Genomic DNA, 72089 nt, shown 5'->3' on the forward strand with positions numbered 1-72089 from the left:
GAAGCTCGTCACAGTCATTCAATCCCAGAATCCTACTCGAAATACCATAGACAAGGTTAGACTTTTCGATCCTCATGAATGCCGCCATCTATCTAACTTATACCACGAAGATTCTGTTGGGGAATCCTAAGAGATATGCGTCCGGCCTAAGGTAGAACGGAAGTGGTTGTCAATCACGCGCGTTCATAGTGAGAATGATGATGAGTGTCACGGATCATCACATTCATCAAGTGTTGTGCAACGTATATCTTGGAATAAGAATAAAAGAGAATGAATAGAAAGTAATAGTAATGTATTGAAACTTGAGGTACAGCAGAGCTCCACACCCTTAATCTATGGTGTGCAGAAATTCCACCGTTGAAAATACATAAGTGAAAGGTTCAGGCATGGCCGAATGGCCAGCCCCAAACGTGATCACAGGATCAAAAATCCAGGATGATAATATGATAGTAAAAAGTTCTATTTATAATAAACTAGCTCCTAGGGTTTACATGAGTAAGTAATTGATGCATAAATCCACTTCCGGGGCCCCTTGGTGTATGCTTGGCTGAGCTTGATCTATCCACGAGCTGAGGCTTTTCTTGGAGTTGAACTCCAAGTTATAACGTGTTTTGGGCGTTCAACTCCGGATCATGACGTGTTTCTGGCGTTTAACTCCAGACAGCAGCATGTACTTGGCGTTCAACGCCAAGTTACGTCATCAATTTCAGTTTTGCTCAGGTCCTCAATTTCAGCCAGAAATTACCTGAAATTACAGAAAAACACACAAACTCATAGTAAAGTCCCGAAATGTGAATTTAACATAAAACTAATGAAAACATCCCTAAAAGTAGCTTGAACTTACTAAAAACTACCTAAAAACAATGCCAAAAAGCGTATAAATTATCCGCTCATCAGTATGAACAGAGAAAGATCATAGATGAAAGAGAGAGATGGAACCCTAAACTTGTAGAAAAAACTAATATCACTGATTAATAGTGTGTCATCTGTTTATGGTACACGAATCCCCACGCTTCGTACAAGTGAACCAGCAAGTGCATTGGGTCGTCCAAGTAATACCTGAGTGAGTCAAGGTCGATCCCACGAAGATTGTGGTTTGAAGCAAGCTATGGTTATCTAGCAGGTCTTAGTCAGGCGGATAGAAGAGTTATTGGATTTGATTGTTTGATAAAGTGAAAAAGGTCTAAAGAAAAGGGTATAAAATACTTTGTGAATGGAATTATACTTAGGGATAAGAAATTGGTTAAGGTTTAGAGTTGCTTTGTCCTTCTATATTAACTCTGGTATTACTGTCTTCTTCAATTGTGAATGATTTCTTCTATGGAAGGCAGTATGCGATTGAAGTTAGTTTGAGCAGCCGCCAATACTCCTCCAGATATGAACCCCAGGGTTAGTGCGGATCCATTCTTATTGAGGGTGAAGCTTTTGCAGTTCATTCTCCTTGGTGATCCTACTTAAAACGCCACAGAAATGGTCAAATCTTCCGGATTGAAAAATGCTGTGTGGTGCACGAAAATTACACTCACACTATGTAATTTCGCACAACTAACCAGCAAGTGCACTGGGTCATCCAAGTAATACCTTACGTGAGTAAGGGTCGAATCCCACGGAGATTGTTGGCTTGAAGCAAGCTATGGTTATCTTATTATTCTTAGTCAGGATACCAATAGGGTTCTTTAGTTTCAATTGTAAAAAGTGAAAGAGCATAAAATAAGTAATTATTACGCAGTAATGGAGAATGTGTTGGAGTTTTGGAGATGCTTTGTCTTCTAAATCTCTGCTTTTCCTTGTCTTCTTCTTCACGCACGCAAGGTTCCTCCTATGGCAAGCTGTGTATTGGTGGATCACCGTTGTCAATGGCTACCATCTATCCTCTCAGTGAAAATGGTCCAAATGCGCTGTCACCGTACGGCTAATCATCTGTCGGTTCTCGATCATGTCAGAATAGGATCCATTGATCCTTTTCCGTCTGTCACTACGCCTAACACTCGCGAGTTTGAAGCTCGTCACAGTCATCCAATCCCTGAATCCTACTCGGAATACCACAGACAAGGTTTAGACTTTCCGAATTCTCAAGGATATTGCCAATGGATTCTAGCTTATACCACGAAGATTCTAATTAAGGAATCCAAGAGATATTCATTCAATCGAAGGTAGAACGGAGGTGGTTATCAGGCACGCGTTCATAGATTGAGAATGGTGATGAGTGTCACGGATCATCACCTTCATCATGGTTAAGTACGAATGAACATCTTAAAGAGAAACAAGCGTGTTTGAATAGAAAACAGAAATAATTGCATTAATTCATAGAGACATTGCAGAGCTCCTCACCCCCCAACAATGCAGTTTAGAGACTCATGCCGTCAAAAAGTACAAAGTTCAGATCTAAAATGTCATGAGAGATACAAAATAAGTCTCTAAAAGTTGTTTAAATACTAAACTAATAATCTAGGTTTACAGAAAATGAGTAAACTAAGATAGATAGTGCAGAAATCCACTTCTGGGACCCACTTGGTGTGTGCTGGGGCTGAGACTTGAGCTTCTCACGTGCCTGGGCTGTTTATGGAGTTAAACGTCAGGTTGTAACATGTTTCTAGCGTTTAACTCCAACTTGCAACCTGTTTCTGGCGTTCAACGCCAGAATGCAACATGGAACTGGGGTTAAACGCTAGTTTACGTCATTTATCTTCGTGCAAAGTATGTACTATTATATATTGCTGGAAAGCCCTGTATGTATACTTTCCAACCCAATTGAGAGCACGTCAATTGAACTTCTGTAGCTCCAAAAAATCCATTCCGAGTGCAGGGAGGACAGAATCCAACAGCATCAGCAGTCCTTTTTCAACCTAAATCAGATTTTTGCTCAACTCTCTCAATTACAGCCAGAAAATACCTGAAATCACAGAAAAATACACAAACTCATAGTAAAGTCCAAAAATATGAATTTTGCCTAAAAAATAATAAAAATATACTAAAAACTAACTAAAACATACTAAAATCTATATGAAATTACCCCCAAAAAGCGTATAAAATATCCGCTCATCACTGTGCCTTTAAGTTCTAGCATTTACCATAAAGGCCCTAATCTCCCCGTAAATCGGCTGAACTGGTGTCTCGATAAGTCCCCAACAAAGTCGTGGATTAGCCGTCTAAGAGATGCATAATCAAGCTGGTGGTTCATCATTGTCTAATGAAAGACGCACTCTGAACCCATGTAGAATGTGATAACCTTATACCAGTTCAACGCATTCATATTGATGAAGAACGAATATACATCTTAGAATGGAGAATCAACACGGATTAAAGAGGAAAAGTAATCTTCTATTAATCCATAAAACTCAACAGGGCTCCTCCACTCAACCTAGGAGGTTTAGAAACTCATACTGATAGAAAATACAATGTGAGAAACAAAATTATGGTAAATGATAGGCAAAGATCCTTAACAAAGAGTGATCTTCTACTTTAAATACTAAACTAATGACTAGTAAGGGTAAAATGGTCTTTTTAGTGCTAAAATCCATTTCTGGGGCCCACTTGGTGAGTGTTTGGGCTGAGCTTTGATGAGATTCACGTGCTAGGAGGCCTCTAGGGCATTGAATGCTAGCTAGGGGTCCTCTTTGGGCATTTGGATGCTGGTCTCCTTCTTTGGACGCTGTACGCCAGAATGGGGCAGGAGGCTAGCGTTGGACGCCCGTTTTGGGCCTTCTATTCTAAAGCAAAGTATAGAGTATTATATATTGCTGGAAAGCTTTGGAAGTCAGATTTCCAAAGACGTTGAGAAAGCTTAATTTGGACTTCTAGAGCTTCAGAAAATCTCTTCCGAGTGCAAGGAGGTCAGATCCGGACAGCATCTGCAGTGGTTTTTCTATCTCTGAATTAGACTTTTGGTCCAGCTCCTCAATTTCAGCCAGAAAATACTTAAAATTATACCAAAATACACAAACTCAAACTAGAATCCGAAAATGTGATTTTAACACTAAAACTTACAAAAACTTAATAAAAAATAAATAAAACATGCTAAAATATATATGAAAACAATGCCAAAAAGCGTATAAAACATCCGCTCATCAATTCACACGTACGTGTCAGTCACGCGCACGCGTCAGTCACGCGCACGCGTCGCCATGGATACCTCCAATTCATGCGCACGCGTCAGGCACGCGTTTGAGTCGCTCCTCGCAGCCATCTCCTTTGATTCTTATGCTGCAGAAACTCTATAAAATTTTGCCGAATGCTACCTAAAATAAACAGTATTGCACAAAACTCTAAATAGCATCCATAGTAGCTAAAATATAATTAATTCTTCATTAAACTCAACAAATTAGATACAAATTCACTAGGAAAATATAGAAAAGATGCTCACGCATCACAATACCAAAGTTGAACTGTTGCTTGTCCTCAAGCAACCAAAACTAATATAAGCTTAGGATATGAATTTGCATGAGAATGAGAATTTGATTAAGCTCATGTCTCTTTTTATAATGGGGTTTATAATTGTAATCCTGGATAGGTTTGGCATCTCACTCTCCTTTGAATCAGGAGGATGTCATTGTCATTCGGAATTAGAATCCGGATAATATTATGAATTCTCTGATCTTTACATTTCAGTTTAATCCTTGAACACAGCAAAGTTGACTTTAATTTATTTTTTTCTTTGGTGCTTTACACCTTGAGCCTAGCCGTGACTTTAAATGTTTTGTCTTAATGATTACTTGACACAGAAACATCACAAGCACTTAACTGGAGGATTCTCTTTGAGTCCTGATTTTTCTTTCAGTTACTCCCAGAGAGTGGTGCTCAAAGCCTTTGGCATACTCTGTTAAACGCACTTAGTCTCGACTCTAAGTGTTCTGTCTCAAGGATTACTTGACACAATCACACCACAAGTATATGACTAGGGAAATAACCCTTTGAGCTTTTAATCATGTCTAACCTCCTTAGTCATTGATGCTCAGAGCCTTGGACCTTGCTTTTATTATTATTTATTTATTTAAAATATTTTTTTTCTTTTGATGTTTCTTTTGCTTCAAGGATTAAATTTTTGTTTATTTCAGAGAAGTCATAATAATTCTCTAAATTCCTGTTTTTTATACATCAACATCCCTTGATTCAAATTCAAATATGCACTGTTCATATCATGCATTCAAAAATCACAAAAAATACCACCACCTTTAAGTAAGCAGGACTATTCTTAAAATTAAACTCAATTTCTCATGCAATACATCAAAAAAAATTTTTGATTTCAAGCTCAGTGGGCAATACATGAGACATCTTTCAGAATTAAAGCATTTAAGGAAAAACTAAACTAGACCTAGGATTCTTACTGATAAAGGATCATGAAACAAACAAAGCAAAATGGCAGAGAACCGGAACATAACATTGAAAAAGAGGGGAGGAATAAAAAAATGAAAGGAACTCAACCACCTTAGTTATCCTAGCAGTCGCTTTATTCTTTAGGTTGTGCTCCTCCGTGAAGATGATTCGCCTCCCTTTTATGCCAGAAAACCCATAAGCGTAGTCAACACTAAACTTAAAGGTTTGCTTGTCCTCAAGCAAAGAAGAATTGAAAATAAAAACAAATAGTCAGAGGAAAGAAAAATATAAGGATAAAAGAACAAGAGAGAATTAGGAGTGGGAGAGAGAGAAAGAAAAGTGAAGACTGTGCGGCGAACAAGTGTAGTTGTGCAGCGAAGGCGATGCGTACGCGTGCAACACGCGTACGCGTGGGTCGCAAATTTTCTTAATGACGCGTAAGCGTCAGGCATGTGTCCGTGTGCCATGGGTTTTGTGCGATTCGCACGAAGCCAGCCGTGCGCATGCACAACTTTCTGTTCGTGTGGCTTGGGAACCAATATTGGCATACGACGCGTTCGCGTCATGCACGCGAACGCGTGGAAGACCATTTTTGCAAATGACGCGCACGAGTCAAGGACGCATTTGCGTGAGTAAAGTTGTGCCTCTAGCATGCTTCCAGCCCCAAGGCAGCACAACTCTCTGCCCAAACACTCCTGTACGTCGATTTTGCAGGTCACGCGTATGTGTCAATGACGCGCATGCGTGGATGGCAATAATTGCAAACGACGCGTACGCGTGGTCATGTTTGTGTGCCAAGCATGGGTCCAGTGCCACTCCTGCACAACTCTATGTCAAAATTCATTTTTCACGCACACATGATTGACGAGTTCGCGTCAGTGACGCTTGCGCGTCGTGTGCTCTCCCTTTTTTTTGAAGTGTCCGGTTCCTGTTCTAAAATAGCTGCATGATCAGAAAATTAGTAAGAAAACAATAAAAATAAATAAGAAAACTACTACTACGAAAAATAAAAATAGCTAAGGATACGAAATTATCGAGTTGCCTCCCGACAAGCGCTTCTTTATCGTCACTAGCTTGACGGTCAGCTCCTCTAAGGAGGAGGATCATAGGGGCTCAGCTCTTCACCCCTTACTTTGAACTTCTTTCCTGTGTCTTCATAACGTAGCTCAATATGCTCCAGAGAGAGGATTCTGATTACTGTATAAACCCATGCTGGATTGCTGGTCAACACCACCTTCATTCCTGGGGAGAAACCTTCAGTGAGGATCTTTTTGTTTCTCTATCCTCTGGGTACTTTCTTCTTTTTAGGAACCTCTTCCTTGGTAGATGATGCATTCCCAACACCAAACTTAGGTTTGATGTTAGGAGGAATTTTATTGACTGTTACCAAGGGAGGTTTGAGCTGCATATTCTGCTGTGTATCATCAGGGGGTATTTGAAGGTTTGGATCAATAAGCTCAGTCTGCATGTACCTTTCTTCTTCACCTGCTAAATGTACATCTTTGAAGACATGAAAGATCAGTTGCTCATTATGCACTCTAAGCACTAATTCACCCACTTCTACATCAATCAAAGCTCTTCCCGTGGCTAGGAATGGTCTTCCTAGAATTATAGAGGTATTCTCATCCTCCCCCGTGTCAATAATCACAAAGTCTGCTGGGAGGAAGAACTTACCCACTTTGACCAAGATATTCTCCACTAATCTGTATGCAGGCTTCATAGATTTGTCTGCCATCTGTAATGCTATCTTTGTGGGTTGTGCCTCTTGGATTTGCAGCTTCTTCATCACAGATAAGGGCATTAGATTTATGCTTACCCCCAGATCATATAGGGCTTTCTCAAAGGTTGTGCTCCCAATGGTGCATGGAATTTGAAAGCTCCCTGGATCTGGCATCTTCTTTGGCAAGTTATTTTGAATTACAGCACTACATTCCTTAATTAGGACTACTGACTCATCTCCCTTTAAATGCTTTTTCTTTGACAACAGCTCCTTCATGAACTTGACATAGATAGGCATTTGCTCCAAAACCTCAGCAAAAGGAATATTGATTTGTAACTTTCTAAAGATTTCCAAGAACCTTGAAAACTGCTTGTCCTTGGTCTCATTTTGAAGTCTCTGAGGATACGACATTTTAGGCTTGTACTCAGGAGCCTTTGGCAATGTAGGATAAGTGTCAAGAGAGTCTGGGAATGGGTTGTCCGCACGCTTTGGAGGGCGTGCTCCAATTTTCACTTCTTCTCCTCTGGAGCTTCCTTTTCAACTAACTCTTCATTGACCTTGGTCTCAGAGCCAGCTACTTTACCACTTCTCAATTGAATAACCTTGCAATCTTCTCCTGGGTTCACCACTGTATCACCTTTAAATGTACTTGTAGACCTCTCCAGTATTTGCTTGCTCAGTTGGCCCACTAGCACTTCTAAATTTCTAATGGAGGCTCTGGTTTCCTGCATAAGTTGTGCTTCCGTACTTACCACTTCTCCACTTATCACGGTGATAGTCTTGCATTCCTCTCTTGGATTTGGAATTGTGTTACCAGGAAGGCTATTAGTGGTCCTCTGATCAATTTCATTAACTCTGGTGGCTATTTGACCCATTTGAATCTCCAGGTTCTTGATGGATGCTCTGGTTTCCTGTCTAAAACCTATCAATATTGCTTCCAAATTATTGTTTTGTTGGAAACTGCCCTAAGAATTATTGTTGAAGTTCTGAGGTCTCTGAGGTTGATCCCTCCATCCAAAATTTGGGTGATTTTTCCATCCCTGGTTGTATGTCTTAGAATATGGGTCATTGTTGGGATTCCTAGGACCACTCCCCATGTAATTCACCTGTTCAAAAGAAGGTTGAGCATAATCATAATTATCATTTTGCACAAAATTACCTGCAATGTCATAGGAGACTTCCTGTAGTGGATTTTGGGTGTTGATAGCTGAGACTTGCATGCCACCCATGTGTTGAGTAAGTAGATTTATTTGCTGAGACATAAGCTTGTTTTGAGCAAGAATAGCATTAAGAGCGTCTACTTCTATGACACCCTTCTTCTGAGGAGCCTCAGAGTTCACAGGATTCTTGTTAGATGAGTATAAATATTGGTTGCTTACAACCAATTCAATCAGCTCAATAGTCTCTTTTGGTGTCTTCTTCTTGTGCAATGAACCTCCTGCAGAATTGTCTAAGCACATCTTGGACATTTCCCCAAACCTTCATAAAAGATGTCTAGTTGTGTCCATTTGGAGAACATGTCTGGAGGGCATTGCCTAGTCAGTAGCTTGTATCTCTCCCAAGCTTCATACAGAGTTTCACCATCCTTTTGCCTAAAGGTCAGAACCTCCACCCTAAGCTTAGTCAGCTTCTTTGGTGGGAAAAATTTAGTGAGAAACTCAGTAACCACCTTGTTCCAAGTATCCAAACTCTCCTTGGGTTGGGAATCTAGCCATAGCTTTGCTCCATCCCTCAGAGCAAACGGGAAGAGCATGAGTTTGTACACATCTGGATTTACTCCATTTGTCTTCACAGTATCACAAATTTGTAGAAAACTAGAAATAAATTAATTTGGGTCTTCTTGGAAAAGACCGTGATACTGGCAGTTTTGTTGTACCAGAATGACTAATTGTGGCTTCAACTCAAAGTTGTTCGCAGCTATAGTAGGTACCACAATGCTCTTTCCATACAGATATGCTGTAGGAGCAGAGAAAGAACCAAGTACTCTCCTTTGTTGTTCATTCCCATTTGAATTTGCCACATTGGCATTATCAGCATTATTATTATCCATAGTGGATTTTGCAGCCTTGTAAAGTCTTGCTTGTTGTAAACGTTACCTGAAAGTCCTTTCAGGTTCAGGATCAAAGTCTAAGAGATGTTCTTTGTCTCTATTCTTGTGCATAAACAAACAGAAATCAAGAAAGAATAGAAATCTCTACGTCAGAGTGTAGAGAATTCCCAATGAGGTAACCTGTGTAAAAAAATACTAAATAAAATAAATAAATAAATAGAAAAAAGTTAAAATAAAAAAAACTAGGTAACACCAAACTTAATTTCAGAAATTAAGAAAGATATTAGTGCTATTTAGTTATTTAAAATATTTTTTTTTTCAAAAATCAAATAATAAAAGAAAGAAAAAAATTAAAACAAAACAGGGGGAGGGGGTTCACGGAAAATAAGAGAAAAAATATTTTTATTTATTTATTTATATTTTTTTCCAAAATATTAAAACAAAAGTTAATTTTTTTAATTTTTAATTTTTAATTTTTTTACTTATATATTTTATATAATAAAAGAAAAAAAAGAAGGAAAACGTAATAGGGGAGGGGGGAACGAAAGAAAAAAAAAAGAAGTGTAACAGAAAAGAGAAAAAAAAATATATAAACGTAAAAAAAAAGATTTTTTTTCGAAAATTTAAAAGCAAAATTTAATTAAAATAAAAATTAAAATGCCTAATCTAAGCAATCAAACATCTAATAGTTGTTAATCACTCTCAATCTCCGGCAACGGCGCCAAAAACTTGGTGCGGTATTTTATAACCCAAAAACTAACCGGCAAGTGCACCGGGTCGTACAAAGTAATACCTTATGTGAGTAAGGGTCGATCCCACAAGGATTGATGGATTAAGCAACAATAGCATTTGATAGGATTAGTTAGACAAACAGAAAATAGTGTTGGGAGTTCAAAAAGCATTAAACATCAAATTTGGAATATTAAAGACAGGCAGATAAATAAGTTGGGAATAAAATATTGAGAAAGCAGTTAAGGCTTCAGAGTTATCTATTTTTCTGGATTTACTCTTCTTACTAACTAATTTAATCATGTATGATTTAATTCATGGCAAACTATATGTGACTAGACCCTAATTCCTTAGACCTTCCTAGTCTCCTCTAAAATTCATTAACTGCCAATTCCTTGGTCAATTAATTCCAATTCGAAGGTAATGATCAAATTCCAGTTTATATGCCACAAAAATCCTAATTATCCAAAAATAAGGGGATTATATGTCATGTATCCCGTTAAATACAAATAATTAGAAATTTAGGATAATATGTTTTCAAGCTGTTGTTCAAGTAAAGAGCTTTTCTAAGTTTTACAAGAACTCAATTAGAACATGGGTCATACTTCCGTTCCACCCAAATTCATAAAATAAATAGCGAAAATAATTATTGAAAAATAAATGAAAACATGGATTAAATTAGAAATATCAAACGAACAAATCCATACAAATAGACAGAGCTCCTAACCTTAATAATGAAGGATTAGTTGCTTATGGTTCAGAGAAGAAAATTAGGATTCTGGTAAAATGTACTGAGTTCCAATCTGATGGCATCTAAATTCCTATTTATAACTAATCCTCATAAATTTAAAATCTAATTATCTAAAATTAAAAATAATATCTTTCCCTAAAAATAAGATTTGAATTTAAATTCGAATTAATTAATAAGTCTTCAGCTGATGGGTGGAGACCACTTGATTTGTCCATTCTGCAGCATCTAATACATGTTTTCTGGGCTGGAAACTGGGTCACAACAGCCCAGAAATTGCCCCCAGTGTTTTTCTGCATTTTTTTGCACGTGGCACATGTCACGCGAACGCGTCGGTCACGCGTACGCGTCGATAGTCTTTTCTGCGAGTCACGCGGACGTGTCGGTCACGCGCACGCGTCGATGAGCAAATCTTCAATTCCCGTGTACACGTCCGTCACGTGCACGCGTCGCCATGGATACCTCCAATTCACGCACACGCGTCAGGCACGCGTGTGCGTCGCTCCTCACAGCCATCTCCTTTGATTCTTATGCTGCAGAAACTCCATCAAATTCTGCCGAATGCTACCTAAAATAAACAGTATTGCACAAAACTCAAAATAGCATCCATAGTGGCTAAAATATAATTAATTCTTGATTAAACTCAACAAATTAGATGCAAATTCACTAGGAAAAGATAGAAAAGATGCTCACGCATCACTTACCACCAAACACCCCCATATGACTTTAATCCTTACCCACCACACCAAGAGCCTTATGAGCCATACTTAGAACCACCACCTCAATATACACCATCTCCATATCCTTACCAAGAGGAACCACCTCCGTGTTATGAGCCCTTTCTCCCAACAAGTGAACCCTCCTATCCACCCCAAACCTCCATAGAGAACACACTTACCTCTCTCATTGGTCTCACCTCTAAACTCCAAGATCTTATATCCCACATGGACCAACCCTATACCTCCAATATTCAACCCTCAAGCTTTAGCACACTACCACCCTCCGTGCAAGAATACCCATATCCATCAATCCAAAAGCAAGATGACCCCAATTATGCTATTGACATGGAACAAGAGAGAAGGGATCGTCTTCGAGAATTCATACTTCATAAGAAGCTAGATGAGGCCTTAAAGGTGGAGGTAGGAGAGACCCTTGAAGATGAAGGAGTAGTTGAAGGGAGTTGTCATGGAAAGGAAGTCATCAAGGAGGAGTTTGATTTTGTATTAGAGCAAGTGGAGTGGTGCACGAAATTGTGATCATCAATGGCACCATCAACATGGTACACTCAATTGCAATCTCAACTCTTTATCACAACTTCACACAACTAACCAGCAAGTGCACTGGGTCGTCCAAGTAATAAACCTTACGCGAGTAAGGGTCGATCCCACAGAGATTGTTGGTATGAAGCAAGCTATGGTCATCTTGTAAATCTCAGTCAGGCAGATTCAAATGGTTATGGATGATATATGAATAAAGCATAAAGTAAAGATAGAGATACTTATGTAATGCATTGGTGAGAATTTCAGATAAGCGTATGGAGATGCTTTGTCCCTTCCGTCTCTCTGCTTTCCTACTGTCTTCATCCAATCCTTTTTACTCCTTTCCATGGCAAGCTGTATGTTGGGCATCACCGTTGTCAGTGGTTACAGTCCTGTCCTCTCAGTGAAAATGTTCAACGCACCCTGTCATGGCACGGCTAATCATCTGTCGGTTCTCAATCAGGTTGGAATAGAATCCATTGATTCTTTTGCGTCTGTCACTAACGCCCAGCCTTCAGGAGTTTGAAGCTCGTCACAGTCATTCAATCATTGAATCCTACTCAGAATACCACAGACAAGGTTTAGACCTTTCAGATTCTCTTGAATGCCGCCATCAATTCTAGCTTATACCACGAAGATTCCGATTAAGGGATCCAAGAGATATCCACTCAATCTAAGGTAGAACGGAGGTGGTTGTCAGGCACACGTTCATAGGTGAGAATGATGATGAGTGTCACGGATCATCACATTCATCAAGTTGAGGAAGAAGTTGATATCTTAGAACAAGAACAAGCTGAATTGATTAGAAGAACAATAGTAATTGCATTAATACTCGAGGTACAGCAGAGCTCCACACCTTAATCTATGGTGTATAGAAACTCCACCGTTGAAAATACATAAGAACAAGGTCTAGGCATGGCCGAATGGCCAGCCTCCCAATGATCTAAGATATCATAAAACTACTCAAAGATAGCTACCAAGATGATCTAAGAACTAGACGTCCAAAGATGAGAATACAATAGTAAAAGGTCCTATATGTAGAGAACTAGTAGCCTAGGGTTTACAAAGATGAGTAAATTACATAAAAATCCACTTCTGGGCCCACTTGGTGTGTGCTTGGGCTGAGCATTGAAGCTTTTATGTGTAGAGACTTTTCTTGGAGTTAAATGCCAGCTTTTGTGCCAGTTTGGGCGTTTAACTCCCATTCTTGTGCCAGTTCCGGCGTTTAACGCCGGACAGTTTTGAGCTGATTTGGGACGCCGGTTTGGGCCATAAAATCTTGGGCAAAGTATGGACTATTATACATTTCTGGAAAGCCCAGGATGTCTACTTTCCAACGCCGTTGAGAGCGCCCCAATTGGGCTTCTGTAGCTCTAGAAAATCTACTTCGAGTGCAGGGAGGTCAGAATCCAACAGCATCTGCAGTCCTTTTCAGTCTCTGAATCAGATTTTTGCTCAGGTCCCTCAATTTCAGCCAGAAAATACCTGAAATCACAGAAAAACACACAAACTCATAGTAAAGTCCAGAAAAGTGAATTTTAACTAAAAACTAATAAAAATATACTAAAAACTAACTAAAACATACTAAAAACATACTAAAAATAATGCCAAAAAGCATATAAATTATCCGCTCATCACAACACCAAAATTAAATTGTTGCTTGTCCCCAAGCAACTGAAAATCAAATAAGATAAAGAGAAGAGAATATGCAATGAATTCCAAAAACATCTATGAAGATCAGTATTAATTAGATGAGCGGAGCTTTTAGCTTTTTGCCTCTGAACAGTTTTGGCATCTCACTTTATCCTTTGAAATTCAGAATGATTGGCTTCTATAGGAACTCAGAATCCAGATAGTGTTATTGATTCTCCTAGTTAAGTATGATGATTCTTGAACACAGCTACTTTATGAGTCTTGGCCGTGGCCCAAAGCACTCTGTCTTCCAATATTACCACCGGATACATACATGCCACAAACACATAATTGGGTGAACCTTTTCAGATTGTGACTCAGCTTTGCTAGAGTCCCCAATTAGAGGTGTCCAGGGTTCTTAAGCACACTCTTTTTGCCTTGGATCACAACTTTATTTTTTCTTTTTCTTTTTCTCTTTCTCTTTTTTTTTTGTTTTTCTCTCTTTTTTTTTGAATATTCACTGCTTTTTCTTGCTTCAAGAATCATTTTTATGATTTTTCAGATCCTCAGTAACATGTCTCCTTTTTCATCATTCTTTCAAGAGCCAACATTCATGAACAACAAATTCAAAAGACATATGCACTGTTTAAGCATACATTCAGAAAACAAAAGTATTGCCACCACATCAAAATAATTAATCTGTTATAAAATTTAAAATTCATGCAATTCTTCTCTTTTTCAATTAAGAACATTTTTCATTTAAGAAAGGTGATGGATTCATAGGACATTCATAACTTTAAGGCATAGACACTAAGACACTAATGATCATAAGACACAAACATAGATAAACATAAGCATGAAAATTCGAAAAACAGGAAAATAAGGAACAAGGAGATTAAAGAACGGGTCCACCTTAGTGATGGTGGCTTGTTCTTCCTCTTGAAGATCTTATGGAGTGCTTGAGCTCCTCAATGTCTCTTCCTTGCCTTTGTTGCTCCTCTCTCATGATTCTTTGATCTTCTCTAATTTCATGGAGGAGAATGGAATGTTCTTGGTGCTCCACCCTTAGTTGTCCCATGTTGGAACTCAATTCTCCTAGGGAGGTGTTGATTTGCTCCCAATAGTTTTGTGGAGGAAAGTGCATCCCTTGAGGCATCTCAGGGATTTCATGATGAGTGGGATCTCTTGTTTGCTCCATCCTTTTCTTAGTGATGGGCTTGTCCTCATCAATGGGGATGTCTCCCTCTATGTCAATTCCAACTGAATAACAAAGGTGACAAATGAGATGAGGAAAGGCTAACCTTGCCAAGGTAGAGGACTTGTCCGCCACCTTATAAAGTTCTTGGGCTATAACCTCATGAACTTCTACTTCCTCTTCAATCATGATGCTATGAATCATGATGGCCCGGCCTATAGTAACTTCGGACCGGTTGCTAGTGGGAATGATTGAGCGTTGGATAAACTCCAACCATCCCCTAGCCACGGGCTTGAGGTCATGCCTTCTTAGTTGAACCGGCTTCCCTCTTGAATCTCTCTTCCATTGAGCGCCCTCTTCACAAATGTCTATGAGGACTTGGTCCAACCTTTGATCAAAGTTGACCCTTCTAGTGTAAGGGTGTTCATCTCCTTGCATCATGGGCAAGTTGAATGCCAACCTTACATTTTCCGGACTAAAATCTAAGTATTTCCCCCGAACTATTTTAAGCCAACTCTTTGGGTCCGGGTTCACACTTTGATCATGGTTCTTGGTGATCCATGCATTGGCATAGAACTCTTGAACCATTAAGATTCCGACTTGTTGAATAGGGTTGGTAATAACTTCCCAACCTCTTCTTCGGATCTCATGTCGGATCTCCGGATATTCACTCTTTTTGAGTTTGAAAGGGACCTCGGGGATCACCTTCTTCAAGGCCACAACTTCATAGAAGTGGTCTTGATGCACCCTTGAGATGAATCTCTCCATCTCCCATGACTCGGAGGTGGAAGCTTTTGCCTTCCCTTTCCTCTTTCTAGAGGTTTCTCCGGCCTTAGATGCCATAAATGGTTATGAAAAAACAAAAAGCAATACTTTTACCACACCAAACTTAGAAGGTTTGCTCATCCTCGAGCAAAAGATGAAAGAAAAGAGTAGAAGAAGAAGAAATAGAGGAGATAGAGATGGCTTTGTGGTTCGGCCAAAGGGGGAGAAGTAGTGTTTAGGGTGTGTGAAAATGAAGGAGTGAAGATGGGTTTATATAGGGGTGGAGAGAGGGGTAGGGTTCGGCTATGGGAGGGTGGGTTTAGGAAGGAAAGTGGTTTGAATTTGAATGGTGAGGTAGGTGGGGTTTTATGAAGGATGTATGTGAGTGGTGAAGAGAAAGATGGGATTTGATAGGTGAGGGGTTTTTGGGGAAGAGTGGTTGAGGTGATTGGTGAATGGGTGAAGAAGAGAGAGGGTGGTGGGGTAGGTGGGGATCCTGTGGGGTCCACAGATCCTGAGGTGTCAAGGAAAAGTCATCCCTGCACCAAGTGGTGAGCAAAAATGCTCTCTGTGCCAATTCTGGTGTTAAACGCCGGGCTGATGCCCCTTTCTGGCATTTAACGCCAGCTTCTTGCCCTTTCCTGGCGTTTAACGCCAGTCTGGTGCCCCTTTCTAGCGTTAAACGCCCAGAATGGTGCCAGACTGGGCGTTAAACGCCCATTTGCTGTCCTTATTGGCGTTTAAACGCCAGCAAGGTCTTCCTCCAGGGTGTGCTATTTTTCTTTCTGTTTTTCATTCTGCTTTTTGCTTTTTCAACTGATTTTGTGACTTCTCATGATCATCAACCTACAGAAAACATAAAATAACAAAGGAAAATAGATAATTATAACATTGGGTTGCCTCCCAACAAGCGCTTCTTTAATGTCAGTAGCTTGACAGAGGGCTCTTATGGAGCCTCACAGATACTCAGAGCAATGTTGGAACCTCCCAACACTAAACTTAGAGTTTGAATGTGGGGGTTCAACACCAAACTTAGAATTTGGTTGTGGCCTCCCAACACCAAACTTAGAGTTTGACTGTGGGGGCTCTGTTTGACTCTGTTTTGAGAGAAGCTCTTCATGCTTCCTCTCCATGGTGACAGAGGGATATCCTTGAGCCTTAAACACAAAGGATTCTTCATTCACTTGAATGATCAATTCTCCTCTGTCCACATCAATCACAGCCTTTGCTGTGGCTAGGAAGGGTCTGCCAAGGATGATGGATTCATCCATGCACTTTCCAGTCTCTAGGACTATGAAATCAGCAGGGATGTAATGGTCTTCAATCTTTACCAGAACATCCTCTACAAGTCCATGAGCTTGTTTTCTTGAATTGTCTGCCATCTCTAGTGAGATTCTTGCAGCTTGTACCTCAAAGATCCCTAGCTTCTCCATTACAGAGAGAGGCATGAGGTTTATACTTGACCCTAGGTCACACAGAGCCTTCTTAAAGGTCATGGTGTCTATGGTACAAGGTATTGAAAACTTCCCAGGATCTTGTCTCTTTTGAGGTAATTTCTGCCTAGACAAGTCATCCAGTTCTTTGGTGAGCAAAGGGGGTTCATCCTCCCAAGTCTCATTACCAAATAACTTGTCATTTAGCTTCATGATTGCTCCAAGGTATTTAGCAACTTGCTCTTCAGTGACATACTCATCCTCTTCAGAGGAAGAATACTCATCAGAGCTCATGAATGGCAGAAGTAAATCCAATGGAATCTTTATGGTCTCAGTGTGAGCCTCAAATTCCCATGGTTCCTCATTAGGGAACTCATTGGAGGCCAGTGGACGTCCATTGAGGTCTTCCTCAGTGGCGTTCACTGCCTCTTCCTCCTCTCCAAGTTCGGCCATGTAGGTCATGTTAATGGCCTTGCATTCTCCTTTTGGATTCTCTTCTGTATTGCTTGGAAGAGTACTAGGAGGGAGTTCAGTAATTTTCTTGCTCAGCTGACCCACTTATGCCTCCAAATTCCTAATGGAGGACCTTGTTTCAGTCATGAAACTTTGAGTAGTTTTGATTAGATCAGAGACCATGGTTGCTAAGTCAGAGTGGTTCTGCTTAGAATTCTCTGTCTGTTGCTGAGAAGATGATGGAAAAGGCTTGCCATTGCTAAACTTGTTTCTTCCACCATTATTGTTGTTGAAACCTTGTTGAGGTCTCTGTTGATCCTTCCATGAGAGATTTGGATGATTTCTCCATGAAGAATTATAGGTGTTTCCATAGGGTTCTCCCATGTAATTCACCTCTTCCATTGAAGGGTTCTCAGGATCATAAGCTTCTTCTTCAAATGAAGCGTCCTTAGTACTGCCTGGCGCAGCTTGCTTTCCAGACAGACTTTGAGAAATCAAATTGACTTGCTGAGTCAATATTTTGTTCTGAGCCAGTATGGCATTCAGAGTGTCAATCTCAAGAACTCCTTTCTTCTGATTCGTCCCATTGTTCACAGGATTCCTTTCAGAAGTGTACATGAATTGGTTATTTGCAACCATTTTAATCAGTTCTTGAGCTTCTGTAGGCGTCTTCTTCAGATGAAGAGATCCTCCAGCAGAGCTATCCAATGACATCTTGGACAGTTCAGACAGACCATCATAGAAAATACCTATGATGCTCCATTCAAAAAGTATGTCAGAGGGACACTTTCTGATCAATTGTTTGTATCTTTCCCAAGCTTCATAGAGGGATTCTCCTTCCTTCTGTCTGAAGGTTTGGACTTCCACTCTAAGCTTACACAATTTTTGAGGTGGAAAGAACTTTGCCAAGAAGGCATTGACTAGCTTTTCCCAAGAGTTCAGGCTTTCTTTAGATTGTGAGTCCAACCATATCCTAGCTCTGTCTCTTACAGCAAAAGGGAATAGCATAAGTCTGTAGACCTCAGGGTCAACCCCATTGGTCTTGACAGTGTCACAGATTTGCAAGAATTCAGCTAAAAACTGATGAGGATCTTCCAATGGAAGTCCATGGAACTTGTAATTCTGTTGCATTAGAGAAACTAATTGAGGCTTAAGCTCAAAGTTGTTTGCTCCAATGGCAGGGATAGAGATGCTTCTCCCATAGAAGTCGGGAGTAGGTGCAGTAAAGTCACCCAGCACCTTCCTTGCATTGTTGGCATTGTTGTTGTTTTCGGCTGCCATGGGTTCTTCTTCTTTGAAGATTTCTATTAGGTCCTCTACAGAGAGTTGTGCTTTAGCTTCTCTTAGCTTTCGCTTCAAGGTCCTTTCAGGTTCAGGGTCAGCCTCAACAAGAATGCTTTGTCTTTGCTCCTGCTCATATGAAAGAGAAGGGAACAAGAAAATATGGAATCCTCTATGTCACAGTATAGAGATTCCTTGAGGTGTCAGAGGAAAAGAAAAATAGAAGGAAGAGGTAGAAGAATTCGAACTTATCAAGTATGATGGAGTTCGAATTGTGCATTGAGGAGGAGTGTTAGTCCATAAATAGAAGGATGTGAGAAGAGGGGAAGAAATTTTCGAAAATTCAAGTGAATTAAAAAAATTTTAAAAAAATAGTATTTGATTTTCGAAAAATAAGATTGGGAAAGAAATAAAGTGATTTTTGAAAAAGATTTTGAAATTAGAAATCAAAAAGATATGATTGAAAACTATTTTGAAAAAGATGTGATTAAAAAGATATAATTGAAAAGATCTAGTTTTAAAAAGATATGATTTAGAAGATATGATTTGAAAAACTATTTAAAAAGATTTGATTTTAAAAATCAACGACTTGACTAACAAGAAAAGATATGATTCAGACATTAAACCTTTCTCAACAGAAAAGGCAACATATCTGAAATGTTGAATCAAATCATTAATTGTTAGCAAGTATTTTTGAAAAAGGAAAGAAATTGATTTTGAAAACATATGATTGAAAAGATATGATTTGAAAAATATTTGATTTTGAAAAATTTTGAAAACTTGAAAAAAAAATTTGCATTAAAAACAAAATCTTCCCTCTTGTGCCATCCTGGCGTTAAACGCCCAGAATGGTGCACATTCTGGCGTTTAACGCCCAAAACACTACCCTTTTGGGCGTTAAACGCCCAGCCAGGCACCCTGGCTGGCGTTTAAACGCCAGTTTGCCTTCCTCACTGGGCGTTTTGAACACCCAGCTTTTTCTGTGTAATTCCTCTGCTGTATGTTCTGAATCTTCAATTCTTTGTATTATTGACTTGAAAAGACACAAATTAAAAATAATTTTGGATTTTTAATAATGAGGAATAATCAAAATGCAACTAAAATCAAATAACAATGCATGCAAGACACCAAACTTAGAAGTTTGTATACTACTGACACTAACAAAATGAGAATGCATATAAAAAAACAACAAAACATACAAGACAAGAGAATTTAAAGATCAGAACAAGGAAATCATCAAGAACAACTTGAAAATTAATGAAGACACATGAATGAATGCAAGAAGAACAGAAACATACAATTAACACCAAACTTAACATGAGACACTAGACTCAACAAGAAACATAAAATATTTTTGGTTTTTATGATTTTGTAATTTTTTTGGATTTTTCGAAAATTAAGTGGAAAAGAAAATAAAGGTATCAAAATTCTTAATGAGAATTCCAAGAATCATGCAATGTTAGTCTAAAGCTTTAGTCTAAAGGGATTAGACATGGCTAGCCAAGCTTCAGCATGACATTACATTCAAGAGCTAAATTGATGAGAATCAATCAGCTTTGGTGATGATAAGAACATCACCTTTAAACACTAAAATTCATTCTTAAGAACTCTGAAAAATACCTAATCTAAGCAACAAGATGAACCGTCAGTTGTCCAAACTCAACAATCCCCGGCAACGGTGCCAAAAGCTTGGTGCACGAAATTGTGATCATCAATGGCGCCATCAACATGGTACGCTCAATTGCAATCTCAACTCTTTATCACAACTTCGCACAACTAACCAGCAAGTGCACTGGGTCGTCCAAGTAATAAACCTTACGCGAGTAAGGGTCGATACCACGGAGATTGTTGGTATGAAGCAAGCTATGGTCATCTTGTAAATCTCAGTCAGCCAGATTCAAATGGTTATGGATGATATATGAATAAAGCATAAAGTAAAGATAGAGATACTTATGTAATGCATTGGTGAGAATTTCAGATAAGCGTATGGAGATGCTTTGTCCCTTCCATCTCTCTGCTTTCCTACTGTCTTCATCCAATCCTTCTTACTCCTTTCCATGGCAAGCTGTATGTTGGGCATCACCGTTGTCAGTGGCTACAGTCCCGTCCTCTTAGTGAAAATGTTCAACGCACCCTGTCACGGCACGGCTAATCATCTGTCGGTTCTCAATCAGGTTGGAATAGAATCCATTGATTCTTTTGCGTCTGTCACTAACGCCCAGCCTTCAGGAGTTTGAAGCTCGTCACAGTCATTCAATCATTGAATCCTACTCAGAATACCACAGACAAGGTTTAGACCTTCTAGATTCTCTTGAATGCCGCCATCAATTCTAGCTTATACCACGAAGATTCTGATTAAGGGATCCAAGAGATATCCACTCAATCTAAGGTAGAACGGAGGTAGTTGTCAGGCACACGTTTATAGGTGAGAATGATGATGAGTGTCACGGATCATCACATTCATCAAGTTGAGGAACAAGTGATATCTTAGAACAAGAACAAGCTGAATTGATTAGAAGAACAATAGTAATTGCATTAATACTCGAGGTACAGCAGAGCTCCACACCTTAATCTATGGTGTGTAGAAACTCCACCGTTGAAAATACATAAGAACAAGGTCTAGGCATGGCCGAATGGCCAGCCTCCCAATGATCTAAGATAGCATAAAACTACTCAAAGATAGCTACCAAGATGATCTAAGAACTAGACGTCCAAAGATGAGAATACAATAGTAAAAGGTCCTATATGCAGAGAACTAGTAGCCTAGGGTTTACAAAGATGAGTAAATTACATAAAAATCCACTTCCGGGCCCACTTGGTGTGTGCTTGAGCTGAGCATTGAAGCTTTCATGTGTAGAGACTTTTCTTGGAGTTAAATGCCAGCTTTTGTGCCATTTTGGGCGTTTAACTCCCATTCTTGTGCCAGTTCCGGCATTTAACGCCGGGCAGTTTTGAGCTGATTTGGAACGCCGGTTTCGGCCATAAAATCTCGGGAAAGTATGGACTATTATACATTGCTGGAAAGCGCAGGATGTCTACTTTCCAACGTCATTGAGAGCGCGCTAATTGAGCATCTGTAGCTCCAGAAAATCTACTTCGAGTGCAGGGAGGTCAGAATCCAACAGCATCTGCAGTCCTTTTCAGTCTCTGAATCAGATTTTTGCTCAGGTCCCTCAATTTCAGCCAGAAAATACCTGAAATCACAGAAAAACACACAAACTCATAGTAAAGTCCAGAAAAGTGAATTTTAACTAAAAACTAATAAAAATATACTAAAAACTAACTAAAACATACTAAAAACATACTAAAAATAATGCCAAAAAGCGTATAAATTATCCGCTCATCATGGAGAAAGCCAAAATTATCACAGAAGAAGAAGTGGTTGCAGACTTAGGAGATGCGGAATCTCCACGGGAAACTCAAGTCATAAAGCCTCCTTCCAAGACGTGTGAATTTGAGGTTCAGGAGGGTGTACAACCTCCAAGGCATATCATGGTTGAAGACTTGGAAGAGGTTGATCAAGAGATGGTGATTCAAGAAGAAGCACAACCTCCCATGCCCTTGGTAAGCAATGAAGAAGAGATTAAATTGGAAGAAAGCTACCAAGAGGAAGATGTTGAAATTGAAGAAGCTTACAAAGAGGTGGAAGTTGTCAAGGAATAGCACAAGGGAGTGGAGCTTGCACAATCATTGGAAACACCTCTTCCAAAGCCATTACCATCCAATACAACATTCAAGTGGGTAAAATTCTTATTCTTGACCTTTACTTTCCCACTTGAATATGGCTTACTGGAGATGGATGGTCAACTTAGAGCTCTTTGTGGCATTAAGAGTAAGAGGAAGATGGTCAGTGGGAGGAACTGTCAAGCAAGGTTCAATATGGTTGTGTGCTCAAAGTTTAAACGCCAAGGTTAGTGTAGAGCTCGATTGCATGGGTCTAGGAAGTTGTTTGGCCGCTTTAGTGAGAATTCAAATTGCTTGTCACCTGGTTGGAACAATGGTGATCAACACAAAGATGGGTGCAAAAGCAAGGTTTGGGACCCCAGAATTCATTCTAGAAATCAACACTCTTGGGGCCTTGTCACCTACTTTAGATTGCTTGATGGCTGTATGCGCCTAATTTGGGATCCCGGAGGCTATTGGAATTGCAAACATTGGTGGGGATTCAAGGATCAGTACAAGCACAAGCCACCATGACAAGGGGCTCCTCGAATGTCCAACTTAAGGACTTTAACTAAAAGTGCTAGGTGGGAGACAACCCACCATGGTGTAATTGTCCCTTTTCATTCCTAGTTTTATTTTATTTTGTTTTTCACAGTACTCATTCATAATTTTTGCATAATCATCTACATCTTGCATTCTGCATTTTGCATTCTGCATTTAAAATAAAAGAAGAAGAAAGCGTGTTCCACGCGTGCGCGTGAACCACGCGCACGCATCACATGCGACGCTAAACCTTACAGAAGGTTACGCGGGAGCTGTGCAGAAAGGGTGCTTTGCGCACGAGCCAACCCACATGTACGCGTGGCCGACGCATGCGCATCACCCATATTTTAGTCAACCCACGCGTAAGCGTTAGCGATGTGTACTCTTGGATGGAAAATCGGCGTCAATGAGTGATTTGATCGAAAGTTGTGCTGCCTTGGTGCTGGTATTGTGCGTTTAGCACAACCAGTGGTCACGCGTACGCGTGACCGACGCTTACACGTCGCTTGGATTTCTGCTCACCCACGTGTATGTGTGAGCGACGCTTTCGCGTTGTTTCGCAGATTCCCTTCTCCTTCTTTCTTCTCTCCCTTCTTGTTCTCTCCTCCTTCTTTCTTACTTCCTTCTCATCCTTATTCTCTTTCCTTCTCTTTTACATATTGCATTTGCATACTTTCCTTCATTGCATTTTAACTTTATTCATATTCTTATCCCTTTTTTTCTGATTTCCTATTTTACCATTGGTGTTACATGTTCTTATTCAACTGTTGCATCTTTCCTTACATTATTTTGGTACTTCATGAGTTATTTTATACTGTTGGGTGATATTACTTGTAAGTCAATGCTAATTTTTATGATACTCGTATTCTATTTGCATTGATATGCACCTATATTGTCTTTCATTACCCACACTCTCTTCCCCATTATTAATTTTTGCACTATTTATATGCCCTTTGCTTCTACTATTTTCTCACTTGCATGTTGTAGCTACCATGTAATTGAGATCCTCATTATTTGGTATCAACCCACCCATATTCTATTTGTTTCCTTATCTTTATTTCTGGGTTACTTTTCTTCCTTTTTCTCTTCTTTCAGAATGGCCATCGAGAAAGGAAAGGGAAAGCTTCTGAATGGGGAGACAAACAAGTCCATATGCACATTCTTTTGAGAAAGAGCAGCAGTTGTAGCTTACAACTCCTATCCACTTGCACATCTCTGCATGCACCAAGGATGGTGCAATCTTTAAGTGTGAGAAGATCGATACCGACTTCAATGGGTTAGTTACTTTCTGTTCAACACCAATTTTTATTCTTCCTTGTAGTTAGTTGTTGCATTGCATAATATATTGCATAGTTAGTTAGATGCTTGCATTTATGTACTACTTGGTTGAAGTGATGTCTTCTTTTTCAAGAAACTTTTGAAAGCATTTCACTAATTTGAATTAAAATTTTTATTAAGCTTGTTTGAAGAAATTTTATTTTGGAACATGGTTTTGGAGCTCGAACACACAAAACCAGTGAGATTTTGAGCCTATTTAATTGGTTGCATTTTATCAACCAATATTCTATTTTGGTGTGTGTCGTTCTCTCTAAAATTGTGATCTATATCTTGCTTGATTCTATATTTCCATGGTTTAATGTATGCATATACTTATATGATTGAGGCCTTGTTTCACTTAGCTTACATACCCATATGGCCTTACCCTTTCATTATCCTTTGCAAACCAGAGTTGAGCCTATTTTACCCCATTTGTTCTTTATTTTTAGCACATCATTAACTCTAAGCGAAAAATAATAATGTCCCTGATTTGAATCCTTGGTTAGCTTAGACTAGTGAGAGTGCTCACAAATTAAGTGTGGAGAAATTGGGATTGAAAATGTTTGGTTTGAGAATTGGGTGTTGTATATTCTTGAAAAAAATAAAATGTGCAAAGAATGTTTAGCACATAGCATTCAATACTTTAATCATATGCATTGAGAAAAAAAAAATAAAACAAAAGAAAAGAAAAAAAAAAAGAAAAAGAAAAAGAAAATAGCAAATAAATAAAAAGTGGGACAAAATGCCCCAAAGTAAATGGTAGCAATGCATAAGAATTGTACTCAATTTGGGATGCATGAATATGTGAAAAACATGGTTAATGGGTAGTTAGATCTTGCATTATAATTACATGGATTGTCTTAAGTTAGGTGGAAAGTTTAGGTTAATTAATGATTCAGATTTTAGTTCACTCAATCAAATACAATCCTACCTTGACCCTAACCCCATTACAACCCTAAAAAGACCTCTTAATATGTGTATTTGTGCATTAAATTTTTGTTGATTGTTAGATGAAGAGCAAGGCTTAGAAAGCAAGATTAGTAGAGAATTGAGAGAATCAAACCTTAAACACTTGAGTGATTAGAGTGTATACACTTCCGGTGAGGGTTCGATACTCGATTCTTTGTTCCCGACTTTCATGAGCTATTTTCTTCTACAAGTTTATTTGTACTTCATTTTATGATTTGAATTAGTGAAATCCAATTCATATTTCTTCTTGAAAGGTTTATTTACTTTTAACCAAGTAGGTAGAATCATTTTTTTTTTGCATATAGTTCCATTCATATAGATAGGTTGCATTACATAAGTTCTACCATTTTGCCTTCACTTTTATAACTTCTCTTGAGCTTAGCATGAGGACATGCTAATGTTTAAGTGTGGGGAGATTTGATGCACCACCATTTCGTACCACATCTTATGCTTCATTGAGTGGATTTTATCCACTAATCTCACACTTATTCATTGAATTCTCATGTTTTACATTTTCCTTCCTGATTTTGTGCTATGATTGAAAACATGTTTCTTTGGTCTTAATTTAGCTAATTTTAATCCTCCCTCATTACCATTCAATGCCTTGATATGTGTGTTAAGTATTTTCAGAGATTACCGGGCAGGAAAGGTGTAGAGGATGGAAAGGAAGCATGTAAAAGTGCAAGGAATACAAGAAGCTGAAGGAACTGCAAAGCTGTCAGCCCTGACCTCTTCACACTCAATCGACCATAACATGAGCTACAGAGGTCTAAATGAGGCAGTTTTAGTTGCGTTGGGAAGCTAACATCTCGGGCTTCGCAACGATATATAACTTGCCATAGTTTCCGTGCTGTTAGGTGATGCGCACGCGTGGATCACGCATACGCATGGATCACGCGTACGCGTGACTTGGTGAAAGTTCAATCCACGCGTACGCGTGACAGAGCCATGTGCTGGACGTAGAGCGATTTCTGGGCTGTTTTTGACCCAATTTTGGCCCAGAAAACACAGAATAGAAGCTGCAGAGTGGGGGAATCAGATTCATTCAATCACACAACTTCTCATTCACACAATTTAGGTTTTAGATGTAGTTTTTAGAGAGAGGGGCTCTCTCCTCTCTCTAGGTTTTAGGATTTAGGATTTCTCTTCTATTCTTATTGATTACTCATTATTATTTTAGTTTGTGAACTTTTAATGTTAGATTTAATTTCAATATTAATGCAATTGATTGTTTGGATTTTATTATCTCTTATTGCTTTTCTATGTTTTTATGTTATGCCCTCAAAGTACTTGACAAAATACTTGATTTATCCACTTGATGCACCTTTGTGGTTAGAGGGTGACCAAGTGGAAACAATGGACAATTCTTATCACAATTGATAAGGATAACTAGGATAGGACACCCAGTTCTCATACCTTGCCAAGAGCTTTTCTAGTTATTAGTTTATTCCTTTTGCCATTTACTATTCTTGCTTCTTATCTTAAAAAATCCCAAAAAGATACTTTTTCATAACCAATTACAAGCACACCTCCCTGCAATTCCTTGAGAGACGACCCGAGATTTAAATACTTTGGTTATCAATTTTATTAGGGGTTTGTTACTCGTGACAAACAATCTTTTGTACGAAAGGATTCTTGTTGTTTTAGAAGCTATACTTTCAACGAGAATTTATTTGTGAAATTCTAGACCACACAAAAATCCGTTCGTCAGATATAAAGAAAATTAAGATACAGTAAATTTTAAAGTTTCCAATGAAACTCAGTTTCAATTAGATGAGCAGGACTTAGTAACTTTTTGCTTCTGAATAGTTTTGGCATCTCACTACCCATTGAAACTCAGAAATGTTGGTCTCTTTAGGAACTTAGAATCCATATGATATTATTAACTCTCCTAGTTTAGTTCTTTTTTATTCTTGAACATAGCTTTTAAAGTCTTGGTCGTGACCCTAAGCACTTTGTGATTCAGCTTTGCTAGAATCCCCAGATAGAGGTTTCTAGAGTTCTTAAGCACACTCTTTTTGCTTTGGATCACGACTATAACCGCTCAGTCTCAAGCTTTTCACTTGACACCTTCACCCACAAGCACATGGTTAGGGACAGCTTGATTGAGCCGCTTAGGCCAGGATTTTATTCCTTTAGGTCCTCCTACCCATTGATGCTCAAAGCCTTGGATCCTTTTACCCTTGCCTTTTGGTTTAAAGGGTTATTGATTTTTTCAATCTGTCTTCCTTTTCCTTCATTTTTGGGCAGTAATGGATTTTTCTCTTCTTTTTTTTCGCATGTATATTAAATTTTTTTCTTTTATTGCAACATGCTTTTTCTTTTTCTTTTTGCTGCTTTTTCTTGCTTCAAGAATCAATTTTTGGATTTTTCAGATTACCAATAATATTTTTCTGTTATCATCATTCTTTCAAAAGCCAACATTCATAAATTTCAACTTCAAATATGCACTGTTTATTCATACATTTAGAAAACAAAAGCAATCCCACCACATCAAAATAATTAAACTATTCTTATTATATAACTTAAAATTCATGTATCTCTCAATTCTTTTCAAATAAAATTTTATTTTAAGTAAGGTGAGAGACATATGGAACGTTTACAACTTTAAGACATAAATGCAAATGATCATGCAACAAGAACAAGAGAACAGACAGAAAAATATAATAGAAACTAGAAAAATAGCAAAAGAAAAAGAGATAAAGAGAATGAATCCACCTTTAATGGTGGCGGCTAGTACTCCTCCTTGAGGATCCAATGTGGTGCTTGATCTCTTCAATGTCATGCCTTTGTCTTTGTTGTTCTTCCTTCATGGCTCTTTGCAGGAGTAGTAGAAGTCAAAAAGTAAAGCTTTTGCAACACCAAACTTAAGAGTTTTGCTCGTCCTCAAGTAAATATGACTAATGGGGAAGATGTTGTGGGACCCAGTGGTCCTGAGAGGCTAGGAATTTAAGAATCCCTACCCTCTATATTGGCATTGAACGCCCAGTGTCTGCTCCCTGGCTGGCGTTCAACACCAGCTATGCTGCCCATTGGGGGCGTTGAACGCCCAGCCTGTGCTCCCTGACTGGCGTTCAACGCCAGTAACACTCCATCCAGAGTGTTCTGTTTTTACTGCTTAACATTTTTATCTCTGTTCTGACTGCTGCACATGATGATGACCCTACAGAAAATAACTAGAAAAACAAAATTAAATTATAGAAAACATAAATAATAAATATGGTTGGGTTGCCTCCCAACAAGTGCTTTTTTAATGTCTTTAGTTGGACTTCACTATACTTAACTTAGTACCAGTGTTGAGTTTCCTAGCTTTATATCTCCTTCAAGGTAATGTTTAACTCTGTCCATTAACAGTGAACCTATTTTTAGGATCTTTACCTTGAAGTTCTATGTGCCCATAAGGTGATACACTAGTAATCACATAAGATCCCTTCCAATGAGATTTGAGTTTTCCAGGAAATAATTTGGGTCTTGAGTTGAAGAGTATGACCTTCTGTCCTTGTTCAAAGACTTTGGAAGATATTTTCTTGTCATGCCACCTTTTTTCTTTTTCCTTATAGATCCTTGCATTTTTAAATGCACCTAAGCAGAATTCATCCAACTCATTTAGTTGAAGCATCCGTTTCTCTCCTGCTGCATTAGCATCAAGGTTGAGGAATTTAGTAGCCCAATAGGCCTTGTGTTCTAGTTCCACTGGCGAATGATAGGATTTCCCATATACCAGCTGATATGGTAAAGTTCCAATGGGGGTTTTGAAAGCTGTTCTGTATGCCCACAGAGCATCATCAAGCTTTCTAGCCCAATCCTTTCTATTGGCGCTTATTGTCCTCTCTAAGATTCGCTTTAGTTCTCTATTTGAGACTTCAGCTTGCCCATTTGTTTGGGGATGATACGGTGTTGCTACTCTATGGCGAACTCCGTAACGGCTTAAGACAGAATCCAGCTGTCTGTTACAGAAATGAGTACCTCCATCACTAATTAGTGTCCTAGGGACACCAAATCTGCTGAAGATGTTCTTTTAGAGGAACTTTATTACTACTCTGGTGCCATTAGTGGGTGTTGCTATTGCTTCAAACCATTTAGACACATAGTCTACTGCCACAAGGACGTAAGTGTTTGGGTATGAAGGTGGGTAGGGTCCCATGAAATCTATATCCTATACATCAAACAACTCAATCTCTAGGATTCCTTGCTAAGGCATGCCATGACCATGAGGGAGATTGCCAACCCTTTGGCAACTATCACACTTACAGACAAACTCTTTAGAGTCCTTAAAGAGAGTAGGCCAATAAAAGCCACTTTGGAGAACCTTGGTGGCTGCCCGCTCACCTCCAAAATGTCCTCCATAGTCTAAGCCATGGCAATGCCATAGGATTCTCTGTGCCTCTTCCTCAGACACACACCGTCGGATTATTCCATCTGAGCATCTCTTAAAGAGATATGGCTCATCCCACAAGTAGTATTTTGCATCATGTATGAGTTTCCAGGCTTGCTGCCTGTTAAACTCCTTGGGAATGAACCTTATAGCCTTGTAGATTGCAATTTCTGCAAACCAAGGTGCTGTCTGGATGGCATAAAGTTGCTCATCTGGAAAATATTCAGATATGTTAGTGGAGAGAGGAGAAGTCCCTGCTACTGGTTCAATCCTAGACAAGTGGTCAGCCACTTGATTTTCTGTGCCCTTTCTATCTCTAATTTCTATATCAAACTGTTGCAGGAGTAATACCCATCTTATGAGTCTAGGCTTAGAGTCCTGCTTAGTGAGAAGATACTTTAGAGTGGCATGGTCAGTATAGATAATGACCATAGATACTACTAGGTAGGATCTGAACTTGTTAATGGCATAAACCAATGCAAGTAGCTCCTTTTTTGTAGTAGTGTAATTCTTCTGCGCATCATTTAGTACACGACTAGCATAATAATTGACATGCAAAAGCTTGTCATGTCTCTTCCTCAAAACTGCGCAATGGCATGGTCACTGGCATCACACATAAGTTCAAATGGCAAGTCCCAGTTAGGTGCAGAGATGATAGGAGCAGTGACAAGCTTGGCTTTTAGGGTTTCAAAGGCATGCAAGCATTCTTGGTCAAAGAGAAATAGAACATCGGTGGCTAAGAGATTACACAGGGGTTTTGTGATTTTAGAAAAATCTTTTATGAATCTCTTGTAAAATTCTGCATGTCCTAGGAAACTTCTGATTGCCTTAACATTAGTAGGAGGAGGCAATCGTTCAATCACTTCCACCTTAGCTTGATCTACTTCTATCCCCTTGTTTGAGATCCGATGTCCGAGAACAATGCCTTCAGTTACCATGAAGTGGCATTTCTCCCAGTTTAGAACTAGGTTTGTCTCTTGGCATCTTTTCAGAACTAGGGCCAGATGATCAAGGCAGGAGTCAAATGAGTCTCCAAAAACAAAGAAGTCATCCATGAACACTTCAAGGAACTTCTCTACCATATCAGAGAAGATGGATAACATACATCTCTGAAAAGTGGCAGGTGCATTGCACAGGCCAAATGGCATTCACCTGTAGGCAAACACGCCAGATGGGCATGTGAATGCTGTCTTCTCTTGATCCTGTGGATCCACTGCTATTTGATTGTACCCGGAATATCCATCCAGGAAACAATAAAAAGTATGCCCTGCTAGTCTTTCTAGCATTTGGTCAATAAATGGTAAAGGAAAATGATCCTTCCTGGTGGCATCATTGAGTCTTCTATAGTTAATGCACATATGCTACCCTGTAACTGTTCTTTTTGGGGATCAACTCATTATTTTCTTTATGAACCACTATCATGCCTCCCTTCTTAGGAACAACTTAGACAAGGCTCAACTAGGGGCTATTAGAAATGGGATAAATGATCCCAGCCTTATAGAGCTTAGTGACTTTCTTCTGCACTACTTCCTTCATAGCCAGAGTCAGTCGCCTTTGTAGTTGCACCACTGGTTTGGTGTTATCTTCCAGCAGGATTTTGTGCATGCATCAGGCCGGGCTGATACCCTTAAGGTCACTTATAGTCCACCCAAGGGCAGTACTATGTGTCTTAAGCACTTGAATTAGTGCTTCTTCTTCTTGTGGCTCTAAGGCAGAGCTTATTGATGAGCGGATAAGTTATACGCTTTTTGGCATTGTTTTTAGGTAGCTTTTAGTAAGATCTAGCTACTTTTAGGGATGTTTTTATTAGTTTTTATGCAAAATTCAAATTTTTGGACTTTACTATGAGTTTGTATGTTTTTTTTTGTGATTTCAGGTATTTTTTGGCTAAAATTGAGGGACCTGAGCAAAAATCTGATAGGAGGCTGACAAAGGACTGCTGATGCTGTTGGATTCTGACCACCCTGCACTCGAAATGAATTTTCTAGAACTACAAAACTCCAAATGGCGCGTTCTCAATTGCGTTGGAAAAGAGACATCCAGGGCTTTCCAGCAATATATAATAGTCTATACTTTATTCGAGTTTAGACGATGAACGCCAGTTTCATGCTGCATTCTGGAGTAAAACGCCAGAAACACGTCACAAACCAGAGTTAAACGCCAAAAACACGTTACAACTTGGTCTTTAACCCCAAGAGAAGCCTCTGCATGTGTAAAGCTCAAGCTCAGCCCAAGCACACACCAAAGTGGGCCCCGGAAGTGGATTTCTGCAATTAGACTTATTTCTGTAAACCCTAGTAACTAGTCTAGTATAAATAGAACTTTTTACTATTGTATTAGACATCTTTGGATTATCTTTTGATCATCTTTGGATTATCTTTTAATCCTTTGATCACGTTTTGGAGGCTGGCCTCTCGGCCATGCCTAGACCTTGTTCTTATGTATCTTCAACGGTGGAGTTTCTACACACCATAGATTAAGGTGTGGAGCTCTGTTGTTCCTTGAGTATTAATGCAAGTACTACTGTTTTCTATTCAATTCATGCTTATTCTTATTCTAAGATATTCATTCGCACTTCAACCTGATGAATGTGATGATCCGTGATACTCATCACCATTCTCACTTATGAACGCGTGCCTGACAAACACTTCCGTTCTACCTGCGAAAGCTAGAGTGTGTATCTCTTGGATTCCTGATCCACAACGCATGTTTGCCTTACCTGACAACTGAGCCTCCCATTCTGTGAGATCAGAGTCTTCGTGGTACAAGCTAGAATCCATTGGCAGCATTCTTGAGATCCAGAAAGTCTTAACCTTGTCTGTGGTATTCCGAGTAGGATCTGGGATGGGATGACTATGACGAGCTTCAAACTCACAAGTGTTGGGTGTAGTGACAGACGCAAAAGGATCAATGGATCCTATTTCGACATGATCGAGAACCGACAGATGATTTGCCGTACTGTGACAGCGCATTTGGACCATTTTCACTGAGAGGATGGGAAGTAGCCATTGACAACGGTGACGCCCTACATACAGCTTGTCATAGAAAGGAGTAAGAATGATTGGATGAAAGTAGTAGGAAAGCGGAGATTCAGAAGGAACACAGTATCCTTACACGCTTATCTGAAATTCCCACCAATGAATTACATAAGTATCTCTATCTTTATTTTATGCTTTATTTATCTTTATATTCGAAAACCATTATAACCATTAGAATCTGACTGACTGAGATTTACAAGATGACCATAGCTTGCTTCATACCAACAATCTCCGTGGGATCGACCCTTACTCACGTAAGGTTTATTACTTGGATGACCCAGTGCACTTGCTGGTTAGTTATGCGAAGTTGTGAAAAAGAGTGATATTACAATTGTGCGTACCAAGTTGTTGGCGCCATTGAGATCACAATTTCGTGCACCAAGTTTTTGGCGCCGTTGCCGGGGATTGTTTGAGTTTGGACAACTGACGGTTCATCTTGTTGCTCAGATTAGGTAATTTTCTTCTTATTTTCTTTTCAAAAAGTTTTCAAAAATCTTTCAAAATTTTTTATTTATTTTCCTTTGTTTTTTCAAAAAGAAATTTTTGAAAAAAAATCCAAAAAAATTAATAAAATTATAAAAACCAAAAATATTTTGTGTTTCTTGTTTGAGTCTAGTGTCAATTTTTAAGTTTGGTGTCAATTGCATGTTTTTAAAATGTATGCATTTTTTCGAAAAATTCATGCATGGTGTTCTTCATGATCTTCAAGTTGTTCTCGGTAAGTCTTCTTGTTTGATCTTCATATTTTCTTGTTTTGTGTCTTTTGTTGTTTTTCATATGCATTTTTGCATTCATAGTGTCTAAGCATGAAAAATTTCTAAGTTTGGTATCTTGCATGTTTTTCTTTTCTTGAAAATTTTTCAAAAATAAGTCTTGATGTTCATCTTGATCTTCAAAGTGTTCTTAGTGTTCATCTTGACATTCATAGTGTTCTTGCATGCATCATGTGTTTTAATCCAAAATTTTCATGTTTTGAGTCATTTTTGTGTTTTTCTCTCTCCTCATTAAAAATTCAAAAATAAAAAAATATATTTTTCTTATTTTACTCATAATTTTCGAAATCTTTGGGTTGACTTAGTCAAAAATTTTTAAAATAAGTTTTTTCTTGTTAGTCAAGTCAAGATTTCAATTTTAAAAATCCTATCTTTTCAAAATCTTTTTCAAAAATCAAATCTTTTTCATTTTTCTTATTATTTTTCAAAAATTTTAAAAAGTAATTTCAAAATCTTTTTCTTAATTTCATTTCAAAATTTCGAAAACTTTACTAACAATTAATGTGATTGATTCAAAAATTTGAAGTTTGTTACTTTCTTGTTAAGAAAGGTCCAATCTTTAAATTCTAGAATCATATCTTTTAGTTTCTTGTTAGTCAAGTAATCAATTTTAATTTTAAAAATCAAATCTTTCTAAAATTCTTTTTTCAAATCTTTTTCAAAATAAATTTCAAAATCTTATCTCTTTTCAATCATATCTTTTCAAACATATCTTTTTCAAATCATATCTTTTTCAAAATTGATTTCAAAAATATTTTCTAACTCCTTATCTTTTCAAAATTGATGTTCAAATCCTTTTCAACTAACTAATTGACTTTTTGTTTGTTTTACTATTTCTTATCTTTTTCAAAACCACCTAACTACTTTTCTCTCTCTAATTTTCGAAAATCACCTCTCTCTTTTTTTCAAAAATCTTTTTATTTAACTAATTGTTTTAAATTCTAGTTTTAATTTTATTTCTTCTCTTAATTTTCAAAAATCACTAACTATTTTTCAAAAACAATTTTCGAAAACTCCTCTCTTTCACCTCATTCTATTTATTTATTCATTTACTAACACTTCTATTCATCTAAAAATTTGAACCCTCTCTTCTCCTTTTGTGTTCGAATTTTTCTCCTCCTTCTTCTATTCTTTTCTTCTTCTACTCACATAAAAGAATCTCTATACTGTAACATAGAGGATTCCTCTTTCTTTTCTGTTTTCTTCTTTTTCATATGAGCAGGGGCAAGGACAAGGACATTCTTGTTGAAGCAGATCCTAAACCTGAAAGGACTCTGAAGAATAAGCTAAGAGAAGCTAACGCACAACAATCCAGAGAAAATCTTACAAAGAATCTCGAAAAAGAAGACATGGCCGAACCCAATAACAATGGTGGAGGCGCAAGGAGGATGCTTGGTGATTATACTACACCTACTTCCAATTTTTATGGAAGAAGCATCTCAATCCCTGTAATTGGAGTAAACAATTTTGAGCTAAAGCCTCAACTAGTTGCTCTAATGCAATAGAACTACAAATTTCATGGACTTCCATCAGAAGATCCCTATCAGTTTTTAACTGAGTTTTTGTGATACTGTTAAGACCAATGGAGTAGATCCTGAAGTCTACAGGCTCATGCTTTACCCTTTTGCTGTAAGAGACAGAGCTAGAACATGGTTGAACTCATAACCTAAAGATAGCCTGGACTCTTGGGATAAGCTGGTCACGGTCTTCTTGGCCAAGTTCTTTCCTCCTCAAAAGCTGAGCAAGCTTAGAGTGGATGTTCAGACCTTCAGGCAAAAAGATGGTGAATCCCTCTATGAAGCTTGGGAAAGATACAAGCAGTTGACCAAAAAGTGTCCTTCTGACATGCTTTCAGAGTGAACCATTTTGGATATATTCTATGATGGTCTATCTGAGTTCTCTAAGATGTCACTGGACCATTCTGCAGGTGGATTCATTCACCTAAAGAAAATGCCTGCAGAAGCTCAAGAACTCATTGACATGGTTGCAAATAACCAATTCATGTACACCTCTAAGAGGAATCCTGTGAGTAATGGGATGCCTCAGAAGAGGAGAGTTCTTGAAATTGATGCTCTGAATGCCATATTGGCTCAGAATAAAATGTTAACTCAGCAAGTCAACATGATTTCTCAGAGTCTGAATGGATAGCAAAATGCATCCAACAGTACTAAAGAAGCATCTTCTAAAGAAGAAGCTTATGATCCTGAGAACCCTGCAATGGTAGAGGTAAATTACATGGGTGAAGCCTTTGGCAACACCTATAACCCTTCATGGAGAAATCATCCAAATTTTTCATGGAAGGATCCACAGAAGCAAGGCTTCAATAATAACAATGGTGGAAGAAACATGTTTAGCAATAGCAAGCCTTTTCCATCATCTTCTCAACAACAGACAGAGAATTCTGAGCAGAGCCCCTCTAACTTAGCAAAAATAGTCTCTGATCTATCTAAGGCCACTTTAAGTTTCATGAATGAAACAAGGTCCTCCATTAGAAACTTGGAGGCACAAGTGGGCCAGCTGAGTAAGAAAATCACTGAAACTCCTCCTAGTACTCTCCCAAGCAATACAGAAGAGAATCCAAAAAGAGAGTGCAAGGCCATTGATATAATCAAAATGGCTGAATCCAAAGAGGAAGGGGAGGACATGAATCCCAATGAGGAAGACCTCATGGGACGTCCTCCAGACAGAAAGGAATTCCATTAAAGGAATCTGAGACTCATATAGAGACCATAGAAATTCCATTAAACTTCCTTCTGCCATTCATGAGCTCTGAGAACTATTCTTCCTCTGAAGAGGATGAAGATGTAACTGAAGAGCGAGTTGCCCAATATCTAGGAGCCATCATGGAGCTGAATGCCAAGTTGTTTGGTAATGAGACTTGAAAAGATGAACCTCCCTTGCTCATTAGTGAACTAAATACATGGGTTCAGCAAACTTTACCTCAAAAGAAATAAGATCCTGGTAAATTTTTAATACCCTATACCATAGGCACCATGATCTTTGAGAAGGCTCTGTGTGACCTGGGGTCAAGTATAAATCCTATGCCACTCTCTGTAATGGAGAAACTGGGGATCTTTGAGGTACAAGATGCAAGAATCTCATTAGAGATGGCAGACAAGTCAATAAAACAAGCTTATGGATTGGTAGAAGACGTGCTAGTGAAGGTTAAAGGCCTTTGCATTCCTGCTGATTTCATAATCCTAGACACTGGAAAGGATGAGGATGAATGCATCATCCTTGGAAGACCCTTCCTAGCCACAGTAGGAGCTGTGATTGGTGTTGACAGAGGAGAGCTAGTCCTTCAATTGAATGGGGACTACTGATAAACCCATATTTCATGGTTTATCTTGTGCTCGATTGAGTGGTTTTTATCAACTCTTTACCCACTTATTCATACTATTTGCATGGTTTTACATTTGCCTTCCTAATTATGTGCTTTGATTGAAAATGTGCTTCTTTGGCCTTAAGTTCCCTATATTTAATCCTCTCTTATTACCATTAGATGCCTTGATATGTGTGTTAAGTGATTTCAGAGACTACAGGGCAGGAATGGCTTAGAGGATAGAAAGGAAGCATGTAAAAGTGGAAGGTATACAAGAAGTTGGAGAAATTGCTAAGCTGTCCAGCCTGACCTCTTCGCACTCAAACGACTATAACTTTTAGCTACAGAGGTCCAAACGACGCGGTTTCAGTTGCGTTGGAAAGCTAACGTCTGGGGCTTCGATTTGATATATAATATGCCATAGTTGCCCTGACGCTAGGCGATGTGAACGCGTGATTCACGCGGACGCGTCGCATCTGCGAATTTCAACCCGCGCGGCCGCGTGGACGACGCCTCCGCGTCACTCTTCCGCGACCTGTACGGACCAGAAAGCGCTGGGAGTGATTTCTGGGCTGCTTTTGACCCAGTTTTCAGCCCAGAACACACAGATTAGAGGCTTTAAAGTGGGGGAATGCATGCATTCATAATTATACATTCATAATTCACTTTTCATATTTTTAGATGTAGTTTTCAGAGAGAGAGGTTCTCTCCTCTCTCTTAGGATTAGGATTAGGATTAGAAATTAGGATTTTTAGAAACTATGATTTAGGACTTCTCTTAGTTTTTAAGAGTGACTATCGATTCAGGTTCAATGTTCCTTTTTATTTATTTTTTCAATTAAATTTATGAACTTTCCCATGTTATGATTTGAATATTTTATTTAATATAATTGAGGTATTTCAGAATTGTGTTTGCTTTCTTTTTATTATCCCCAATCTGAAGATATTGTTATTCTAGTAGATACAATTTTCTTTCCTTTTGGTCTTGGTTAAATAATGGTAACTCTTGAGTTATCAAACTCATTGTTAGTTGAGAATTAGAATTAATTCATCCACTTAATTTACCTTCATAGTTAGAGGTTAACAAAGTGGGAGAAAATCCAATTCTCATCACAATTGATAAGGATAACTAGGATAAGACTTCTAGTTCTTACACCTTGCCAAGAGTTTATTTTACAGTCATTCATTTACTTTTATTGCTTTGAAAATATACCTGTGCCCATTGCCCAACTAACCTTTTACCTTGATCCAAAACCCCAAACACACTTTTTCATAACCAATAATAAGAACATACCTCCCTGCAATTCCTTGAGAAGACGACCCGAGGTTTAAATACTCGGTTATCAATTTATTTAGGGGTTTGTTACTTGTGACAACCAAAATGTTTGCACGAAGGGATTTTTGTTGGTTTAGAAACTATATCCACAACGCGACTATTTTTATGAAATTCTTTACTGGCAAAAATCCTAACGTCAACTACCTTGTGTTTAAAGCTTAAGGATCTTCCTCTGCAACCATGGAGAGGAAGCATGAAAATCTTCTCTCAATACAGAGTCAAACAAAACCCCCACAATCAAACTCTAAGTTTGGTGTTGGGAGGTCCCAACAATGCTCTGAACATCTGTGAAGCTCCATGAGGGCTCACTGTCAAGCTATTGACATTAAAGAAGCGCTTATTGGGAGGCAACCCAATTTTTATTTATCTATATTTCTATTGTTCTTTTATGTTTTATTAGGTTTATGATCATGTGGAGTCACAAAACAATTGCAAAAATTAAAAACAAAATCAAAAATAGCAGAAGAAAAAGCACACCCTGGAGGAAGAGCTGTATGGCGTTTAAACGCCAGAAACAAGCATCTGTCTGGCATTTAACGCCAGAAACAAGCACCAAGCTGGCGTTTAACGCCAGAAACAAGCACCAGGCTGGCGTTAAACGCCAAAAACAGGCTACATTTGGGCGTTTAATGCCAGAAACAAGCTGCAGTCTGGCGTCAAATGCCAGGATTGCATACAAAGGGCATTTTACACGCCTAAAAGGTGTAGGGATGAGAAATCCTTGACACCTCAAGATCTGTGGACCCCACAGGATCACCTCAGGATCTGTGGACCCCACAGGATCCCCACCTACCCCACTTCTCTCTTCTTCACACAATCCAATAACACTATACCCTTCACCAATCACCTCAATCTCTCTTCCCCCATTACCTCCTTCACCAATCACATCCATCCACTCTTCCCCATAAACCCCACCTACCTTCAAATTCAAAATCTCTTTCCCACCCAAACCCACCCTAAATGACCGAAACCACACCCCTCTCCCTCCACTATATAAATCCTTCCATCCTTCTTCATTTTCACACAACACTACCCTCTCTTCTCCCCCTTGGCCGAAACCCACACCTCTATCCCTCTCATCCATATCTTCTTCTTCTTCTATTCTTTCTTCTTTTGCTCGAGGGCGAGCAACTTTCTAAGTTTGGTGTGGTAAAAATATAAGCTTTTTTATTTTTCCATAACCATTGATGGCACCTAAGGCCAGAGAAACCTCAAGAAAGAGGAAAGGGAAGGCAATTGCTTCTACCTCTGAGTCATGAGAGATGGAGAGATTCATCACAAAAGCCCATCAATACCACTTCTATGAAGTTGTGGCCAAGAAAAAGGTGATCCCTGAGGTCCCTTTTAAGCTCAAAAAGGGCGAATATCCGGAGATCCGACAAGAGATTAGAAGAAGAGGATGGGAAGTTCTCTCCAATCCCATTCAACAAGTCGGAATCTTAACGGTTCAAGAGTTCTATGCAAATGCATGGATCACTAGGAACCATGATCAAAGCATGAACCCAAACCTAAAGAATTGGCTTACAATGGTTCGGGGGAAATGTTTATATTTCAGTCTGGAGAACGTAAGGTTGGCGTTCAACTTGCCTATGATGCAAGAAGACGCACGCCCCTACACTAGAAGAGTCAACTTTGATCAAAGGTTGGACCAAGTTCTCATGGACATATGTGTCGAAGGAGCTCAATGGAAAAGAGACTCAAAAGGCAAGCCAGTTCAATTGAGAAGACTGGACCTTAAGCCTATGGCTAGAGGATGGTTAGAGTTCATCCAACGCTCCATCATCCCCACTAGCAACCGATCCGAAGTAACTGTGGATTGGGCCATCATGATCCATAGCATCATGATTGGAAAAGAAGTAGAAGTTCATGAAGTCATCCCTCTAGAACTCTACAAAGTAGCCAAAAAGCCCTCCACCTTGGCAAGGCTAGCTTTTCCTCATCTTATTTGCCATTTATGCAACTTAGCTGGAGTTGTCATAGAAGGAGATATCCTCATTGAAGAGGACAAGCCCATCACTAAGAAGAGGATGGAGCAAATAAGAGAGCCCATTCATGGATCTCAAGAGACGCATGAGGAAGCTCATCATCAAGAAATCCCTAAGATGCCTCAAGGGATGCATTTTTCTCCAAACAACTATTGGGAACAACTCAACACTTCTCTAGAAGGATTGAGTCATAACATGAACCAATTAAGGGTGGAACACCAAGAACACTCCATCATTCTCAATGAGATTAAAGAAGATCAAAGAGCTATGAGGGAGGAGCAACAAAGGCAAGGAAGAGACATAGAGGAGCTCAAAGACACCATTGGTCCTTCAAGAAGAAGGCGCCACTATCACTAAGGTGGACTCATTCCTTAACTTCCTTGTTCTTATCTCTCTGTTTTTCGACTTTTTGAGCTTCATGTTTGTCTATGTCTGTGTCTTTATTACATGATCATTAGTATTTAGTAACTATGTCTTAAGGCTATGAATAATTCCATGAATCCTTCACCTTTCCTAAATGAAAAATATTTTTAATACAAAAGAACAAGAAGTATATGAGTTTCGAATTCATCCTTGAAATTAGTTTAATTATATTGATGTGGTGACAATACCTTTTGTTTTCTGAATGAATGCTTAAACAGTGCATATTTTTGAGCTTGTTGTTTATGAATGTTAAAATTATTGGCTCTTGAAAGAATGATGAACAAAGAGAAATGTTATTGATAATCTGAAAAATCATGAAATTGATTCTTGAAGCAAGAAAAAGCAGTGAAAAAGAAGAAGCTTGCGAAAAAAAAGCAAGCAGAAAAAGCCAATAGCCTTTAAAACCAAAAGGCAAGGGTAAAAAGGATCCAAGGCTTTGAACATCAATGGATAGGAGGGCCCAAGGAAATAAAATCCAGGCCTAAGCGGCTAAATCAAGCTGTCCCTAACCATGTGCTTGTGTCATGAAGGTCCAAGTGAAAAACTTAAGACTGAGTGGTTAAAGTCGTGATCCAAAGCAAAAAGAGTGTGCTTAAGAGCTCTAGACACCTCTAACTGGGGACTTTAGAAAAGCTGAGTCACAATCTGAAAAGGTTCACCCAGTCATGTGTCTGTGGCATTTATGTATCCGGTGGTAATACTGGAAAACAAAGTGCTTAGGGCCACGGCCAAGACTCATAAAAGTATATGTGTTCAAGAATCAACATACTTAACTAGAAGAATCAATAATACTATCTGAACTCTGAGTTCCTATGGATGCCAATCATTCTAAACTTCTAAGGATAAAGTGAGATGCCAAAACTGTTCAGAAGCAAAAAGCTACAGGTCCCGCTCATCTAATTAGAACTAATATTCATTGATATTTTGAGATTTATAGTATATTCTCTTCTTTTTATCCTACTTGATTTTCAGTTGCTTGGGGACAAGCAACAATTTAAGTTTGGTGTTGTGATGAGCGGATAAGTTATATGCTTTTTGGCATTGTTTTTAGGTAGTTTTTAGTAAGATCTAGCTACTTTTAGGGATGTTTTTATTAGTTCTTATGCAAAATTCACATTTCTGGACTTTACTATGAGTTTGTGTGTTTTTCTGTGATTTCAGGTATTTTCTGGATGAAATTGAGGGACCTGAGCAAAAATCTGATAGGGGGCTGACAAAGGACTGCTGATACTATTGGATTCTGACCTCCTTGCACTCGAAATAGATTTTCTGGAGCTACATAACTCCAAATGGCGCGCTTTCAATTGTGTTGGAAAGTAGACATCCAGGGCTTTCCCAAAATATATAATAGTCTATACTTTATTCGAGTTTAGACGACGCAAACTGGTGTTGAACGCCAGTTCCATGCTGCATTTTGGAGTAAAACGCCAGAAACACGTCACAAACCAGAGTTAAACGCCAAAAACATGTTACAACTTGGTGTTTAATCCCAAGAGAAGCCTCTGCACGTGTAAAGCTCAAGCTCAGCCCAAGCACACACCAAAGTGGGCCCCAGAAGTGGATTTCTGCACTTAGACTTATTTTGTAAACCCTAATAACTAGTCTAGTATAAATAGAACTTTTTACTATTGTATTAGACATCTTTGGATTATCTTTTGATCCTTTGATCACGTTTTGGAGGCTGGCCTCTCGGCCATGCCTATACCTTGTTCTTATGTATCTTCAACGGTGGAGTTTCTATACACCATAGATTAAGGTGTGGAGCTCTGTTATTCCTCGAGTATTAATGCAAGTACTACTGTTTTTTATTCAATTCATGCTTATTCTTATTCTAAGATATTCATTCGCACTTCAACCTGATGAATGTAATGATCCGTGACACTCATCACCATTCTCACTTATGAACGCGTGTCTGACAAACACTTCCGTTCTACCTGCGAAAGCTAGTGTGTGTATCTCTTGGATTCCTAATCCACAACACATGGTTGCCTTGCCTGAAAACCGAGCCTCCCATTTGATGAGATCAGAGTCTTCGTGGTATAAGCTAGAATCCATTGGCAGCATTCTTGAGATCTAAAAAGTCTAAACCTTGACTGTGGTATTCCGAGTAGGATCTAGGATGGGATGACTGTGACAAGCTTCAAACTCGTGAGTGTTGGGTGTAGTGACAGACGCAAAAGGATCAATAGATCTTATTCCGACATGATCGAGAACCGACAGATGATTAGCCGTGCTGTGACAGCGCATTTGGACCATTTTCACTTAGATGATGGGAAGTAGCCATTGACAACGGTGATGCCCTACATACAGCTTGCCATAGAAAGGAATAAGAATGATTGGATGAAAACAGTAGGAAAGCGGGGATTCAGAAGGAACACAGTACCTTCACGCGCTTATCTGAAATTCCTACCAATGAATTACATAAGTATCTCTATCTTTATTTTATGCTTTATTTATCTTTATATTTGAAAACCATTATAACCATTAGAATTCGCTTGACTGAGATTTACAAGATGACCATAGCTTGCTTCATACCAACAATCTCCCTGGGATCGAACCTTACTCACGTAAGGTTTATTACTTGGATGACCCAGTGCACTTGCTGGTTAGTTGTGCGAAGTTGTGAAAAAGAGTGATATTACAATTGTGCGTACCAAGTTGTTGGCGCCATTGAGATCACAATTTCGTGCACCACTTATGATCATAGATAAGTATCTCCATCTCCTAGAAATGCATTTTTCAGGAAAGATGGTAATGGCTTGAGCTCAAGCTTTGGAGGCTTTTCCTTTTCCTTAGGAATTTTCAAAGGATCCTCTAAGTCAGGATGTTCATCAGTAAGGATGTCATTCAGCTTTTCCCTGAGACTCCCAGCCATGTTTACTTCTTCCATTAGGGAATCAATGAGGTCAATGCTCGTACATTCCTCTGGGTTGTCTTGATGCTGCATGGCTTTTACAGCATTCAGTACAAACTTTTCCTCATTAACTCTCAGGGTTACTTCCCCTTTTCAACATCAATGAGGGTTCGTCCTGTAACTAGGAAGGGTCTCCCTAGGATAAGGGATGTAGTCTTGTGTCCTTCCATGTCGAACACCACAAATTCAGTGGGAAAAGCAAAGGGTCCAACCCTAACAATCATGTCTTCAATTACGCTTGATGGTATTAATAGAGCTATTAGCAAGTTGAAGACATATGCGGGTTGGTTTGACTTCATCAATCAAGCAAAGCTTCTTTATTAATGAAGTTGGTATTAGGTTGATGCTTGCTCAAAGGTCACATAGAGCTGTCCTTGTACAAGCATAACCTAGAGTGCATGGTATCATAAAGTTTCCAAGATCCTTAAGTTTCTCTGGTAAGTTATTTTGAATGATTGCACTGCACTCTTCAATGAGGAGGACTATTTCTGTCTCTCTTCATTCCTTCTTATGACCTAAGATGTCCTTCATGAACTTAGCATAAGAAGATATCTTCAAGAGCCTCTGCAAAAGGGATCTTGATCTCTAGTGTTCTGAGATAATCCGCAAAGCGAGCAAATTTTTTATCTTTTTCCTCTTGATGGAACTTCTAAGGAAATGGCATTTTAGCCTTATACTTATCAACTTAGGTTGATGAAGGCCGAGTGCCATGTGTATGGGAAGGGGGGTTACTAGCTTGCTTAGGAGGGTTGTTATCAGTATGTGACTAGCCTCCCTTGCTTGGGCATTCAATGCCCATGTTGCTGCCCCATTCCAGGCATTCAACGCCAGGGGCATCATTTCCTTGTGGGCGTTCAACGCCAAGGGTGCTGCCTCCTTGGGCATTTGAATGCCCAGTCTTTGTCCTTTCCTGGCATTCAACGCCAAGAGTGATATCTCTCTGGGCGTTTGAACGCCTAGAGTTATCTTGTGCAGAGACCTGGTTATCCTCTGTCAGTTGTTCTTTTCCTAACCTTCTGTTGTTCTGAGGTTGGGTATTCAAGGTTTTCCCACTCTTTAGTTGAATGGCCTAGCATTCCTCTGTTATCTACTTAGATAACTGCTGCCTTGTTTGGTTCAGCTGGGCTTCTACATTCCTGTTAGAAGCATGAGTTTCTCACAAAGCTTCTTGTAGTTCCAGTAGTTGCTGGGCAATGGCGTGCAATTGCTGAGTCAATAGGCCATCTAGCTCTAGAAGGTTAGGTTCAGTAGATATGGCCTTAACCTCTCCTTTCATAGAAGTCTCAACAGCTGAGTACAGATGCTGATTAGTGGCAACTGTCTCAATAAGCTCGTGAGCCTCTTCAATGGTCTTTCTCATGTGTATGGAACCACCAGCAAAGTGGTCCAAAGACATTCTAGTCATGTATGAAAGTCCATAATAGAATATGTCTAACTGTACCAATTTTGAAAATATTTCAGTGGGACATTTTCTTAGCATCCTTCTATACCTCTCCCAGGCATCATAAAGAGATTCATTATCTCCTTGTTTGAAACCTTGGATGTCCAGTCTCAGCTGGGTCATCTTTCTTGGAGGAAAGTATTAATTTAAAAACTTGTCTACTAACTGTTTCCAAGTTTTCAAGCTAGCTTTAGGCTGGTTATCCAACCACCTCTTTGCTTGGTCCTTTACAGCAAAAGGAAGGAGCAATAGTCTGTAGACATCTTGGTCTACTTTCTCATTGTGTACTGTATCAGCAATCTTTAAGAAATCTGCCAGAAACTTAGTAGGTTCTTCCTGTGGAAGTCCTGAATACTGGCAGTTTTGCTACACTATAGTAATGAGTTGAGGGTTTAGTTCAAAGCTACTTGCTCTGATGTGAGGTATGCTAATACTTCTTCCATAGAAGTCAGTAGTGAGATTTCTATAAGATTCCAGAGTTCTTCTGAACTCTTCATTCCCATTTGGGTTCATGATGAAGAAAGGTAGAAGAAGAGAAAGAATGTGGAATAAAAATAAAAATATTTTTTTTGAAAATTAAATAATTAAATAAAATAAAAATAGAAAACTAATTAAAAAATTAAAGAAATAATTAAGAAATTTTGAAACTTAGAAGAGAGAGAAATTAGTTAGTAAGTTTTGAAAAAGAATAGAGAAGATAAGTAACTAATTAGAAAAGATTTGAAAACAAGATAAGATATAAGATTAGAAAAGATTTGAATTTAAAATTTGAAATTAGAAAAGATAAGAAAAGATAGGTAAGATAAGATAAGTTTTTAAATTAAAAAGATTTGAAATTTAAATTTTAAATTTGAAAAATAAATTTTGAATTTTAAATTTTGAAATTTGAATTTTAAATTTTAAATTTTGAAATTTTAAATTTCAAATTTTGAAAAAGTCAACAAGATAAGATAAAGATTTGAAAAAGATTTAAATTTTGAAAAGGTTTGATTTTTAAAATTTGAATTTAAATTTTAAATTTTGAATTTGAAATAAGATAAGATATGATTTTTGAAAAAGATAAGATTTTTTGAAAAGATTTGATTTTAAAAAGATTTGAATTTTGAAATTTAAAACTAAGATAAGATAAGATAAAAATTTTAAAATAAAAATATGAATTTTTTAATGTAAATTTCGAAAATTCAATTAAAATAAAGATAGAAAAGATATTTTTTATTTTTTAATTTAATGAGAAAAAAGAAAAACAAGTAAAAGACACAAAACTTAAAATTTTTAGATCTAGGGAGAGTAATTTTCGAAAATTTGAAGACAAACACCAAAAAGATACCAAACTTAAAATTTTAAAAAACCAAACACAAAATTTTCGAAAATTATAAAAGAAAAACACAAGAAGACACCAAAATTAAAGATTGACACAAGATTTAAACAAAAGAAACTATTTTTGAAAATTTTTAGAAAGAAAGACTTAAGGAAATCAAAAAATTCAACAAGAACAAAAACAAAAGACTCAAACCAAAAATAAAGATTAAACAAAGAGAAGAAAAAGAATTTTTTGAAAAAGGTTTTTAATTTTTTCGAAGAAAAAGAAAAATAAAATAAAATAAAAGACTCTAACAAAATTAAAGATAATACCTGATCTAGGGAACAAGATAATCCGTCAGTTGTCCAAACTCGAACAATCCCCGGCAACGGCGCCAAAAACTTGGTGCACAAATCCCCACGGTTCGTACAACTGAACCAGCAAGTGTACTGGGTTGTCCAAATAATATCTGAGTGAGTCAGGATCGATCCCACGAGGATTGTAGTCTGAAGCAAGCTATGGTTATCTTGCAGGTCTTAGTCAGAAGGATAGAAGAGTTATTGGATTTGATTGTTTGATAGAGTGAAAAAGGTCTAAAAAAAGGGTATAAAATACTATGTGAATGGAATTATACTCAGGGATAAGAAATTGGTTAAGGTTTGGAGTTTCTTTGTCCTTCTGGATTAACTCTGGTATTACTGTCTTCTTCAATTATGAATGATTTCTTTTATGGCAGGCTGTATGTGATTGACAATGGTTTGAGCAGCCGCCAATACTCCTCCATATCTGAACCCAGGGTTAGTGCGGATCAATTATGATTGAGGGTGAAGCTTCTGTAGTTCATTCTCCTTGGTGATCCTACTTAAAACGCCACAGACAAGGTCGAAACTTCCAGATCAGAGGATGTTGCGCCTTTGAGTTCTAGCCTTTACCACAAAGACCCTAATCTCCTCGCAAATCGGCTGAACTAGTGTCTCGAGAAGTCCCAAACGAGGTCGTGGATTAGCCGTCTAAGATATGCATAATCAAGCTGGTGGTTCATCATTGTCCGATGAAAGACGCACTCTGAACCCATGTAGAATGTGATAACCTTATGCCAGTTCAACGCTTTCATAATGATGAAGAACGAATATAAATTTTAGAATAGAGAATCAAACACGAATTAAAGAGGAATAGTAATCTTTTATTAATCCATAAAACTCAGTAAGGCTCCTCCCCTCAACCTAGGAGGTTTAGAAACTCATACTGATAGAAAATACAATGTGAAAAACGAAATTATGATAAATGATGGGCAAAGATCCTTAACAAAGAGTGATCTTCTACTTTAAATACTAAACTAATGACTAGTAAGGGTAAAACAGTCTTTTTAGTGCTAAAATTCACTTCTGGGACCCACTTGGTGAGTGTTTGGGCAGAGCTTTGATGAGATCCACATGCTAGGAGGCCTCTAGGGTGTTGAACGCTGGCTAGGGGGTCCTTTTTGGCGTTTGGACGTTGGTCTCCTCCTTTGGGCACTGGACGCCTGGAATGGGGCAGGAGGCTAGCGTTGGACGCCAGTTTTGGACCTTCAATTCTGAAGCAAAGTATAAACTATTATATATTTCTGGAAAGCTCTCGAAGTCAAATTTCCAAAGCCATTGAGAACGCTCCATTTGGATTTTTGTAACTCCGAAAAATCTCTTTTGAGTGCAAGGAGGTCAGATCCAGACATCATCTGCAGTGCTTTCTCTGTCTCTGAATTAGACTTTTGCTCCAGCTCCTCAATTTTAGCTAGAAAATACCTGAAATTATACCAAAACACACAAACTCAAAGTAAAATCCAAAAATATAATTTTAACACTAAAACCTATGAAAACTTAATAAAAAATAAATAAAACATGCTAAAAACTATATGAAAACAATGCCAAAAAGCGTATAAAATATCCGCTCATCAGTTTACAATGAGTAACCCTCAAATATATAGCATACTGAAAAGAGTACCAAAGAGTACCAAACTAACTACTCTTAACACTCCCCCTCAAACTTAGGTGGGTTGTGAAATCACCCTAAGTTTGTCTTTGAACTTGCTGAATAAGTGTAACGACAGAGGTTTTGTCAAAACATCACCTATTTGATCTAATGTGGGTATGTGAACAACATCAAGTTCTTTGCTGTTGACCATATCTCTTATGCAATGTAAATCAATTTCTAGATGCTTCCATCTACTATGTAAAATAGGATTGGTAGCAAGGAGACAAGCACTCTGATTATCGCAAAAGATAATAATGGCTATGGTTTGAACAATGTGTAGTTCCTTTAGTAGCTATTGAATCGACATAAGCTCACTTTGAGCAGCAGCCAGCGAGTAGTATTCTGCTTCAGTGCTTCTTCTACTAACCTTGGATTGCTTATTGCTCTTCCAAAAAATAAGATTATCTCCAAGCTAGATGCAATAGCTTGTGATGGACCGCCTATTATCAGTATCACCTGCCCAATCTGCATCAGAGAATGGCAATAAACGAAAGTTAGAGCTTTTATGAAAAACAACTCCATGATCTAAGGTTCCCTTCAAGTATCTGATTATCCGTTTGACTGCTTTCTAGTGGTGCAATCTTGGATCATGCATGAATTGGAATACCTTATTCACAAAATATGCTAGATCAGGTCTAGTTATTGTAAAATATTGAAGTGCACCTACAATAGAGACCTATACAATTTTGGATTTTCAAAATGGTCAGACTCATGAGCACTCAATTTTAGATCAGATACCATGGGTGTAGGCATAGCATGAGAATCAAATATGTTAGCGCGATTTAAAACATCATCAACATATTAATGTTGATTTAACAACAGACATGTATTAAAAATATAATGATCTTCAAGTCCCAGAAAATAGTGAAACCGACCCAAGTCTTTGAGAGGAAAAATATTATTAAGATCTGCGATTAATTTGTCAATTTCAACACTATTACTGCCTGTTACAATAATGTCATCAACGTAAATAAGGAGAAAGATAATAGAATTATTATTTTTGTTTAACAAATAGTGAGTGATCAGATGTGGTGTGCTTGAACCCAAACTCCATTAAAGTATAATTCAGAGTATTGAACCAAGCTCGTCGGGTCTATTTGAGGCCATAAATGGCCTTGTGCAATTTGCACACAAGATTAGCATTTCCATTGGAGTAACCCTGAGGCTGAGACATGTAAACTTGTTCTTCTAGCTTTCCATTAAGGAAAGTATTGTCAAAGTCAAACTGTCTCAGTGGCCAACCAAGAGACCAAGCAATGCTAATAACAATTATGACTGTACTAGGACGAATTACAAGACTAAAAATATGCCCATAATCAATGCCTTCTTTTTTATGGTACCCCTGGGCTACTAAACAAGCTTTATAACGAAGGATATTGTCCTGGGGATCTCTTTTGATTGCAAAAATCCAACGAGATCCAACTATAGTGGAATTGGGAGGAGGGACAGCTAAGTCCCATGTTTGGCATCTCAATAAGGCTCTATATTCAATATCCATCACTTGTCTCCAATGAGGACATTAACGATCTTGATGAATATTCGTTGGGATATTGTGAACAAGGTCTTGTTTGGTTTGAATTTTGGTGGTAAGAGCAGTTGGGTTAAGCAGTTTTGATTTTGATCTAGTAGTCATACTATGAGTATTAATAGTAGTATTTGTGGCAGAATCAAAGGACATGGAAATCTCAATACCAGAAATAGGAAATGGAGTAGTGGTAGTAGGTGGAGAATTAGTAGGCAAAGCATTGTTGACAGTTTTAGAAATATGAATATGTGAATATGGATTAGTATCTTGTGTAGGAGCAGCAAAAGGAGAATCATTATCTGAAATATGAATAGAATTATTCACAGTAGTGGGAACATCAAAAGTAAAGACAGGGGGATTAGAAGTAGGAGAATTACATGGAGTCATGCCAGAATTTACCTTTGCTTCAAACAATTGTGAATAAGGAAATAATTTTTCATCAAACTGAACATGCCTAGACATGTAAACTCTGCCTTCTTTATTCATTCACCTGTATCCTTTAAACTGTGAATCATATCCAGAAAAAGACATAGTTCTAACTTATAATCAAATTTAATTTTGTTAAAAGGTCGTAAATAAGGATAACAGCCACAACAAAAAATTTTAAAAATAGAGTAATCAGGAGGTTTACTGCATAATACTTCATAGGGCGATATATTTTGAAGAACATTAGTAGGAACTCTATTAATAATAAAAGCAGCTGTGCTAAATGCATCTTCTCAGAATTTTAGAGGCAGAGATGCAGTAGCTAGCAAGGAGAGGTCTACCTCCGTGATATGTCTGTATTTTCGTTCAACAATCCCTTGTTGTTGATGTGTATAAGCACAAGACAGTTTATGTCTTATACAATATTCAGAAAGAAATTCAAGAAAAGTTGTTGATAAAAATTCTTTACCTTGATTTGTTTGAAGAGTTTAATTTTGCAATTTGTTTGATTTTTCATAAGATTTTTAAAGGTTTGAAAAGCATTTAATGCCTGAGACATGTTGGTGAGAAAGTAAATACATGTGAACCTAGAATGTGCATCAACAAAGTTTATATAGTATTTATACCCACTTCGAGATATTATTGGGGCTGGACCCCATATATCAACAAACACCAATTCTAAAGGAGCATTATAAGTTGTAGTAGACTTATGAAAGGGAATTCGATGCATCTTGGCCATGCTGCAATGTTCACATATATGCATAGATTCAGGATCAAAATGAGCAGGTAAAGAACATTATTTTAAAATAGTAAGCAAATTAGGAATAGCAGCATGTCCAAGTCTTTTATGCCACAATTCAACTATTTTATTATTGTTGTGTTGAGCAAGAAATGCAGTAGGTGAATACAATTGAGTCTATGTACTAGAGTCAGATTTACACAAAGGATTCCTAGTAATATTGCAAAAATTTAAATTTGATCTATGAACTTGTAGATTATCAAAGCTATAGATTCCATTTTTAGTAATGCCTTGGAGAAGTAGCTCCCAAGAATCCTGGTCATGCACCAAACAAAAATGAGGCCGAAACTAAAAAAAGACGTGATTGTCAGCTGCGAACTTGGAAACACTAAGAAGATTATGTGTTATAGCAGTACATGTAATAAACTAGTCAATACAAAATGAATTTTGCTATTTTTATCTATCAAGTAAGAAGAACCTGAAGCAGAGATAGAAGTACCTTGTCCATTACCTACATAGAGAGTATCAGAATCTTGCATTGTTGGTGTCATAGTAAGAAGATTAAACGAATCTTGGGTTACATGGTGACTTGCTCCTGAATCGGGGTACCAGGATAACGCACTTGTAGTGGACAGAATTGAAAGGTAAGTACGGGGTTGATGGAAGGAAGATGGAGGTGGTGTTGGGTACATGGTTAAGTAAGGAACTTATTGTGATGCTTATGTAGGAGTCAAACCCACATTCTAAAAATTTGGATCAAAACAATGAAAGCAATTTTGAACAACATGGCCTTGCCTTCCATATAGTTGGCATTGTGGTCTGGGAGAAGAGTAATTGAATCTGCGACGTCCACGGCCATTTTTTCTACCACGACCTCTTCTAAAATTACTGCCATCTTGTTGAAAACCATATGATGTTAGAGCTTGAGCAAGATTAGCCATAGGAAGGATTCCTTGAGGTTTCTTATGCCTTTCAATCATATCATCAAAGATTTGAGGAACGATTCAACCTCTGGAACTGTATGAGCACAATCTAGGCATGACTGATGTATTAAACATTGTATACTCTTCTGGTAAACCATCAAGAATAGCTGAGATATGATCATCTTCTTGAATCTTGTACCCAACAGCATATAAAGAATCAACTAATTGTTGAATTTCATTAAGGTATTCAGAAATGGTGCCAGTTTTCTTTACAAACTTTACATGTGCCTTCAAGCTTTGTATTCTGGTAGCTGATGAATCTTCAAAGTAGTCATTAAGTGTATTCCATACCTCATAAAAATTGTAACAGTGAAGGATCTTATTCTTGAATGGTGTTGTAACTGAGGCAAGAATCCAAGTAGGCAGTGTGAGATCATCGAGTCTCCAATTTTTGAATTTAGTAGTTTCAACCTTTGTTTTCTTGGCAGCATCTTCTTCAAATTGCATTGGAACTTTGGATTGGTACAAATAATCTTCAAGACTGGAGACTTTGAATTATGAAAAGAACTTGGTGTCTCTAGGTATTGAAATTATTATCCACCAATTTATCAGAAATTGGTGAAATTGAACGTTTGGTGGTAGATGAATCTAATAAGGTGATTGACATGGTATAAAAAAAGGGAATAAAAAATAAAAGGGGAAAAAAAGGAGAAAAAAAAGAGAAAGAACAGAGAGTTATTCAAGAACTTGTGCAAAAAATAAGGATCGATAACCTGATTCACACAAGTGAGTGGCTCTAGATACCATGAAAGCTTTGTATTGAGCTTTGGTATGAATAGAAAAAGGTCATGGATGAAAGAGAGAGATGGAACCCAAAACTTGTAGAGAAAACTAATATCATTAATTAATAGTGTGTCATGCGTTTACAATGAGTAACCCTTAAATATATAGCATATGGAAAAGAGTGCCAAACTAACTTTTATCTAATCACTTAGCCACTTAAACCTCACCAAATTTTTCATAATTTTCAACAATGTGACAACCCAAATTTCGTCAATGCATCACGGTTTGGGCTGCTCTTCCCTGGCCGAACCATCATCAATCACCAATTATTAAAGTTTCACAAAAAGCCAACATAATCTCAAGTAAACTCAATCAATAATCAATTACAATATCAATTCACTTATCAAATATAAATTTAATCGGTGAAAATTTATTGAAACCCAACCTTCGTACGAAATCAAAACAACGAAAACTTCAGAGAAGCTTTTTGACTGAGCTGCTGAAGAAGAAAATGTCAGAAATCATTTGTGCCTCCTAGAACTCCAATTGGCCGAACTCAAGGGGAAGGGGAGCTCCGTCACCGTCAGCTTCTACCAAAAAAAAGTGATGCCAACATGTAGATGAGAAAGAAACGAACACTTTTATCGGATTATATTTTTTATTGGAGTTATCGATCACAAGAAATCGAGCTCGGAAGTTCGGAGGTGCCATGGAATCACATTCTTCTCACTCACGGCATTCTCTCTTTTTTCTTTTGTTTTGGGTTCGGTGGAATGAAGAAATAAACGAGGAAGAATGATGATGAGGTGGTATGTTATTAAGAGGGGGGTGCGTGTCAAAACATTAAGCTGCTGAGTCAGCGATTCAGGTTATAAATATCTTAAACGAATAACTATAAAAGTTGGATATATTAAAACACAAGTAATAATATATATATATATATATATATATATATATATATATATATATATAGGGATAAATATGTATGAGTTACTAATATAAATGACATTAGTTACATAATGATAAAAGATATACAATGAAGCATTAGCAAAGCTAAGCTCACCGAAGAGTACTGATATTTACTTATATCGGTGGATTTTGAACTCGATAATAATAATATTAACTAAATTTTATTTTAATCAAAACGGGTAAATAATAATAATAATAATAATAATAATAATAATAATAATAATAATAATAATAATAATTTTATCCTTTTTCGAAATATTTTGTTATAATAAAAATTATATAAAAATTTTAATTAATTTAAACTCTAGTTATCATAAAATCAATTATCTAAAAGATTTTATTATAGAAAAGTTATATAATAATCTTAATTTATCCGAATTCAAATGATAATAATAATTATAAAAATCAATTTACTTTTGCCTAATAAAATAATTTTTAATAAATAGTTTAAATTAATAGAATAAATCATAATTAAGTTTAACTTTTAATAATCATAACTCAATTTAATTATTCTAAGTAAATTAGTTTCTAAAAATAAGGAGCTCTAACTAATAAAATAAATTATAACTTATTTATATTTAGATTTTTTGAAAATGCAGGTCGTTATAGTAATGCCTCCAAAATTTGAGCTTAGTGAGTAGAGTCAATTCTTGAACAAAAGACCAGCTGAGTTCTTCTTCTCCCAAGAAATCAGAGCAGAAATCAGGGTAGAGTGGTGCAGAATTGCTAGAAAGATGGGCAATAACAATCTATACCATTGATATAAACTAATAAACCTCACTTTTAGGGTTTATCTTGTGTTGAATTTAGTGGATTTTACCAACTTATCTCACATTTATTCAATGAAATAGTATGGTTCTATGAATTCCTCTTAATTTGTGCTTAAGAGTGAAAACATACTTTTTATGCCCTTAATATGTTAAATTTAATTCACTTTGATTCCACTTGATGCCTTGATGTGTTTGTTCAGTAATTTTAGGTTTAGGAGGCAGAGATTGGATTGAAGGAGTGAAAAAAAATCATGCAAAATGGAGAATTCATGAAGAAATGAGGATTTAAAAATCTGCCCAGTTCTACGTACGCATGACCAAAGTATCGTCAGACGACGCGTACACGTGATCCATGCGTACGCATGACACTTGTCACGTGACCACATTAAAGAAACATGCTAGGGGCGATTTCTGAGCACACTCAGGCCCAGATCCAACTCATTTCTGAAGTATTGAAGCCAAATTCAAGATGGAACAAGAGGGAGCAATTAGTGTAGCTTAGAAATCATGTTTTAGGTTAGTTCTAGAGAGAGAAGCTCCCTCTTCTCTCTAGAAATTAGGGCTTTTAGTTTAATTTCCTCTTAGATTTAGGTTTTAATTCTTGTTTTATCTAGTTTCTTTTACCTTTCCTTGTTGTATTGCATTAATTTTCTTAGTCTTCTTGTTAATTTCTCATTTTGGTTACTTTTTATGTTGATGAACTCTTGTTAATTTTCATTTCATTTAATGTAATTTTATGTTTTCATGTTTATTGTTGTTTAATTGAGTTGTCATTATTGCTATCTTGCATTTGGTAGCTTTAGATTTTATATTTTTGTAATTTATTAAGCTTTTCTTTTGTTGCACACTAAGTGTTTAATAAAATACTTGGATTAGTTTTAGAGTAGATTTTTTAGCATTCTTGGCTTGGAAAGAGAAATTAGGCAATCTTGAGTCATTGATACCCAATTTATATTGATTATCTAGAGTTGTTAGTTAATCTTGTTTCCATTAACATTACTTATGGATTGGGGTTAACTAGGCATATTTGACTTTCTTCCGATGTGAAGATAACGTAATAGGCTTAACTCTTGTTAATTATTGTATTATGATTAATTACAAGGATGAAAAATCTTGATTCTTAACTCTTGTTGTTTATTATCTTTAGTTGTTTGATTTGCTTTATTATCATTTAAATTTCTTGCCATTTAATTTCTTGCTTCTTTATCAACCCACCCCTTGATATCATAACCAATAATTGAGCACTCGATTGTAATTCCTAGGGAGAACAACCCTGGAGTAATACTCTTGGTTATTTTTATTGGGTTGAACTTGTGACAATCAAAATTAAACTTTAATTGAAAGTTGTTTGTTGGTCTAGACTATACTTACAACGAAGTGATTCTTTTATTGAGAAATTCTAGACCGGCATATATCCTCACATCAAGTTTTTGGCACCGTTGCCGGGAAATTGCAATGTGTGCTTGTTATTGGTTATTGTATATATGTTAATATTGTGAATATGTTTGCTTTTTGTTTCTTAGTTAGTTTGCTAGTTTTAGGAGTTGTTCTCTTTGTTTCTTTTCAGGATTTATTTTTATTTTTTCTTGTTAGTATGAATTTTCACCCATTTGGTTATGAGTTTAGTTCTAACTATGTTGTAGGAAATGGAAATTACAATGAGAGCATGCATCAAGGATGGAACAATCAAAGGTGGGAGGAGCCTCAAGCATATGATCAATCTTCATGGCACCATCCTCCTCTAATGTACTATCAGCATGAACCATCCCATAATGCATATCAATCCAATGGATATGGTGGACCTCCTTGTGGGTATCAACCATAACCACCATATGCCAATGAGCCTTATCCTTAACATAGCCCTCAACCACCATACTCGCAAGCCCCATACCACTAAACACCTTCATATGATCCTAACTTATACCCACCATATCAACAATCATATGAGTCATACTTAGAGCCACTATCATTCCAATACCAATACCCCCAAGAAGCACCAATTCCATATACACCACCTCAAGACTCACCAATATGAACCACCTTTTAACTATGACACCTTTCTTCCAAACATGAACCCTCTCTTCCACCACCACCTTCATTGGATGAGTTTCTCTAATCTCTAATGCAAGAACAACAAGAACTTCTAGCTTATTGCCAAAAGCAAAAAGAAGAGGAGCAAAAGGAGCTAGAGAGGCTAGGAACCATGGTGGCTATTATGACTGAAGTTGTTAACCACATAGCCTCCCACCTACACTCATACGATTAGGACACTCCCATCGATGAATGTGGAAGATTAACTGAGGGGCATAATAAAAAGAAGAATTTGGAGGTTAAAGGAGAAGAGAATAAGTTGAAGCAAGAGTTGCAACAAAAGGAGGAAATTGAGATAATTGAACTGAAAGAAGTGGTTGAAGATTTAAGAGATGTTGAATGCAAGAAGGAATCTAAAGTTGTAGAGCCCTCTTTCATGGAGTTTGAAAGTGATGTTGAGAAGGATAGTGCACAACCTCCAAGGTATATTGTGAGTGAAGAATTGGAAGAAATGGGACAAGCAACAAGTCCTCCTATTGATGATGATTCTGCATCAACATATGATCCTTTTGAGCTTGATGAATCCTTCCCCCATTGAACTTGAATTTGATGTTGAGGCAGATTTCACTCAACCTCCAAGATATGACTTATGTAAGGGGAAAGAGTTAGAAGAAGTTAGTGAGAAAATATTTGAATTTGAGGAAGTTTGGCAAGAGGTGGGGATTGAAAAAGCTTATCAAGTGGTTGAAGCCCCTCAAAAAAGACGGATGGGAGTAGAAATTGCCTTACCAAGACTTTTGGAAGCATCTCTCCCTAGGTTACCATCATCCTTTACACCATTCAAGTGGGTAAAATTCACATCTCTTAGCTTTCTTATTCCGCTCAAATATGGCTTGTTAGAAACAGATGGTCAACTTAAGATGCTTTATGGGTTGAAGAGTAAAAGGGAGATGATTCGTGATTTGAAATATAATTCTCGGTTCATCATGGTTAGAAGTTCAAAATTTAGGAGCAAGAATTGGTGTGCTACTCAACTGATTGGATCTAGGAAGATGTTTGGATGCTAGTATGAGAATTCTGAAGTGAGTATACCACCCGAATGAAATAACAAGAATAAACTTAAAGACGGGTGTGAAAATAAGATTTGGGATTTCGAATTATTATATGAGGATCAACTTTGGAGCATTTTGGAGATCCAAGCATTATTGGAAGTTTAAGGAACAATACAAGCATAAGCCGTCATGACAAAGAGTTCCCCATATGTCCAACTTAAGGACTTTAAATAAAAGTGATAGATGGGAGACACCCCACCATGGTAAACTCTTTCCATTCTCTTGTACATATGTAATTGATGAATAAATTGAGTTGCCATTGTTAGGTAATTTCTTGCTTTGATAGTACTCTTGTATATATTATTTTGGTTGCTAGTTGTTTGTTAGATTTATGCCTTCAGTTAGGTTAGTTGTCTTGAATTTTATCTTTTTTTTTTTTTGAATTGCTTGTTTGATTTACCTAGTGTAGTTTTTGAAAATCTTTTTCAAAAAGTTAAGAATTTTATTAAAATTGGATTTTGATTAATTTAGATTTGTATATAGTGGCTGGGCTAGTTTTATTATATTTTATGCTTCCTTAAAAAAAGAGTAACCAATTAATGGCATATACGCATGGCACTAAAATTAGCTCAAGACGCGTGCGTGGTCCATGTCTGCGTACGCATTGGCCCCAAGCAGAGAGCACCCCTCGCGTACAAGCTGCTCGCATACGCAGACCACTCCCACATGTTCCTCATGATGCGTATGCATGTAAAGTGATGCGTACGCACAACCTCCTCTTCTCTGTTTTTTTTTCTTCTTCTCCCTTCTTTTCTCTTCTTTTCCCATATCTCTCCTCTTCTCTCCTATTTCATCATCACTCACTATCCACCACTATCTTTATTTATTATTTAATTAGTTTTATTTTCTATTTTAGTAGATTAGGTTGTTAGTTTAGGTTATATTTTGGTGATAAGTGTTGAATTATTAATTTGATTTGTTGATTGTAATGAGATATTGCTGCTGATTGTTGACATGATGCTATTTTGGCATCGTTATTTTGAATATTTATTGTTAAGGTTATACTTTGTTGCTTGGTATTGAATTTTTCATGCTTAACATTTGTGAATACAAGTACTTTTGACATTGCCTTCAAAGCTCTCTAAAACTTTTGAATTGCATGTTATGGCCACCATGTGATTTGATTTCATTATCTATCATTAGGCAATTTGCTTCTATTTGATGCATTTGTTGTTAGGGGATGTTTGCTTATGTTGATTTTTCTTTACATCACCTAGTTAATGCATCGGAATTGTAGAATTGTGAAATTGGATTGTAAGCTCACCTAGGGACATCTTTTTGAAATTCTTAAGCTATATGGATCGTGCTTGCTATGTAATCGATTTTCATTTCTATTTCTCTTTTCCTAAGTTGCATAGCAACCATGTGTCCCACTTCATGTCAATTAGGTGATGCAAAGAAACTTCAATGTGTGTCATTGTTTGATGTGTGAGCTCTATATTTCATATGATTCATTAAGTTCTCTTGCACAACAACCAATTGTCATTCTTTACCAAATTCACAATTGCTTGACTCTTGCTTGAATGCTTTATTGCGTCTTTATTACTTATTTATTCATCTTAACCTACAAGTTCTCTTTGAAGTATCTCAAGCACACTAGAATGAGTGAAGTGTATACTTCTTTTGTGTAAATTGTGACATAGCTTTCAATGCCAGTGTGTAAATTCTATCCTGCATGCAACTTAGAATTCACACACTATTTTCATCAATGTCACACACTAATTCACTCACTTAATTTTAGTGATTCTTACCTCATTCCAACAATATATGCTTACTTGCTTTTGCATTTATTCATCTTACTATTATGTTTTCTATCTTTCAAGATGACCCACCATAAGCAAAAAGAGAGGCGGAAGAAAGAACACGCAACAGTCGGTTGATCTACCAGCTGAAGGTGGAAATTCGAAAAGTCACCGTATCCCCCTTGCTCATCTTTGAATACACCGAGGACGGTACAAACTTTTAAGTGTGGGGAGGTCGTCTGACCGAATCGGCAATCTTGTGTGAAAAGTTCTAATCTCAACACTTTCACATTTCATTTTTCCTAGTTTTTGTATATTTTTGAGTTTTAATTGTATTTCTCTTAGTTTATTGCATTTCTTTTTATATATATAATAATCTTAGTCAAAATGATGAAAGTTTTCAAAGAATTTATGTATAGGGCACCCCAATTGATTTGAGTGAAAATTTTTCATTGAACTTGCATGGTTTATACATTGTGGAACATGTTTTTGAGCTAAGAACACATAAGCATGAGAGTTCTGAGCCTAATCATAGTTATCAAAACCAGACTGGACCGGCCGGTTTGACCAAAAAACCGGTGAACTGGTGGTTGATGCCTGCGCATCATGTGGTGCTTTTCTATGCTTTTTCATATACGAAATAAACACATAATGCTTAATTATGGAGAGTTTTTGTGTTTAAATTGAATATTGCTTTCAACCTTTTTATTTCACGATTCTTGCAGGAAAATTTAGGAAAAGAGAAGCAAAAGCACAAGGAGGAATCAAGAATTGAAGACAAGTGAATTCATAGATGTTGTCAACCTTGACATCTTCACACTCCAACGAGCATAACTTGAGCTACAGAGATCCAATTAATGCGGTTTTGGTGGCATTGGAAAGCTAACTTCCAGAGCTTTCTAACAAAATATAAAAGTATACACTTCTCTTCCACATTGTATGGCCTTAGTGGCACCTAACTTGGGATTTTTCAAGTTAGGCGTCAGATCACTCAGTTCCATATTTGTGCTACCAAGGTAACGCCTAACTTGGAAATTTCCAAGTTAGATGTCAGGATCATTATAAGAACTCCAAACCATGCTACCATAGTGGCGCCTAACTTGGCTTAGCCCAGGTTAGGCATCAGCCTTGAAGAAAACATTGGTCCCCACACTTTCAAGGAGTACTCAAAGATTTTATTTTTATTTTGATTAAAATTTATTTTATTTACAAAGAGAAAAATATATTATTTAGTTTTAGAAAATATATTTTAGATTAATTATGATTAGATATAGAAAGGAATAGATTCAACCTTTCGGGCTCTCTTCTCTTTTACGCGCCTCATTCCGCACTTTACAATTTTTTTGAATCTTAGTTTTCTCTCTGAGTCATGAGTAACTAAACCTCCATTGTTAAGGTTAGGAGCTCTCTTTATTTCTATGGATTGAAATTATTGCTTTTCTATTTTAATTAATGTATTGATTCAGTTTTAAGGATTACTTTCGTACTTAATTTTATGAATACGGGTGGAACGGAAGTATGACCCTTATTCTAGATGCATTTTTGTGACCCTTGGAAGAGGTCTCTCATCTGAACACAGCTTGAAAGTAAATTTCTCCTAAATTGCTAATTACATGAACTAATTGGGATACGTGACATATAATCCTGTTAGCTTTGGGTAATTAGGGTTTTGTGGCTAATAAACTAGAATTGGCCTTAAACATCTTATTAACATTAAGTAACAAAGGAATTGGCAATTAACTAGGTTAGAGGAAACTAAATTACTAAGAAATTAGGGTTTAGTCAAATATAGTTTGTCATGAATTGAATCTTACATGATTAAAATAGTTGGTAAGAAATAGAAATTCAGAAGATAAACAACTCTGAAACCTTAACTGTTTTCTCCCATATTCTTTACATCAATTCACTGCTTGCTTTCTAATTCTCTTAATTTACTGTTTAACGAAATTGAACTCTCAAACATCATTTTTTGCTTGTCTAACTAAGTAAATCACTCAATCATTGTTGCTTGATCCATCAATCCTCGTGGGATCGACCCTCACTCACCTGAGGTATTACTTGGTACGACCCGGTGTACTTGCTGGTTGGTTTGTGGACTTTAAATTCTGTACCAAGTTTTTGGCGCCGTTGCCAGGGATTCATTGTGATTAACAACTACCAACTGATTGATTACGTAGATTAGACTTTTTCTTTATTTTATTTTTACATTATATATTTTCCTTTTTTGAAATTTTTTTATATTAATATCTCTTTTTTTCTTTCTTCTTAGCTTTTCTGTTTACCATATGGTGCATTTAATTCTATTTGGTGTTTTGTGCTAAGAAAAATAATGGAGAGAGATCACATGGTTTACTATTCACACCCAAGGAGTGATTCATATTACTGTGGATAGAGGAACTACTTGACTTTTGGTTGAAAAAGTCAAGACCAAAGAAACTTCAGTGCTCCATGTTCCAACTATCAAGAACCACCATCTCCATATTCATACCAAGAACCACCACCTCTCTATCCATATCAAGAACCATCATCTTTCTACTCATATCAAGAGCCACCATCTCCCTATTCATACTAAGAACCATCCTCTTTTTACTCTTATCAAGAACCATCAACTTTTTTTTATTCATATCAAGAGCTACCATCTCCGTATTCATATCAAGAACCATTAGCTCTTGAGCTTGTCATGAAAGAATGCATACATGATATAAGGATGAGTTTTAAAAATATAGAGAAATATGTAGAGTTGATTATCAAGCCCCAGGAAGAGGAATAAGCAAATTCCTTCCCAAGAGATACAATGCAAGCTCCTATGGAAGAAAGTGAGAAAATCAATCAAAGGAGTTCATACTCCAGTAAATTAGATAAATCTCGACCCTCACACATGGAAGAAGCGGAAGATGCACAAACAAAGGAGGTTGTAAGGGATGAAAACAATTATGAGAATCTACACTCAAATGAAGCAGAGAGTGGCATAGAGGGTGAGTTTATTGAACCACCAATTCAAGAAGATCATGATGAAGGGTACACTCCAACCATCACACAACACCCAAATTTTAAAATCAAAGAAGTGAAGGCAACCAAGAAAAGCACTGAAAAGGGGATTGTGACCAAGAAACAAAAGAAAATATCCATGAAAAAAAGAAGGTCAGCAAAAAGCAATCCAACCTCTACCCAACAAGCAAAGTGAATCAAGCTAATAGCAATAAAAGAATGCTTGTTAGGAGGAATTATTATTAGGGGGAACTAATTTTCTCCTCTTCTCCCTTTGAGTCCTTTCTTTTAACCAACTAGAAGAAGAGGAAGAAAATTCAAGAACAACCGTCAAGCTAGTGACGTTAAAGAAGCGCTTGTTGGGAGGCAACCCAATGTTTGGTATTTTCTTTTCATTTTCTTTTTTGTTTTGCTTAAGGTTGTGTATGTGCTCATGGATTAAGTTTGGTGTGCTACACCAAATTTGCATCCCACTGGATACTTGGCCTAGTTTGGTGTCCTCACACCAAGTTTGGTGTTACCACAATCACCATGCAACACATTAGCAATCTAGCTATTTTATACTATTTTAGTTTTTCTTGAGTTTTGTTTTAATTTGATTAATTTATTTTGAATAAGGCCTCTGCATGGCTTGATTTCCTTTCACTTGCTAGTCCTATTTACTCTTATTTTCATTACCATTCTTTCTCTTTCTTTGTTGCTTGAGGACAAGCAATAATTCTAAGTTTGGTGCTGGAAACTATGCTCTACATAGCTTAAAAGGAGATAAATAAGAAGATGATGAAGAGAAAGGCAGAGAGAGCTAAGGTTGTTTTTAATTATATGCATGTCTGTTCTTCCTTTTAGATAAGCATAAACTTTGAATTGTAACGTATTGCCTTTATATCATGATTATCATCTTGAAATTTGTGAGTCAAAGTAATTAAGCATCATGATCATCAACAAATAGGATAATTAAAGAAGAAGCTAGCATGACCATATGAGTATTGGAAGTCTAGCATGACTATTTTTACTCCAACACATTTGAATTTTGTTTGATTAAAATTTTTATCTAGAACACTTTATAAAACCTTTGAAATTTTGAAAATCTTGAAAAAGCTTGTCAATTAATGATCAAGTAAAGAAAAAAAAGAGTAAAGAAAAAAAAGAGAAGAGAAAAGGGAAAATGAGAAAACTGAAGGCTCTGAGTACTAATGGAAACTCATTAGTCAAGTACTTGTGGTGTTTATGTATCAAGCAAAAAGTTTGAAAAAAAATTATAGTCAAGACTGTAACACCCTACCATACAGAGTCTTATGCTTAAGTCATAATTCAGAGATGGCAAGGTATTACGACCTCTAAAATAAAAATCTAGTACGTATAGTAGTATGAATGATTGATTATAACTAGGAGCCTTTGTAGAAAAAGGGGTAAACAAAAATTGCAACTCAAAAGCGCAACACTCCGATCGATAACGTAACGAACAAGGGTAAACCAACACGAGATTATATATATACAAAGGAGTGTCAAAAACATGAATATCAAGACTCAAGATCCGGCTGCGAAGATAACCGGTCCGAGCATAGCAATATATACATATGATAGAATAATGAAAACCCCAAAGGAAACCCAAAGGGACACAAATACATAAAACCTATTCTCCAAAAATCTCCCATAAGAGGAGTCATCACAGTTTGTATTATTTAATGGAGATAAACGTATCTAAGCAAAACATATAAACCAAAACTTAGTCCCGAGAACAAGGATCTTCGCAAATCTAGAAGTCTCCAGCATGCCTCAGCGGGAAACCTCACGTCCTGCATCTGAAAACCACAAAATCCGCATGGGTGAGAACCAGAGGTCCCCAGCATGGTAACAGCTTCCACATATATAATACATAATAATAGAGGAAAGCCAAAGGCAATCCTAGAACTTCCTCCAGATAATATCAAAGCTTATAAACAAGCTAAACCATATAAGGGCATCTGACTAAAGATTCTTCAGTCTAACTAATACTTCCCTTTCCAATTCCTTCAAACATCCCAACCACCAGTAGGAGTATATTATAGCAAACACAATTATGTCAGACAAAGAATATACAAATAGGAGCAGTTAAGACATTTAGACAATTAGCAAGTAATATGCAGTCAAATAGGCAATCTCAAACAATTCACATAGTATGCATATGATGAATGCCTGTCCCTAGTGGCTGATGATATCATCTTGTCGGTTATAGAGCCAACCCGACAAGTCCTGGTCGCTAACCATTGGACTGTCCCTCTGTCGCGCATCCCCAACTCGAGTTATACTCGTTATAAACTTGATCATAAACATGATCCATATCCATCACCCTCACTGGTGAATATTTCGGGGGCGAGCTCATCCGGGTCTTTCACAGTGCCCGGCCACACTTACGACATAGGGTCAACAGAGTCTCGAGCCTCCACCTGGAGCACGTGGTGGCTAGCCACTGCTTTCTCCCAGGGATCTCGTGCCTCTGATAGTGGAAGTGCAAATCTCAATTATCAATAATTCAGCATAAACATGCATGAATTCTCATCCATGGATCAACATCCATATCAGCCATCCGGCTCACGGTTCAGTCCAGAACCAGCCAATATTCATATCATACACAGCCTTTCCGGCTCACGGTTAAATCCATAACCAGCCAATATTCATAGCATACACAGCTATTTCGGCTCACGGTTAAATCCATAACCAGCCATTTCATTAACAATTACAGCCTTTCGGCCCATGGCATAACAAGCACTTCCACCACCATCCTCCGCATCTCACAAAATCATCTTGATCCTCATTGATCATTCATTTTTCCCTTGCTTCACTCGCAAGTTACCTCATTCACTAGCCCCTTTTTAATAGCTAGGCATGTCATAATGATTTAAGATATAAATGGTGAGATCGGAGGCTTAGAAGTATGAGATTTGGCTTTTAAAACTCAAAAATCAACTTTGGGATGAAATTAGGGCCGCGCGTACGCGCACTCCACGCGCACGCGTGGATGGCCTCAAAAACTCATCGACGCGCAAGCGTCATGCACGCTAACGCGTGGATTCCAAAATTTTGCCAATCGACGCGCACGCGTCAACCACGCGTACGCGTGGGTGTTCTCGTGCCCCAAGCACAACACTAGCACAGTTCTGGCATACCTCTCTGGAAAATGGCTGGGCATTGGGTGCAGCACAATCGGCGCGCCCGCGCACATTACGCGTACGCGTGGATGGCACTTTTTCGGAAGATCGACGCGTACGCGCCAGGTGCGCCCACGCGCAAGGGGTCATTCTGCTAAAAATTTTCTAAGTTAAAAGCTGCAGAATTCACAGATTTAAACCCCAATCTTCCAACGGACATAACTTCCTCATTTTAAATCGTTTTTCACCCGTTCTTCGAACGGCATGGACATCCCGGATCAAATTTCATTTCTAAATAGATTTGGTACAAAACAGAGATCCGTAGTCCAAGTTATGTCCCGTCAAAGTATGCCCAAAAACCATATTTTTCATACAAAACCACAAAGTGCCATTTTCAAAACAAGACATTTCCAACTCTTTTCAAAATCTATCAAAACATGCCAATTTCATCCCTTTTCTTTGAAATCAATCAAAATATATCAAATTCAACATCAAGCCTCCTCAACTCACACATTGACACTTTACCACAATTTACAAAATCACTATCTCATCATTTTAACCCACTTCATCCAAGTGGCTCAAACTCAAACATATTGACATATCATATACTATTCCTCATGCCAATTCTCAACAACACCAATTCCAATAAGTCATTATTGTACTCAATCAACATCATACTCACCATCAACATGGTTCAACCCACAATTCAACCATAACCATTCATCAAGCATATATCACAACATGCATATTTCTCATACATCACACCACCAAGGCATCAATAATCATCATCACATATATGACCACATCATATATCTCAATCATTCAACAACATCAACAATTCAATGCCTATCTTAGGGCCTCTAGCCTAAGTATTTCCTACCACATTACATATTAGATACGGGAAACCGAAACCATACCTTAGCCGATTTCCCAAGCTCAACCGGAGCACTTCCAAACCACTTATCCACAAGCTCTCAAGGCCTCAACACCTCCAAGAACAGATTTTTCACCACCAAACCCTTTCCAAGCTTTTCAAAGTCACCAATCAAGCTCCAATATCCACACATACACAACCTAAGCCACAACCATCATACCCATACACAACATCTCAATACCCAAACATCATAAAACCACAAATCACACTAGGGTTGAGAATATTACCACACCCAAGGTCCAAGGAGACAAGATTAACCTTCTCCTTCAAGAGAGTTGGGTCCTATAACATCAAAGAACCCAAAATCTCAACATTTCACCCATGAAACTCGAAAATAAGGGCTGGAATTTCGAACAGAAACTTGTGGCTTACCTCAAGATTAATTGTATGGGTTTTGTAGATCTCTCCGCGGTGAACGCGTGGCCGCAAACGGAGCGGCAATCGGAGCTCTAGATCAAAAGTTATGGTGGTTTGAAGATCAAGTGAGAGAAAGAACTTGAGAGAGTGTTCTTCCTCCCCTCTCTTCAATTTCAGCGTGTATTAGTGTTGTGTGAGGAGAGAGAGTGCTGAAAACTAGGGTTTTGGTTTAGTTATGTTGGGTCAAGGGCCCACTTTGGGTCCGGTTGGCCCGGTTTGGCCCGTTCGGTCCAATCTTGGTCCGAATTCTATAAAATTGGTACCAAAATTCTCGTCTCAGTCTCCTCTATCACATTTAGCCATAAAAATCACATTTTAGGCTTTCTAGAATAAATTCTCATTTATGGGTTAATTAGCCGTTAATTAACCGGGTTTTACATTCTACCCACCTAATTGGGAATTTTGCCCACAAAATTCAAATGCAATTACCTGAGAATAAATACGGATAATCTGTTCGCATCTCCGACTCAAGTTCCCAAGTGTGTTCCTCAACACCGCCTCGACTCCAAGCCACTTTGACTAATGAAACCTCTTTTTCACGCAACCGTTTGATACTAGTATCATCAATTCTGACTGGAGCCACTGGAAGCGTCAAATCTTCCCTTAACTGAACCGATTCGGGTTCCAACACATGGCTAGCATTAGGAGTGTACTTATGTATCAGGTGGTAATACATGAAAATAAAGCATTTAGAGTCGAAGCTATAAAAACAAATGGTACAAAGCATCCAAGAAGCTAAGAAAAGAAACAAATGAAAAGCTTGTTTCAAGGAAGGAATATAAGAAAAGATTTCATAAAGTGATCAAGATAAAATCATCAATCATTTGAAATTCTTTGGTGAGTGATGCATGCCTAGTTAACTAGCCAACCATAAACATTAAAATTGCTATTCTTCTCACCTTAGATTGTCAATTTATATTGCATGATTCTTTGTTTGCTTGAGAACAAGCAAAGTTTAAGTTTGGTGTTGTGATGCGTGTGCATCATGTTGTGCTTTTCTATGATTTTTCATATACGAAATAAACGCATAATGCTTAATTATGGAGAATTTTAGTGTTTAAATTGGATATTACTTTCATCCTTTTTATTTCATGATTCTTGCAGGAAAATTTAGGAAAAGAGAAGCAAAAGCACAAGGAGGAATCAAGAATTGAAGACAAGTGCAAAAAGAATTCATAGATGCTGTTAACTCTGACCTCTTTACACTCCAATGCACATAACGGGAGCTACAGAGGTCTAATTGATGTGCTTCTAGTAAAATTGAAAAGCTAACTTCTAGAACTTTCCAACGATATATAATAGTATATACTTCTCTTCCAGATTGTACGGTCTTAGTGGTGCCTAACTTAGGATTTTCCAAGTTAGGCACCAGATCACTCAAAGTTCCATATTTGTGCTGCCAAGGCAACGCCTAACTTGGAAATTTCCAAGTTAGGTGCCACGATCATTGTAAGAAATCCAAATCATGCTGCCATAGTGGTGCCTAACTTGGCTCAGCCCAAGTTAGGCGCCAGCCCTGAAGAAAATGCTGGTCCCCACACTTTCAAGGAGTACTCGAAGATTTGATTTTTGTTTTGAGTAAACTTTATTTTATTTACAAATATGAAAAGATATTATTTTGTTTTATAAAATATTTTACATTAATTAAGATTAGATATAAAAGGGAAAAGATTCAGTCCTTCGGGCTCTCTTCTCTTTTACGCACCTCATTCCGCACTTTACAGTTTTTCTAAATCCTAGTTTTCTCTCTGAGCCATGAGCAACTAAACATTCACTGTTAAGGTTAGGAGCTCTGTTTATTTCTATGGATTGAAATTATTGCTTTTCTATTTTAATTAATGTATTGATTCAGTTTTAAGGATTACTTTCGTACTTAATTTTATGAATCTAGGTGGAACGGAAGTATGGCCCTTATTCTAAATGCATTCTTGTGACCTTGGAATTGGAATACATGAACTAATTGGGATACATGATATATAATCCTGTTAGCTTTGGGTAATTAGAATTTTTGTGACTAATAAACTAGAATTGGACTTAAACCTCTGATTGACATTAAGTGACCAAAGAATTGGCGGTTAACTAGGTTAGAGGAGACTAAATTACTAGAAATTATGGTTTAGTCAAATATAGTTTGCCAAGAATTGAATCTTGCATGATTAAAATAGTTAGTGAGAAATAGAAATCCGGAACCACTGTAGGTGCTCCCATCCAGTCGTCCACAACAACTCCAAAATACATTGCCTCACCTTGCCACTGTGCCATTTTGCTTTTTAATAATATATGTGGCAAAAATTAAATATATACCATCAATGAATTTTTATTTTTTTTATCCTTTTAAACATGGATTGACATGGATACCAAACAAGTAACAACACAGAATATACAAACATATTGATATATTGATATTGATGGTGTTATCTTTTATTTTCACTCATTCATTTAAATTGAGAAATATTTTGTACTAGCGACTAATTTCTTATCTCTTTTTGTACCATAAATTATATCTAAGAATTGATATTTGATTGTTATTAATATTTTTTTAAAAATATGCATTTAATTTTTTATTTTAAATTTACTTTTATAATTTTATATTTTTATTTAATTATAACCGAGTCAACTGGGTAAATCAATGACCCATCGGTTGAATCAGTGACCCAGTCGTATGATTGTGTCAATTACTGGTTCGGTTCTAATAACTATGAGCCTAATTGTGTGGTTATATCATATAACCACTATTTTCTTTCTTGTGTGTTATTCTCTCTTTATGATTGTAATCTTTGATTTGTTTTCTTTATGTCCATTATTCTATGTATGAAGGTATTTATATGATTGAGGCCTTTATTTCATTTGAACTCACTTACCCAAATAGCCCTGCTCTTTTATCCACCTTTGTTAATCAATTTTGAGCCTGTTTAATCCCTTTTGTTCTAAATTTTAACACATCACTAACCCTAAGTGAAAAATAATAAATATTCTTAGTTTAGATCTTTGATTAGCTTAGGCTAGTGACAGTGTTTATCATTCAAGTGTGGGAAATTTGGGGAACATTGGTTGAGATAAAAGTGTATTTTTGAGTTTTCATTAAAAATTTTGGAAGTTGGGTACATCCTCATGCGTTGAATGTTGAACCATATGCATTAATCTTTTTGTATATATTATGTTATTAAAAAAATAGAATGAAAAAATAATAAAAAAAGAATAAAAGAATAAAAAAGGGACAAAATGTCCCCAAAGTAAAGTAATAAGAATAATGCATATGGGATGTGAATTAAAAAGGGAATGCATGAGTGTGTGAAAAAGTGAGATTATAGGTTGCTAGGTATTGTATTAGAATTGTATAAGTTGTTATATGTGTTTGGTGAGAGCTTAGGTTAATCAAAGATGCAAATTTCAAGCTCATTTGACCATATATATCCTTACCTTGACCTAACCCCATTACAACCTATAGATAAGTCCTCATGATATTTGTATGCATGCATTGAATAATTATTGATTGTTAGATGAAAAACAAATCTTAAAAAGTAAGATTAGAAGAAAATTGAGAGAATTAATCCTATACACTTGAGCGATTAGAGAGTATACACATCCATGTTTTCACCCATGATCGTCTCTTATCTTGCAAGTTTGTAAATTCTTTTTAATAACTCAATTCAATTGTGGATTTGATTTGATTGAGATTGCTTTATCCCTTATGTTCATATATGTATTCTTGGGAATTGATTTATTTTGACAGACCAAGTAGTTGCATGCATGTAGATAGGTTGCATTTGAATAGTTTGCATTGAATAAATGTTGATACTCCTTTCTTGTATCTTTCTTGGTTTAGCATGAGGACATGCTTGGTTTAAGTGTGGAAAGGTTGATAAACCCCAATTTTAGAGTTTATTTTGTGTTGAATTTAGTGGATTTTATCAACTTATCTATTCAATAAAATAGCATGATTTTGTAAATTTCTCCTAAATTGTGCTTAAGATTAAAAACATGCTTTTAGGCCCTCAATTTGCCAAATTTAATTCACTTTAATTCCATTTGATACCTTGATGTGTTTGTCAAGTGATTTCAGGCTTAGAAGGTAAAGATTGGATTGAAGGAATGAAGAAAAAGCATGCAAAATGGAGAATTCATGAAGAAATGAGGATTTGAAAATCTGCCCAGTTCCACGTATGCATGAACAGAGTATCGCCAGGTAATGCGTACGCGTGACACTTGTCACATGACCTCATTAAAGAAACACGTTAGGGGCGATTTCTGAGCTCAATGAGGCCCAAATCCAACTCATTTCTGAAGTATTTGAGGCCAAAATCAAGAAGAAACAAGGGGGAGCAATTAGGGTAGTGTAGAAACATGTCTTAGGATAGTCTTCTAGAGAGAGAAGCTCTCTCTTCTCTCTAGAATTAGGGTAGATTTAGGTTAATTTCATCTTAGATTTAGGTTTTACTCTTGCTGTAATTTAGTTTTTCTTGCAATTTCTTGTTCCTACATCTTTGTTCTCTTAGTTTACATTGTTAATTTCTCATTTTGGTTATTTTTATGTTTCTGAACACTTATTGATTTTGATTTTCATTTAATGAAATTTGATGTTATTGATATTTATTTGAGTTGTTATATTATTTTCTTACTTTTGGTAGCTTTAGATTTTATTATTATTGCAATTTAATATGCTTTTATTTTTATGCACACCAAGTGTTTGATAAAATTCTTGGCTTAGTTTTAGAGTAGATTTTTTTGCATTCTTGGCTTGGTAAGAGAATTTTGGTAATCTTGAGTCATTAATACCCAACTTATATTGGTGATCTAGAGTTGTTAGTTAATCTTGTTTCCATTGATGCTATTTATGGATTGGGATTATCTAGACCTACTTGATCTTCTTCCAATGTTGGAGATAACATAATAGGCTTCGCTTTTGATCATTATTGTGTTATTATTAATGTCTAGGATAGAAAATCTTGATTCTCAATCCTTACAATGAATGTCTCTTTATTATTTGTTATCTTTAGTTGTTTGATTTATTTTCTTGCCATTTAGATTCTTGCCTTTCTAATTTCTTGCTTCTTTATCAACCCACCCCTTAACCTCATAATCAATAATAGAGCACTCGATTGTAATTTCTAGGGAGAATGATCCGGGAGTAATACTCTCGGTTATTTTATTGGGTTGAACTTGTGACAACCAAAATTAAACTTTGATTGAAAGTTGTTTGTTGGTCTATGATAGGCAAAATTGTGACTCATACTTTTTACAACTCAAACAATTCCTAGCAATGGCTCCAAAAACTTGGTGCACAATACTATGGTTCACACACATTCTTCACAACTTCGTACAACTAACCAACAAGTGCACTAGGTTGTCCAAGTAATAAACCTTACGTGAGTAAGGGTCGATCCCACAGAGATTGTTAGTATGAAGCAAGCTATGGTCATCTTGTAAATCTCAGTCAGGCGGATTCTAATGGTTATAATGGTTTTCGAATATAAAGATAAATAAAGCATAAAATAAAGATAGAGATACTTATGTAATTCATTGGTGGGAATTTCAGATAAGCACATGAAGATACTGTGTTCCTTCTGAATCTCTGCTTTCCTACTGCTTTCATCCAATCATTCTTACTCCTTTCCA

The 72089-nt window shown here is 37.2% G+C and overlaps 1 non-coding gene across 1 annotated transcript; it reads right to left on the bottom strand.

Annotated features, from left to right (window-relative positions):
• Nucleotides 1-34999: 34999 nt before the first annotated feature.
• On the bottom strand, nucleotides 35000-35107 carry LOC130971356 (small nucleolar RNA R71). Its single transcript, XR_009082579.1, has one exon. It is a non-coding gene; the product is annotated as a small nucleolar RNA R71 (small nucleolar RNA).
• Nucleotides 35108-72089: the final 36982 nt, after the last annotated feature.

Source organism: Arachis stenosperma, chromosome 3 (genome assembly GCF_014773155.1).
Source record: "Arachis stenosperma cultivar V10309 chromosome 3, arast.V10309.gnm1.PFL2, whole genome shotgun sequence".
Lineage (NCBI taxonomy): Eukaryota > Viridiplantae > Streptophyta > Magnoliopsida > Fabales > Fabaceae > Arachis > Arachis stenosperma.